The following is a 60,000-nucleotide window of genomic DNA, read 5'->3' as shown; positions in this document are numbered from 1 at the left end:
AAAGCGATTGGATGATAGGTCCCCTTTAAATCAAGACAGTCTTTTCCAAAGAAGAACACAAGCATTATGTTGATCACAGAATACTAAACATGCTTATTTTTAACCCAAGAGCTGTTCGTTTGAGTGTGATTTGTGTGTGTGTGCAGGTGGAGAAGGAGCTGGAGGAGAAGGAGGAGCGTCTGTGTCAGTACAGCGCCAGCGCGGAGCAGTTGCAGCAGCTCCAGCAGTCCTACGAGTTCACCGCCAACGTGGCCCGGCAGGAGGAGAAGGTGCGGCGCAAGGAGAAGGAGATCCTGGAGTGGAGAGAGAAGCAGCAGCGGGAGGCTCTGGAGCAGGCCGTCGCTCGCCTCCAGAGGAGACACTCGGCCTACCGCAGGAGCCTGAGCCTGGAGCCCGACGCCCACGCGCCCCGCAGACGCTCACAGTCCACGCACAGCACCTTCAGGAGCACTCCAGTGCACGACCTGGAGCAGGACAGGTGTGTGTGTGTGTGTATGTGTATTAGGGGTGTCAAAAATAATCGTTTTTTCGGTGCACTGCGATGCAGATGCGGACAATTCGGTATCGGTTCAGTAATAGTCATAACCGGTTATTACTGACGTCATTTACCTTATATGCGCTCTGTCGCGAGGGAGGCGATCGCGAGTATTTACAGCGCTTTAACTACTTAAAACTCATAAACTGTGCACAATTTCACTGTGTGTGTTTGCTGGATCAGTCTTTCACTGACATATACAACAATAGCCCCTATTTCACTGAGATCGAGAGAATGAAAGTAGCCTCTTTCTCACACACACACAGTTGCCCATTTGACCTGCTGGCGTGGCTTTTCTTCTCTTCTCGGCTGTTTTACAGCGTTACTTTTGCATCCAGAATCGAGCGCGTGTCTTCAGAGTTTTCTCCACCGTGTCTATCATACATCAGCTGTGAGATCACCGCTGCCACCTGCCGCTTATCAGCATCACTCATCTGTGAAGAACGCAGCGCGCAAGAGCCAATCGCAACCGTTTTTTTTTGAGGGTGTGACCAATCAAAGGGGTGTAAGGCCGTACTCACACTAGGTACAGTTGCCTCGAACCGGGCCAAAGCACGCTTGTCCCCCCTCCCGTCTCCCCCGACGGCCCGCGCTCACACCATATCGGGCCTCGGCACGCTTACGTCATCGCTGCTGCGCTGTTCAGAAGTGCTCTCTATGGCAAGCCTTTTTAGCATTTAAATCTTTGTTCTGACTCCATAAATATATTGAGAGATATTTCTAATTATATTTTGACTAGTCATAATTATAATTCGACTAGTCAGAATAAAAAATTGGAGATATCTGCAATTGCAATTGTACTAGTACGAAATCAGATTGGAGATATCTGCAAATATATTATGACTAGTCATATTCCTCCATTGACTTCCATTGAAAAATATTTGCAGATATCTCTAACTGAGTTTTGACTAGTCACAATTGTAATTAGAGATATCTCTAACTGAGTTTTTACTAGTCATACATTTGGAGATGTCTTTAATTCGTAATATTTAGAGATATTTACAAATATATTTGAAGATATCTCTAATTAATTTACTAATAGTCGAATTACAGTTGTAGATATCTTGAATTGGATTTTTGACGAGTCAAAACTCATTTAGAGATAGCTGCAAATATTTTTCAATGGAAGTCAATGGAGGAATATGACTAGTCATAATATATTTGCAGATATCTCCAATCTGATTTCGTACTAGTACAATTGTAATTGCAGATATCTCTAATTGTCATTCTGACAAGTCGAATTATAATAATGACTTGTCAAAATATATAATTATATCTCTAAATATATTTATGGATAGTCAGAACAAGGTTTAAATGTTAAAACAGCTTGCCATACGCTCTCACTCAGCAGCACAGTGGAGATTTCTCTAGTTATATCCTTTCAGTCGTTTGATATGCAGTGACATGCAGTCAAATATTTCGCCAAACAGTCCTTAGGGATGCGGTGACACGCAGTCAGATATTTTACTGGACAGATCCGCCACTTTTGGCGCTCATAAACAGTCAAAGCTCTCGTGCTGCAGGAATGAGGAGATCTGCTGAAGGCTCGCAGCTGGCGTGCTGTGAGCAGTTTGCGTCTTTAATAAACTACGGCAGTTTGCGTTCACTGAACAGCAAGAATGATTAATAAATCCATATCAAACAGTCCCTTAAAAGTCACGTCTCGCTTTCGGTTTCGGGCTTTGGCGCGTTTCGCGCTCACACACAAGCGTACCGCGCCAAAGCCCAAGTGTACCGCGCTCAGGCACACCTCTTCCAACCGGGCCAGGGCCGGCCAAGTGAACCGTGCTTGAGCCCGATTCAGCGCACTCACACTTCTCAAACGATCCGGGAAACGGGCCTGGGCACGGTACGGATGGCATAGTGTGAGTAGGCCCTAAGAGAACTAGACAAGGATCAGAAATTGAGCTGGATATTTATATTTGTTTATATTATTTGCTAAATGCTCGTTTTGTTTAAAGTTACAGTTTATATATCTGACTGTTTGTATTAAATGACAAAATTGTATTACAAATAGTATATAAATATAAATATATTCATACATTTTAATACAAGAAATGCTGCTGTGAAGAAAATATAAAACTGTGTATGGAAAGCACCGTCAATGCACCGTGATGCACCGAAATATCGAATTGAACCGAATCGATGGCATGATAATCGTAACCGAACCGAACCGTGAGACTAGTGTAGGTTCACACCTCTAATGTGTGTATATACAGTTTTCACCTGAAAGTCCTGACCTGAATCCAATTGAGATGCTGTGGCATAACCTTAAAAAGGTGGTTCCTCCAGAGTGCTGTAACCGCAAGTTACCGAAAACGTTTAATTGCAGTTCTTTCTGTTAAGGATGGCCTAATTAGTTATAGGGTTTAGGGGCAAACCCTTTTTCACACAGGGGTATGTAGTTTTGAATAGCACGACTGCATGATGTGCTTACTTGTATCATCTCTGACTAATATTTAAATTGGTTTGACTAAAAATAATGGGCGGCACGGTGGCTCAGTGGTTAGCTCTGGCGCCTCATAGCAAGAAGGTCGCTGGTTCAAGTCCCAGCTGGGCCAGTTGGCATTTCTGTGTGGAGTTTGCATGTTCTCCTCGTGTTGATGTGGGTTTCCTCCGGGTGCTCCGGTTTCCCCCCACAGTCCATAGATATACACTATACGTGAATTTGATCAACTAAATTGGTCATAGTGTGTGTGTGTGTGTATATATGGGTGTTTCCCAGTTCTGGGTTGCTGCTGGAAGAGCATCCGCTGCATATAAGATATGCTAGATAAGTTGAGGGTTCATTCCGCTGAGGTGACCCCTGATAAATAAAGGACTAAGCCAAAGGAAAATGGATGGATGGATCTGAAAGCATTAAAGTGTGACAAATATGTTAAACCCATTCCAGTTTATAATTATTTTAATGTGTACGTCAACAGCCCTCAAAGAAATGAGGAAAAGAAACAAGTAAACACTTTACAACTCTTTCTTTTCATGACCCCTGGAAACCCCTGAAATGTGTGTGTGTGTGTGTGTGTGTGTGTATGTGTGTGTGTGTGTGTGTGTGTGTGTGTGTGTGTGTGTGTGTGTGTGTGTGTGTGTGTGTGTGCGTGCGTGCGTGCGTGCGTGCGTGCGTGCGTGCGTGCGTGCGTGCGTGCGTGCGTGCGTGCGTGCGTGCGTGCGTGCGTGCGTGCGTGCGTGCGTGTGTTAGGATGGAGCGAGAGATCGCGCAGCTGAAGCAGAGGATCAGCGAGAGTGAAGGAAGCGTCCGCAGTCTCAGTGTGAGCGGAGAAGAGAAGAACCAGTCGCCCGTCAGTCCCATTCACACCCTGCACACCGTCCTGTCTATAGGAGACGAGAGGTACTCCATCATCCCAATTAAACCCTAGCTTTGCTTCCATCCACCTGCTTTAAATATGCATTTTGGAATATCGCATTGAAGTTGGCCTGAAACAAAGATAAAATTGGCCTTTTTTCCCCCCCATGTTGTGAAGTACATCTGATTAAAGCAGCCCTGAAATGAGAAAAAAAATTCTATGATTTGGAAAGATTGGCGCGGCATGGTGGCTCAGTGGTTAGCACAGCTAGAAGGTTGCTGGTTCGAGTCCCGGCAGGGCCAGTTTGCTTCTCTGTGTGGAGTTTGCATGTTCTCCCCGTGTTCGCGTGGGTTTATTTCCATCTTTGGATGGAAACAGTTAGTGATGACCAAACTGAACTCTTCCTGCTATTTCTCATTTCTCCGTCAGGCTAAACGCATATATTGAAGAGGAGGTGCAGAGGAGGCTCCAGAAACTCAACCTGCTGAACAGAGAAAACAACAACACTCTCTCTCTGTCCTCAGACTCGCTGCAGGTACTCTAGATGGATCCATACATCATCTTTGGCTTTTCGAAATTAATATATTTAATGGAACAGTCCACTTTTTTGAAAACAGGCATTACATACAAACATTTTACAGCTCCCCTAGAATTTAACGTTTGAGTTTTAATTTTTTTTTAATCCATTTAGCCGATCTCCTGGTCTTGCATGAGCACTTTTTGCCAACCTGATTTCACCAAGTAGGACCTGTTCCTGGAATAACATCCTTATTGATCCTGGAACAACATTCCAATCAGCCAATCAGAATTAAGGGATATGTTTACAGTTTATGTTAAGATTAGGTTTACTTTTAGGTTTATGCACTTCTACATGAGTGTTATCGAAGTATTATTCCCCTGTGATTTTGGAAAATAGGGAATGCCTTTTCCAACAAAAATGATGTTCCAGGATCAACATACTGTAGATGGTAACAGTGGCGCCTGCAGCCATACGGCTGTATGCACTGTGCGTACCTGCCATGAGAGGGTGGGAATTAATGCTGCTTTTTGTTTATTTATTTGTGATAATTTAATTTTGTTATTAAACAGTATATACTACAGCTGCCTGCTTTTCCACTATCATGCCAAATCGTTCTAAGAACACTTTGGTACGGTTACGGTTGTTTACAAACAACCTGCAGGATTACAAACCGATTACAAACTGTTCTCGGCCTGGAATTGAACTGTGCCGACAGATTCTGTGTGTTGACATCGAAGCTCTGGTCTCAAGCTACCACAGCTGGCTCAGCGGCAGCGCGCTTGTTATCAGACATCCACAAGTGAACTACACTACATTTAATATAAAAAAATTATACAGGTCTAAACCATACAGTTTTGAAAAGGGTTTTAAAACCATAGAGCAGTCTCTGGCAGAGAATCACTGGCCCACCACATTCTTACGAACGTATTTTATTTATTAAAGTTATTATTTCATAGACTTGGATATAACCATGTATAATAAAAACTACTAACCCGTCGTCTAAAATCTTAAAATAATAAAATGGACCATTATTTTATTCGTGACTAGAGCTTGATTAATTTAATTGGCATCCTAGGCAATGAGACCTTTACTTCGCCCGACTGAATGAAAGTTTATAGCATGCAGCGCTGTATTTGGTAGCACAAAAACTCGCTCTGATCCGGGAGAGAACTTTACCAACAGCTACATGCACTGCTAAAAGACTTTTTTTCTGCTGCGCATTGAATAAAGATACACTTAACATCATCAATGTCCACAATCATATACATCCTATATCCACGAAACACGAACTTGCAGACTCTTTAAACAACGAGGAAATAACTGCACTTTAGTCAAGCCAGACGGCTTGTTTTGTAATTTAGTGCCGGTTATAGCACCTGAAGGACGGTTACGGAGTGTTGTGATGTCAGCCTTCACCGGAGGAAGTCTAATCTTACTTTACTTTTTTGGACTTTTCTTTGAAAGCTTTAGTGGCACTGTAGCTGTCCAAGGTACTGTTGTATGATTTAAATTATAGCCTATATATGCACCAATAAACAAGTCAATGAATAGATAAAATAAGTATAGATTCTTAAATGTCGGTATTGTTTTTACTAAAAAAAAAACAAGAAAACAAATGTTTTATAAAAGTAAAATGAGCATTTTTTTTACAATTCAGTTAAATGTAAGTTGGATATTTATGGGAACATGTAGCATGTTTCTGTTTTTTTATTAATTTTTTATTTTTTTCTCTGTGATCTTTAATGTATACTGGGTAGCTACGTGAAATTTAATTTAAAATGTCAAGCAGGAATTTTTCTATAGCTTTAATTATGAAGACAATAAAATATTAAAAATAACAAATAAAATTATAAAAATACAAAGATAAAAAGCAGAATTTTGCTAAATAAAAAAAAATATATTTGTTTTTATTTAACGTTTGAATACTGAAATAACAGCCATCGGAAGGGGGCGGGGCGGTGCTGGATTTGTGCGTACCTTGGACTAAAATCCTGCAGGCGCCCCTGGATGTTAATGCAGGATCGCATCGTACTTGGCAAAATCATGATGTACATAGTTCCTAGCCATATCCACCTAAAAACAAGCATTTTTTAATTTTCTAACTAAGACTTTAAAAAAAAAATTGCAATATGTTACCTCAGAATAGCATGTGAAGGAACAGTACAAATCCTGAGAAGTTACTATATATTTTTACATCTCAAATTGTAAACAAGCTTCCATACAATAATCCCATGAAACACTCAGGATTGATTTTTTTTTTCATTCCCACGGTTGTTTAACAGGAGGAGGAGCAGGATAGTGAGGGTAGCTCTGTTAGATTGACGGATGAGGTAAGCACAGCCCTCAGCCAATCAGCTCCAGCTGAGCGCTCTGTGATTTGCATGATCCAGCCCCTGATTTGCATACAACTCACAATCTCTGAGTAGATTGGTTTTTTTTCTTCCTCTTTTCGGGAGCATGCGGCCTGTCCACTGATGTCTTGCTTAGATTCACCACACCTGACTGTCTTTGCAACCTCAGTCATGAGAAGAAATGACAAATAAGTGCTTTAAAATTAATTTAAAGTCTGCATGAATTTGAAGTTGCTGAGACTTTTATTTTAGTATGTTGATGCACTTTCAACTGAAATGGAATATTAAATAGGGGGCGGGGCTTTAATTTTGAGCATCATTCCCTCATAGCCAACTGACTGTAAGAGGGGCGTGGTTAAGGATAATAATGTACAGTTGCTATGGAAACCCTCAGCTTGATATCATAGACTGTAAAAGATATGGGCGTAGTATCCGTGACATCACCTATAGGTTTCTGAAGAACGCAAAAAATCAGAGCCATTTTGTTCACGCATCATCGCACCCACCAGCGGATACCAAACAAGGGCAAAGAGGCAGAGCATGAGCGGAGCACCAGACACCTGCTAGCATTTTGCTTAGATAGAGTTTTTTTTTTGTTGGGAGAAACGCTTAATACTTCATCACCTGCTACTTGTTTGTGTTCTGACCACTTCCAAATAATAAAACATAGTCTCTGTTAGTAAATGCAAGGCTATTGATGAAATCCAGGCATAACACTGTATGACAACGCTTCAGATGACTGTTTTAGAGCCTACAGCTAATCAATCTGCCATATTCTGGAGTGCATTACAGCTCTAAAGACAATTATAAATGATAAATGATCTTAAATGAAGCAAATGCATTCATAGAGATGGTGTATAAGTATATAATTTCACTCACCTGGGAAATGGAGGCCACGTGAATGGTTTGTGAGCACAATTAAGTACCATTTCATCTGATAATTGTAGGAAATAATAACACAAAGCAACTGACTGTGTAAAGCCACATAAAACAAAACTAAAATACAATGAATATGCAGAGTTCAGCAGCTAATCAGCCGGAATCAGCTGAGGTGAAGTGACGGTGACCAGCGAGACCTAGCTATATATATATATAGACTAAACTAAAAGAAGTCAGAAACATTATATTGTATATACTGCATTATTTATGTATTTTTTTTTGGGTGGGGGGGATCCTTGCTGTATTTCATATATTATTTTTATTATCCTTATTTATTCCGTTTAATTGTATTGAATCTTTACCTACTAAATCAAACCGAGAACTAAATACAATTTAAACCTTGTGAATCAGAATCAATACCCAGCCCTACTAATAATTAACAATATATACAGTACTGTGCAAAATTTTTGGTCCCCCCACAGTTTTGTTGAAGAAATAAATAAAAATAATATGGACAAAAGGCATTATTTAGTATGAGTCCATATATCAGACCAGATTTTATGTGTGTTTTTTCTGTACAGGTAATCCTATACTGCCTCTACTACACTATATTAAGGTCTGGAGTCTGGGGAGGCCATTTCATGACTGTTTTAGCTGTTTTTATCTATAAAAATCATGAATATCTTCAAATTTCATACAATTTCATAATCTATCTATAAATATAGTTATTTTTCAGGTGAGGAGCATGAGATTATTACACTATATGATACATAATTATACTAAAATTACAAACCTAATGGTGGCCGAAGACATTTGCACAGTACTGTATATCTCAGCAATCACGTGACTCTAATGACCTCTTTCAATCTCACAGGACAATGATAAAAAGCGTTTCGACCAGCGCAAACTCAAATACGAGGTACAGTCTTGTATGTTTATTGAACGTTATTTCCCGAGCACTCAAACGGAGATCGTTTTCTGATTGTATTTGCTCTCATTTCCACAGCGGCTGGTGTCGATTCCTCTGGATCTGAGTCCGGAGAGTCTGAAGGATCCGGTGAAGATCTGCATCCCGCGCTATGTGCTGTGTGGACAAGGCAAAGACGAGCACTTTGAGTTTGAAGTCAAGGTTTGTCGGTGTTTCACTCTGATATCTGTGTGTCTGAGTGCGTGTTTGAGCTGAGTTTTCTGTGTCCGGGTTTAGATCACTGTTCTGGATGAAACCTGGACGGTGTTCAGAAGATACAGTCGTTTTCGGGAGATGCACAAATCGATGAAGCTCAAATATCCAGAGGTATGATGTAAAAGCATCACCGATCTATCGGTTATTTATCAATCTATCAATGTAAAAACTGTTCAGTTATGAAATCTATCAAATGTTTGTGTGAATTGTATTTGAACATTAAGTCATGTTGTTTTCATGTTGTAATTCATTCATTGTGGATAAAAATATAAATGTTAAAAATGAATATCAATTTAGATCAAATTAATTCCAGTAATCTGTCTCTTTCTATATAATTTGCACATCTTTTTAAGTACATTTTTAGGAGCATTTATTTGTTTTTATTTGTTTAATTATTATTAATATTAAGATTTTTTAAAGCATTTTAATTAGAAAAATGCACAAATGTAAAAGTTTAAATGTTCATTTAACTTGTCAATATGTATACTTGTCAACATAATACAAATTATGACCAAATAGGACCACTTTTTTGCATATTAATAAGATTAATTTGTTTAAAAAAATGTGTATATATATATATATGTATATAAAATATTTTGTCCAGTAGATTTAAGGTATTTTATGTATTAAAATCATGTTGTTTTTCCTAAGAATTGTGTAGTACAAGAAATGGCAGTAAATGTCATGTAAAATGGCATTCAAACTCACATTATTAGCATTTAACACTGAATAAAGCACATGAGGTGTACCTGAGGTGATCATTGTAAAGAAATAGAAGCCGTTTCTAATATGTCAATTCGAGGTGTTGGTTAGGACAAAAACTCCTTTAAATTTATTTTACCGCATGCCATTGCTTTTATGTAGAACACTCGCTCTTGTTGGTCCTCAATCTGGCAACCTGCGCTTGCGTGTTTTGATCCAGGAATGCAATACCTAGTTCAACCACTGGGTGTTAAAACTTACTGCATCTCTAAACTGTATTTCGTAAATAATTAAAAAATGTTTATCTTGTAAATAATTGGTAACTAATATTAGAATAATTAGTAACTAATATTAAAATAATATTAGTAAACAATTGATTTATCAGGATCTTCAATGTTGTTGTTTTTTTAAGCTTGCTGCTTTGGATTTCCCACCCAAGAAGATTTTCGGGAACCGAGACGAGCGGACGATCGCGGAGCGCCGGAACCAGCTGGAGGTGATCAGATGCGTTTTACGTTCATTCAGTCGTCGGCCAATGAAAAACCACTGCTGATGTATAATGTCGTTCTGTTCCTCCAGCAATACCTGCGCAACTTCTTCCGGGTGATGATGTCCACGTCGTCCTCTTCTCCAATCAGCACAGACGAGTTCGGCCTCAATCTCTCCAAACACGCCGTGTGGGACATCTCACCTTTCTTTAAGAAGGGGGTGTTCGACTACAGCAGCCACGGGACGGGCTGACACACACACACACACACGCACTCATTTGCATAGACTTCATGCAACAAATACGTAACTACAAACCAATTCACTCCAAAACATTTCACCCTAAAATAAAATCCCACAAAATAAGGAAGTATATTTTCTGCTTAAAATCAAGTCTTTAGGTCCACAAAAGATGTTTTGCATGGTGACATTTGTTTTTTTCAAGGCAGTTTTATATAATGCGCACAATAGATTATCTTTATTATTACATATATTTTTGGTTTATTCTTAGGTGTGATTTTAATTATAGTAATTAATTGTACTGTAACTTATTGTATTAAAGTTTAAAATTACTGAAATTTTTATTTTATATTTGTATATTAATAATAACAACAACAAACACAATTTATTATTATTATTATTATTATTATGTTACCACAGACTGAGAATAGCAGTAAAACAAAGCAACTATGATGTAGAATTCCCTGACAATATAACTTTAAATAAATAAACAAATAAATAAATAAATAAAATTATATGTATATATATATTTTTTCTTTTTTTGTAGTTTATTTTAGGTGTAACTCTCATAGTAATACTTTTTTTCTATAATATAGATAAGAATTAATTAAATGTATATTATTATATTACATTGTTATAAGTATTATTATATAGTAGCATTCATTAAATATACCAGTAATTAATTGTACTGTAATTATTTGTATTAAAGTTTAAAATTACTGAAATTATTGTATTATATTTGTATTATAATAACAACAAACAGTTATTATTACTCTTATTATTATTAATATTATTATATTACTACTGACTGAGAATAGCCGTAAAACAAAGCAAGTATGATGTAGAAATATCTGAAAATATATATATAAATATAAATAAACATAAAATGTGTGTGTGTGTGTGTATATATATATATATATATATATAAATAATATATGTATATATATGTATAAATTTATATATATATATATATATATATATATATATATTTCTTTTTTTTTTATAATATAGATAAGAATTACTTAAATGTATATTGTTATATTATATTGTTATAAGTATTATTATTTAAAGTAGCATTGATTAAATATACCAGTACATCTGTGCAACTACGTTGTATAACTACTCCAATTTAAGTGCTAAATCTTTTAAACCAATCTGCATTGTCATCAAATATAACAAAATTACAATACAAAAACAATTTTCTTTTTCTTTCTTTTTATTTTGAGGTGAAATACGACCTGTACCTGCTCATAAACTCACTCAGGAAGGCTGTAAACCAGGATCGTGCAACACTGAGGATCCAAAGTAGATGTAAATAGTTTCGTCAGTGCCTTTCCGGCATTAATTCAAGCTTTAAACGCTTTTGAAGAATGAGAAATATAGACTTCATCATCATCAAAACCTGCTCTAAACGTCTAGTGTTTACATTAGGGACCACAAAGCCTGTTTCTGTGGACAAACGGGACGTCCTGTAGCTGCTACTTCAGTTCGTGGTTCGCTTTAAATCAATTTCGCTGTAAATAATGAATCGCCAATGCTTGACTCTGGATTCTAATCCACATATACTGCCATTTCAAACAATTACAGCAAGCTCCATAACACTTCAGCACATTTCTATTGTTTTTATAACCACTGTGAGGTCAAAGCTCTCAAATTAGCACTTGTACTGTGAGGCCATGACTTCCAGATCAACTAATAGTGCTTTTGATTCAGAATAATCGCCCTATATGCAATTAAAGGGGTAGTTCACACCAAAAATCAATTCAGGTCATCTAAGAAGAAGACTTTTTTGTCTTCAGTACAATATTAGAGTAGATTTTTAGCTGAAACTGTTGTGCTTGGTGATTTTTGAAATGCAAGTCAATTTATTACCAGCATTTTAGAGTCTAAAAAACACATACAGGCTAAATAAAATTAATATCTGTGCTTGTGGTGATACATTGAGGTCTTAAAATGATAATAATATTGTAAATAACATTCACATTTTTTGCACTGTTCAATTATTTCACGTCATAAGTCTACTTTTAAGTTCATAAGCCACATGTATTCATTTAGTGTTGCCTGTGTTTGATTTTTTTTTTGTACCCTAAAAGTGGCTCCAAAAGTAGCCAAAGAGACGGGTTAAGCTAAAAACGTCTTTAATGTTGTACTGAAGACACAAAAGTCACCATCATCTTAAAGAAACACTCCATTTTTTGGAACTAGGCTTATTTTGCTACACCCATAGAGTTAAACAGCTGAGTTTGAATCCATTCAGCTGATCTCAGAGTCTGGCGGAAGCACTTTTAGCTTAGCTTAGCATAGCATAATTCATTGAATCGGATTAGACCATTAGCATCTCGTTCAAAAATGACCAAAGAGTTTTGATAATTTTGCTGTTTGAAGCTTGACTTTTGTGTAGTTACACTGTGTACTTAGGCCAAAAATGAAAGCTAACTACACAAGCTTTGAATAGAAAAATAAGCAAAGCTAGATGCTAATTGTCTAATCTTATTCAATGATTTATGCTAAGCTAAGCTAAATGTGCTTAAGTCAGGCTGGAGATCATCTGAATGGATTCAAAAGTGGTTAAACTCGATCGTTTAACTCTAGGGGAGCAGTAAAATTAGAACATTTCCCCCTCAAAAGGTGGAGTGTTCCTTTTAATGGCAGCAATTTTGGGGTGGACTGCCCCTTTAAGGGCTTTTACTGTAGTCTACGCTGTAAATTACTGTCTGACTGAAGTACTATAAAGCCATATGTATATGCAGAATGTATATTGTACACTTGATCTGTACAGAGGGAGTTTGTTTTCATGAAGAAAGGGATAGCACTGCTAAATTAGCCGTTAGCATTATTGTGTTTACTTATAATGAATACTGGGAGTAAGATGTACACATTTTTAAATCCATGTTTGCATTATTTTTATTTCTGAAACTGAATGTAATAGATCTGGTAATTCAGTGACGAGCCGTTTCAGGGCCATAATGAATTCACAGTTTATTTATTTGCAAAAATACAGTTTTGTTGATGCGACATTTCAATGTGATCATGTTCATATGATTAACGCAGCTCCTTCAGAAGTGGACGTGATGAATAAAAATGTGCTTCTGTTTCAGGATTTGTGGTGGTTTTTCTACTGGTCGCTCTGAAGTTTGCCTATTTTCGACAGATCTGCAAATGAGACGTTCGCCGAGCCTCGTTTTGCTGGTTTGGCCTGTAAATTCATCACAAGTCAGTATCTCACATGTGATTGGTCAGCATATATATATATATATATATATATATATATATATATATATATATATATATATATATATATATATAAATAAATAAATAAAAGTAGCCAATGAAAATGCAGCATACCTGAGAGTCGTGAGGCTTCCAGCCAATCATGTAGAGGATCTGAAAGGTGGCAGGAACTGAACCGTCTTCATTGCCGTACATCTCTAAATTTTGGTAAACACAAAATATATTCAGCTGAAGTCAAAATTATTACATATTATTTTATGGGTTTAAGCTTTAGCAAAAAAAAAAGTGATATTAAAAGTGCAGTAAGTTTAACACCTAGTGGTTAAACTAGGTATTGCACACTTGGATCAGAACACACGCATGCTGAGGTTGCCAGATTGACGACCAACAGGATAATATTTAATAATGTTATTGAATAATGTAATTTAATAATAATAATAATGTTTTATTAATCACTACGATTAATTTTATCTGTCAATAAATCACACCTTAAAATAGATTATATGATTGCTCAAACGTAAATAAACGCGTGAGAAACAAAGTAATATGATTTCACTTGATTATTAAATTTTTAATATTTAAACCCACATTTGTCTATATTTAAAATTATGTAATTTTTTTTTTTACATGAAACATTCTAATATTATTGTATATAATGTTTAATAATTAATAAATATATGTTACCCCGGACAACAAATCCAGTCTTAAGTTGCACTGGAATATTTTTGGTAATAGCCAAAAATATATCGTATGGGTCAAAATGTTTCTTTCATGCTAAAATCATTCGAATATTAACTAAAGATCAAATTTTCGACTGTAAATTTTTGATTAGTAATATGCATTGCTAAGAGCTTAATTTGCACTAAAGGTGACTTTTTTTCCTCAATATTTATCACAATTATTAATATTTATATTTTTATATATATATATATATATATATATATATATATATATATATATATATATATATATATATATATATATATATATATATATATTAAATGGTGCGCTTCCGCACGAGTCACACCTTTATAAATAGCCGCCGCCGCCAACATCGTGTCTCTTTGCAGGAGTAACTTTCTATTCCATGCGCAGTTGCTCTCACCCATACCTGAAGAACAGAAACTGTGAACGAACTTTCCTTCCATTTGATAGCATTAGACATAAACTCAGAGTTTACCTTGTAAATCCCTCATGACCTCCAGCATACCAGGATAATTGACCTGAACTTCATCAATGTCCTGCAACACAACAATGAGCCTGGATATAATCACACGAAGCAGATAAAAGGCTTTAAAATATAGTGTCTAATACTGCGTTCACACCAGATGCGTCAAGGAAGCGTAAAAGTCGAGTAATTTACATGTTAAGTCAATGCAATGACGCAAATAGACATCCTACAGCGCAATACGTGCAAATGAGGCAGTGCGAATGATGCGATTTGCGCGAATAAAGCGGTGCGAGTTGAGAGTTTTGCACGATTGACGCGCTTAACGAATCGCTCAAGTTTGAAAATCTGAACTTCAGCGGACATTCGTGCCGCGTTAACCAATCAGGAGCTTTCTCTTGTGGGGGAGTGATTATGATGTAGTGCCTGCTGTTGGTGTCCCGGAGTAAAAGTTGCTCCGGGGTAGAAGTTGCTCAGTCAGAAGCAACACTGAAAGCCTCCATCCTCCAGCTTAAGTTTTTGGAGGAGTTTATGAGCTCACAGAGCTGGGTGCACCTCTGAAAGATCTAGTGGACTCAGACACTGCTCCAAACGAATCGACGCTGTTTTTCAGCTTTAATAAAGCACATAAAACAGCTATTCTCTCAATAAAAGCCATGTTAGCCTTTTAGCCACCAAGCTAGTGTCACCGGGCAGACAGAAGCCCTGCTCATCAAGCAAATCCACCATACCTACCAACACTCCCATTTTTCCGGGGAGTCTCCTTTATTTCAGACCCATCTCCCGTTTTGAAAACTCCTGGAATTTCAACCCCCTAACCCCCGTTCCTCAGCTTTTTGCTTTTTTGTACAGTCCCCTGATCGCCGACCTTGGTAGGACAGACCAAGGACCCCATTCTTCAGTTTGGGAACACCCCAATCCCCCCTCTGATCTTCAATTCACTAATCCCCCCCCTTCTAATGTTCGCAAATCCACCCCCCCTGCCACCCGGTGTTCCGGATTTTCAGAGACAATTGTTGGCAGGTATGGAAATCTGTGATGATTTTTTAGTGCATTTGACCTTCGGATGAAGCGAGCAAACTCATAAAATGTTCACTCGTCTATTTACGTGTGAATAGCACAATTTATCCGCGCGTTCTGTGTCTGGTGTGAGCACAGCATAAATCTGCCGCTATGTTGATGCATAGCGTGTTTGTAACTCCATCCCTATTTGAAATGTGGGCTGGGAGCACAATCTCATTTGAATTTAAAGCAACAGGCACCAAACGGCACAACTTGGATCAAAGCCTGAATGGGTGAGTTTCAGAGAGCTATAAAACAGTATTAGTGTGGTATTTTGACATGAAACTTCACACTCTAGGGAGTTCAGAGACTTATTTTACATTTTGTAAAAAAGGATGTAATAGGGCCCCTTTATATTTACCACAGTGAGCATGTTGAATCCGGCCTGTCCCAGCAGGTTGCCCAGGTCAGTGACGGCAGTATACGGTGAGATGTGTGGCGCAAACCCGCCCTCCCTCTCCAGCTCCGCCAACTGCAGAGAACAGCGCAGCTCGTACAGCGTCTCACCGCCGACCATCGCTCCGATGAACACACCATCCGGCTTCAACACCTGGTGAATCTGAACACAACACAAGTCCATTCATTCATTTCATTTTCACCATAGCAGAATGAACCGTCAACTTATCCAGCATATGTTTCACGCATCAGATGCCCTTCCAGCTGCAACCCATCACTGGGAAACATCTATACACACTCATTTACACACACACCACAGACAATTTAGCTTCACTCAGTGGCTCAGTGGTTAGCACTTGCGCCTCACAGCAAAAAGGTCACTGCTTCGAGTCCCGGCTGGGTCAGTTTGCATTTCTGTGTGGAGTTTGCATCTTCTCCCCATGTTGGCGTGGGTTTCCCCCACAGTCCCAAGACATGTGGTATAGGTGAATTAGATGAACTAAATTGGCCGTGGTGTATGAGTGTGTATGGGTGTTTCTTAGTACTTAGTTCTAGGTGGAAAGGCATTCGCCGCGTAAAACATATGCTGGAATAGTTGGCGGTTCATTCCGCTGTGGTGACCCCTAATAAATAAAGGGGCTAAGGCAAAGATGAATGAATGATATATAGCGCTACTCATACCTGTCGCAGGGCTCCGGGAAGGTCGTTGATCCAGTGCATACTGAGGAGACAAATAAGGGTTTGTAAATAACAGCTCATTCCTAAATTTCCCCATCATGCACTGGGGTGGTGTGGTACCTCAGGCTGCTGAGCACTAGGTCAAATGTGTTTTCTTTAAAGGGCAGGAACTCCTCGTCTGCCATCACACACTGAGCGGGAATATCACTTTTCTTCCTGTTCCTCTGGAGAGAAAAAAAAAAGCAAGAAAATCTCAGTCATATACAGGTAAAGTCAGAATTATTAGCCCTCCTGTGAATTTTCTTTTAAAGATATTTCCCAAATGATGTTTAACAGAGCAAGACATTTTTCACAGTATTTCCTATAATATTTTTTCTTCTGGAGAAAGTATTATTTGTTTTATTTCAGCTAGAATAAAAGCAGTTTTTATTTATTTTTTTAACCATTTTAATAAAATTATTAGCCCCTTTAAGCTATATTTTTCTTCAATTGTCTACAAAACAAACCATCATTATACAGTGACTTGCCTAATTACCCTAACCTGCCAAATTAAGCCTTTACATGTCACTTTAAGCTAAATACCAGCATCTTGAACTAGCATCATGTCCAAATAAAAGTATTAATTTCTTACAAAAACATCCTGCTGACCCCAAACTTTTGACTGTTAGAATGGGCATAATAACGCAGTTATAATGCACATATTTACAGTATTTTGCATTTGCAAATAAAACAAAGCAACAAGAAGTCTCTTACCAGGGACGAGCTTGAAATGTCTGTTAGAAAGAGACGTTCGACAACCTCCTGAAATGAGAGAGAATCCGTGTTACCATAAGACGCGTTTAATTTAGGAATATAACTTTAAAAATTCTGCTGAAAAACACAAAAAAAGATGTGCACGCTGCTCTTTTCAATAAAGTGAAGATTACAAGCTTCTCATGACTCAAATTACTTTTTTTCTGCACGAAAATATGGATTAAATAATGGATACTTGCCAGACTAAGAACAGTTTTACCTTACTCAAATGCTCTGCGATGTGGCTCCTTCCACATCCTACATCCAGAGCCAGAGGGAAAGTCCTGTAATGACATTCAAAAATGTATGTTTTGTTATTGTTTACTGGAACTCATGTTTTCGCTGCAAAACCCACAGTACTATTCTTATTCTGGTGAAAACTAATAGGAGATATTAGTCAGAATTCCAAAGCTTCTGTTACAATGAAAGTGAACGGAGTCTAGAGCTGTTGAAATCCCCCGAAATAACTTCCAATTCAACTATTCATCACACAGAACTATTGGATGACATACAGTAGTATACATTATTGCCATGTCTGCAGGAAATTTGACGTATTGCATTGATTATATTTAGCTGGAATAGTTGCTTTTAAATATTTCACTCTACCCGATTAAATTTCTATTAATGATTAGTTTTAATTGCTAATATGTGACCCTGGACGGCGAAGCAGTGGCGCAGTAGGTAGTGCTGTTGCAACACAGCAAGAAGGTCGCTGGTTCGATCCTCGGCTCAGTTGGCCATTCTGTGTAGAGTTAGCATGTTCTCCCTGTGTTCGTGTGGGTTTCCGCCGGGTGCTCCGGTTTCCCTTACAGTCCAAAGACATGCGGTACAGGTGAATTGGGTAGGCTAAATTGTCCGTAGTGAATGAGTGTGTGTGTGGGGTTTCCCAGGGATGGGTTGCAGCTGGAAGGGCATCCGCTGCATAAAAAAAAAGCTGGATAAGTTTGTGGTTCATTCCGCTGTGGCAACCCCAGATTAATAAAGGGACTAAGCCAACAAGAAAATGAATGAATGTGACCCTGGACAACAAAACCAGCCTTATTATGCAGGGGCATATATTGGCAATAGACAAAAATATACTTGTATGGGTTAAAAATATATAAAACAATCCTTTCATCCCAAAAATCAGTTGATAATTAAATAAAGATTGTGTTATTTTACATTTTTTGGTAAATTTCCTAATGTAAATATATCAAAATGTAGTTTTTATTCGTAGTAAGCACTGCTAAGAACTTTATTTGGACAAAGTTAAAGGCAATTTTCTCAATTCTTTTTATTTTAGATATTTAAATAGTTCCTTATATTATAGTTCCCTATCTTATGATAGTTTTTTTCTTTCTCCATGTTCACACAGACTTTAAATCCTAAATCAGCCTTTATGACATCTGTTCTGTCTCCAGGTTCAATTTTGTCCCGTTTCATAAAAACAAGGGTGTCAAAATGTGCAATGTAAAATCATTAAACTATGGAACCGGAAGTTGCTGAGACTTTTATTATGTCGATGTACTTCCAACTGAAATGGAATATTAAAGGGCACCTATGGTAAAAAATCTACTTTTCAAGCTGTTTGGACAGATCTGTGTGTTGGTATAGTGTATAGACCGTCATACTGGGGTGATATGAACACACCCAGTCCTTTTGTTTCAATTTAACTACAAAAAAAGGGTCAGCCAATTGGAGCTGTTTTCAAATCGATCGCACCATTACGTAGGTGTGCGATCCCCCCGCCCACCGAATTGATTGACAGCTGCGCGCATTAACATGTTCCGGTAGTCGCGTGTATATGTCAACAAGACCAGGCAGACATACGCAAAGCAACCGGGAATAAAAGATTTGTTCTGTTCGCTAGGATCAGCAATCATCATCAAATGTGATTAAGAGTAAGTTTCACATGTTTAAAGTGTTTTAAAACAGAGTATGTGTGTAATTAATTACAGCGTTTTACTTCAGCTTTACTTCATCAGCACAGCCGCGTGTCAGAACAATTATAAAAGAAGACGCTTCAATCCCGGTTTGTGGAAGTTAAATCAGGTTTATTTTGTACATCAGCATAACAGATATCCACACAGTACTTGAGGTTAGCCTTAACTAAACTAAGCGCGCTCTGTCTGCCTGCCTGTGTGTGTGTGTGTGTGTGTGTGTGTGTGTGTGTGTGTGTGTGTGTGTGTGTGTGTGTGTGTGTGTGTGTGTGTGTGTGTGTGTGTGTGTGTGTGTGTGTGTGTGTGTGTGTGTGTCGCGCGCGTTAACTTTGTAACGATATTGTGTGTGACTCATCAATGCAACTTCACAATACTGATTAGTAAAGGTTAGTTCTTACTGTAGTATCTCACAAACGCTACGTGAGACCTTCTTCCTTTAAGTCTGTCTGTTGTCTGACGCAGCTGAGGGAGGAGGCATGTAGAAATAGTAGGCGGGAAAGACTCGTCTTAAAGGCGCAGTACGACAAAACCACCCCCTGCTGGAAATCAGTATAAAACAGCATCTTGTAAAAGGTATAATGAAAAATCTGATGGGTATTTTGATCTGAAACTTTATATACACATTCTAGAGACGCAAAAGACTTATATTAAATCTGAAAAAAGGGGTAACCTAGGTGCCCTTTAAGTAGGGGTGGGGCTTTCATTTTGCACATCATTCCCTCGTGGCAAACTAATGGTAAAGGATGTTGATTTATACTTCTGCTTTATGTGTATTCGATGGCACAGCTTTCGCGCGGTCGCATAGCCCTCGCTGACGCACACCTCTCAGTCAAAAAATGTAACTACAGGTTGCAACGACGTGTAGAGCCATGGTCGAGCAAGCTCTGTGATTGGTGACGAGTGTGGGCGGTGCTAAAAGCAGCAAGCCCATTGGAGCGAGTGTTTAAAAGTGTGGAGTCCCGTGAAGGAGCTCCAGATGGAAACTTTTTTTTGTGTACTTGACGATTAAAGTTTTTGCACATCGACTGGCTTCCACCTTTGAATGAGCAAGTTTCAGCTACTTGTACATTAAGATAGTTTAGAAAAAACTAAACAACCATGAAGAAACACGACACAGGAACACAAATACATACTGCCAGCTAGCGAAAGCAAATGGTCAGACTTTCATTGAAGATTACCAAAACAAACTGATTTTCCCGGTGCCATAACTTTCACTGGTTAATTATTCACTTTAAGAATAACAATTTGAGCTAGCAAAATTAAGATTATTAATTTTGATTTCACGCTGACTTTAAAAGCGTGCTGCCTTTATAGGACAGTGCAGACTAGACATTCTGCTAGATATCTCCTTTTCTATCTCGCAAAACTAAATTAAGTCATGATGACACGAAGTAAAACAAATACCATAATTGAATATTTGCCAGAATTATTAATTTTATATTAGCATGTTAAGCATAGTGACCTTGCGACATCGTAAACTCTGTCCGCCACTCTGCTGCCCACCTGCAAACACAACAAAAACACAAGTTCACACACACACAACCCTTTTTGCTCTAATATTAAACAAACATTGTGCACATTATCTGACCTCTTCTCGAAGGTAATCGTATTTGCTGCTGTCCAGTAAAGATGAAGCCCAATCCTTCTGCCTGCGCTTCATGCTCCTGTCAAACACATTCATTCCCTGCCTGGAGGAAAAACTCCGCCATGTTCTGCTCACACCGCGGAGACTCTTCACGGACACGTTCATCATTCCTGATTTATTTATTAGTACATTTTAACATGTAACTAGACTAAAACACAACTGTTTTGAACACATTTTTTTGGCGTGATTGTGAGTGCAGAGCTTTCAGTTCTGCGTCAGACAACAGCAAGAGGTCTGAGGTAAAATATGGAGTGGATCAAACCAACCAGAACACTGGAACACGGATCGGAGTCAGTGAAAAATAGGTTTATTATATTATATTATTATATAATATTATATTATATTATATTATATTATATTATATTATATTAGATTAGATTAGATTAGATTAGATTAGATTAGATTTATTATATTAGGTAAAGTGCTATAGAAAACAGCGTCCATTTTACAACTGCAAAAGTGTCTAAATACAGTAAAAGCACCAGGTCAGCGTTATTATAGTAAACTTTAGGATATTTTCAGTGTATGATTTTAGATTTTTGATAATTTGCAGGAATTTATGTTTATATAGTACTGTATAACGATGTATGTTAAATTAAAAACTGTAATAAAAAATTGAAACTGTAATTTACATTAAATAAAAATAAGTACAAACTGTAAAAAATGTGTGCGTGTGTGTGTTTTAACACTTTACATTTTATAACAGTTAAAGTTAATTTTAAGTAACGTTTTAAGTCAATTTATGGACATTTTTGATTAATTAATTGATTATTTAAAATATATATATATTTTAAATTCTGTAATATAATGGTATATAAGTCAATAAAAATATAATATACCATTATATTTTAATATAATCCTATTTAAGTAAACAAAAATATACCATTATACTTTAATATAGCCTAATCCTATATAAGTAAAGAAAAATATACCATTATACTTTAATATTATCTTATATTTTCCATTTCATTTTAACTAGTAAATGATTGTAATGCTGATATTTGGTGAATTTATTTTTGTGTTTCTTTTAGTTTTTAAAAGGTAATACTGTACATCAGTTTAATATTGAACTATAGCTAAAGTAAAATATGATTACATTTTCACACTTTTATTTCGGTTATTAATTTTTTTTATGAAACTACATATATATAAAAAAGAACTTTTTAATTGTTATAGGTTTAATAGGTTTTGATAAATTTTTGAAGTAATATTGTAGAGTATTTTTATTTTATTTTCATCAAATGTTCTAGTAATGTTGAACAATTTTGGTTTTATGTTAGATTTTTTTTTTTTTTTAACATTTTTAGATTAATTAAGGTTTAAACTGACATCAGTTTAGAACTTAATTAATCTGTATTTAATTAAATTTAATACAAATATACATTCGGCGGTTCATTCCGCTGTGGTGACCCCTGATTAATAAAGGGACTAAGCCGAAAAGAAAATGAATCAATGTAAATGTACAATCGTCCCACAGATTTGTTATGTCCGTCGTCGTCCGGTGTGTTTTGAGCTTTATGTCTCGCCGTAGTCAAGTAAGGGCGGAGCTTCAAACGTGGTCACGGAAAGAGTGAAGCATCACGGGTAAACACGTGTGTGGCTAAGCTCGGAGCTGTAATATCGCACGAAAACTCAGCAGGTCAGTGCTGGCCTTTAAATAAGTCTTTTATTTGTCGTGCAGTCAGTTATGACTGAATGTTTGAGCGTGTTTCATTAATAGCAATACTGTGATACATTAGTGAACACGTAGCGAAACGTTCATTGTTTTATTTACTTGTCAATGAAGCAATTCAGTGCAGATGTGTGCGGTGGAAATAAGAGGAAAGAAAACACATTCTGTCAATTAACATAAAACATTATATATATATATATATATATATATATATATATATATATATATATATAGCAATATTAAGTATCAATTGACTATATGCTCTGTTATTGAGAGAGCCTTTGTGGGGAAAAACTTTTAAAAAAATAATCTACAGAATTTATTTGTTTGTTTGCTTATCTGAAAGTTGATTTTAGGCTGATTCGTTGTGTTATTTAACTTTTTTATTCTTTAAAAAGAAGTTGAACCACTTTTTTGTCTCCATAATTAGTTTGCATTATAATAGCTTCATTGCATTTGTGTAGTGTGTTTGTGTTTATTATGAAATCAAATGCAAAACTTCTCATTTTCATGTCTGCATCACATTAAATTTGCAAAATAAATGCAAAGCAAGTTGTTTAATGTTTCAAACGACAACAAAAAATGTCAACATTTGATTAAAATAAAGTTTGATTGACAATGTAACTTGTCTTTATTTACAAATTAAACTATTATGTTAAATGAGAGTTTATGGGTGTTTCATAGGCGGAGGGGAAACAAACTCCAGGGTAGGCCTAATATATATGCTCTGCTCTTTAATGCATTTAAAAAGATTTGTGACTGATAAAGAAGAGAGAACTATATTATTAAACTCACCCACTGATCTACACTACCGGTCAAAAGTTTGGGTTCAGTTTATTTTTATTAACTAATCATTTTATTTCACATTTTTATTAAAATTATTCTGTTTATCGAGGCGGCATTAATTAAATATGAAGAAAAATGGTTAAATTGTTAAATACTTATTTATTAAATATTTATTACTCACTTTATGTAGTTTCAAATGAAGTTATTACTCCTTGTTGCTTTTATTACTATTACTACTACTACTACTAATAATAATAATAATTAATATTAGAGTGTGACTGGAGGAATGAAGCTGAAAATTCATTATTAAAATCACTGAAATAAATGATTAAATGAAATGATAAACTTTTTTTAACAGTAATTTTATAGTGCAATAACATTTCACAATTTTACAATTTGTACTGTGTTTTTGATTAAATAAATGCAGCTTTGGTGAGCAGGAGAAGCTTATTTCAAAACATTTAAAATCAACTGACCCCAAATGTACATAATAATAACCTGACCTGTAATGTACATAATAATAATAAAAGTAAGCTAAGCCTTCCCAAGTCTTACACACGCTCCGCCTATGGGGTGTTTCCCAATACTGTGTTGCGGCTGGAAGGGCATCCGCTGCATAAAACATATGCTGGAATAGTTGGAGGTTCATTCCGCTGTGGCGACCTCTAAAATAGAGACTAAGCTGAAGGAAAATGAATAAAACAAAATAAATACATATAATAAAACACATGACACATTCCAATGGTGCCTGAAAGTCGTGTTTCTTCTTGCACCTAAAATAAACTTTTTCTGTTTTGTTTTTTCCACAGGTTTCTGCTTCCAGTTTGGCATCATGACCTCCAAAAACACTGCAAGCGGCGATGATCGCTTCTCTAAGGTCAAGAAGGACCCTCGTTTCTGGGAGATGCCCAACAAAGAGCGCAAAATCAAGATCGACAAGCGCTTCCAGTCCATGTTTCACGATGAGCGCTTCAAACTGAAGTATACGGTGGACAAACGCGGTCGACCCGTCAAACACACCTCCACTGAGGACCTGAAGCGCTTCTACAAGCTCTCTGACTCCGAACAGTCTGATGATGATGATGATGATGAAGATGAAGAAAAAACTGAGGAAGAACAGAAAGAGAAAAGAGGCTTCGAGGCTGACAAGGAAGCTGAAGTTGAGGAGGATGATGATGATTATGAGGAGGAGGAGGGGGAGAGCGATGAATCTGAACAAGAAGAAGAGCAGAAAATCCAGAGGAATAAAGAAGCAAAGAAAACTAAAAAGGGAGTGAGAGTATATGAAGAAGGTAAGCTTTTCCTATTGGCCCAATATTCATTGCAAATCGATTAATTTTTCTTTATTGGGGACTGTCTTGGCTTAAGTCGTGCTCACACTGTGAGATTTCAGCAAGGATTTTGTCATCTGAGACAAATTTGGGAAATCTTAAAAGATTTCTGAAATCCTGGGCTAAAATCGGTGATCTTTGATCGTTGGTTTGACATGTTCACTGACAGCCTCTGAGTGCCCGTTGCGATCAGATTTTTCCTCAGATGAAGTTCTGGCAGTGTCAGAAGATTAAAGACACTTTCCTGCATTGTCAACAGCTACAATGAGCGTCAATCCAAGAACCAATAGGAGCGCAGAATCTGATGACGCAATCCATGCAACAATTCAGTGACTGCAGGGAAACGTCGAAACTGTTTTTTTCTTCTTGGTTTTATCATTGAGACACGCCGTGTGTGAAATTGTCGCTACAGATTGTTTAGGTTTGCTGTGAGGAATCATTTCTGAATGCGGGATAGTGAAAGTGTCACAGGAGGATGACGTCAAACTCCGGGGCGTTTTCTTTCGTGTTTGGTGCGTCTTCTACACCTCTAATAACACCTCTATGGGTTTTACAGATGAGGATGTGGAATCTGGTGTTGAAGAGGATGATGATGATGATGATGATGATGATGAAGAAGAGAGTGACAGTGGGCCTGATCTGGCCAGAGGGAAGGGGAACATTGAGACCAGCTCGGATGAAGACGAGGAGGATGAAGGTGATGAGGTGGAGGATTTGCTACAGCGTGAGAAGGAGGAGATCGAGCATGACTGGGGAGAGATGTGGAAAGACGCTCCACGCAGTGATGATGTAAGAAAAATGCCTTGAAAATGTTTCGTTTTCTGTCGAGAGAATGTGCTTCTGCTCACCACGGCTGTGTTTATTTGAGTTTTGTAACACAGTAAAAACAGTTTTTGCTGTTTATTTATTTGTTATGGAATGAAGTACAAAGCAATTGCATAGATTTAGAAATGTTTAATCTTATATATTTATACACACACACACACACACACACACACACACACACACACAGTTGAAGTCAGAGTTATTAGCCCCCTTTGAATGTTTTTTTTCTTTTTTTAATATTTCCCAAATGATGTTTAACAGAGTAAGATATTTTCAAAGTATGTGTGATAATATTTTTTCTTATGGAGAAAGATTTATTTGTTTGATTTTAGCTAGAATAAAATCTTTTTAAAAGTTTTTAAATGAATCTTAAGGTCAATATTATTAGCCCCTTTAAGCTATTTTTTTCGATAGTCTACAGAACAAACCATTGTTATACCCTAACCTGCCTAATTATCTGACTGTCATCATGGCAAAAATTAATTATAATAATTATATATATATATATATATATATAAAGAGAGATTTAGAAATGAGTTATTTAAACAATTATGTTTAGAAAATGTTATATTATACAAATAGAAAATATGTATTTATATTTATAGGTACAATTTTAGGTATTTATTTGGGGGCCCCCAATTTTCTTGGGACTCTAATAATCTGCTTACCTCACTTATTGGTTAAATCCATCTCTGGTAATATACAGTTGAAGTCAGAATTATTAGCCCCCCTAAATTATTAGACCGCTTGTTTATTTTTTCCCCAACTTTTGTTTAACGGATAACATAATAGTTTTAATAACTCATTTCTAATAACTGATTTATTTTATCTTTACCATGATGACAGTAAATAATATTTGACTAGATATTTTTCAAGACACTTCTATACAGCTTAAAGTGACATTTAAAGGCTTAACTAGGTTAATTAAGTTAACTAAGCAGGTTAGGGTAATTAGTCAAGTTATTGTATAACAGTAGTTTGTTCTGTAGATTATCGAGAAAAAATATAGCTTAAAGGGGCTAATAATTTTGTCCCTAAAATGGTTCATAAAAAATTCAAAACTGCTCTTATTCAAGCTGAAATAAAACAAATAAGACTTTTTCCAGAAGAAAAAATATTATCAGACATACTGTGAAAACGTCCTTGCTTTGTTAAACATCGTTTGGAAAATATTTAAAAAAGAAGAAAAAAAAAAATAAAGGGGGCTAATAATTCTGACTTCAACTGTATATTGCATTAGTAATAAAATGCAATATATACTATTGAACATATAAATTTATTACAGAAATTGAGCGATTTATAAAATAATACAAATAAACAAACTTTTGTCTGTGTAAGTTTTTCGATTTTTGCTCAGAATTTGTGTATTTGTAATCTTCTGTGTGTCTGTTTAGACGTCCCGGCGGTTGGCGGTCTGTAACATGGACTGGGACCGACTGAAGGCTAAAGATCTCCTGGCTCTCTTCAACTCATTTAAGCCCAAAGGAGGCGTTGTGCTGTCCGTGACGGTAACTGTTCCTTCACCTTCTCCCACAGCCTCACAATCAGCTCAGTCAGATGTGATTCTCAGTTGTGTTGTTTTGTCAGGTCTATCCGTCTGAGTTTGGGAAGGAGAGGATTCACGCTGAACAGACTCAGGGTCCACTGGAGCTCAGCAGCCTCCCAGAAAACCCTGACGCAGACACTGATGAGCAAAGGTAAAGGACACACACTCTATCTTTCTGTCCTCCTAGTGTGTTAAAGGGGTAGTTCACCCAAAAATGTTAAATTTGCTTTTATTATTAATTTCTCACCCTCATGTCATTCCAATCCCCTGAGATCTGCGTTTGTTCTAAAAGATAAGATATTTGACATGAACTCAGAAAGCTCTCGTCCTCTATAGAGAGCAGTGGTTCTGAGAAATCCAGAAAATTAAAGGTTCAAAACTTTCAATGTGACTTCAGTGGTTCGACTGTAATCATGCAAACCAGTTTGTGTACAAAAAAACATATAAAAATCACTCTGTGCACCAATATCTGACTTTTAAAGCAATATGTTGCATTGGCCATAGTAAATGCAAACTCTGACCTAATGAACAAAGATGTTGTTTTTCCGTTTTATTTTGGTAAACCAAATTTTTATTGGAGCTTTGTATTTACATTTACATTTACATTTACATTTAGTCATTTAGCAGACGCTTTTATCCAAAGCGACTTACAAATGAGGACAAGGAAGCAATTTACACAACTAAGAGCAACAATGAATAAGTACTAAAGGCAAGTTTCAGGTCTGTAAAGTCTAAGAAGGGAAGTGTTAGTAGTTTTTTTTTTTTTTTTTTTTTTTTTTTTGTACAATTAGTGTGATATTCAAAGAGGCAATTGCAGCTTAGGAAGTGAAGTGGAGACTAAATAGTTGAGTTTTTAGTCGTTTCTTGAAAATAGCGAGTGACTCTGCTGTTCTGATGCAGTTAGGGAGTTCATTCCACCAACTGGGCAGATTGAGCGTGAGCGTTCGCGAAAGTGATTTTTTCCCTCTTTGGGATGGAACCACGAGGCGACGTTCATTCACAGAACGCAAGTTTCTGGAGGGCACATAGATCTGCAGAAGTGAGTGCAGATAAGAAGGTGCTAGGCCAGAAGTCACTTTGTAGGCAAACATCAGAGTTTTGAATTTGATGCGAGCCGCAACTGGCAGCCAGTGCAAACGGACTAGCAGCGGAGTGACATGTGCTCGTTTAGGTTCATTGAAGACAACTCGTGCTGCTGCATTCTGGAGCAGTTGAAGAGGCTTGATAGAGTTAGCTGGAAGCCCAGCTAGTATAGAGTTGCAGTAATCCAGTTTGGAGAGAACAAGAGCTTGAACAAGGAGTTGAGCTGCATGTTCAGATAAGAAGGGTCGGATCTTTCTGATGTTATAGAGTGCAAATCTGCACGATCGAGCAGTTCTAGAAATGTGGTCAGAGAAGTTTAGTTGGTCATCAATCGTTACTCCAAGGCTTTTCACCATTTTGGATGCAGTAATGGTTGCCCCATCCATCTGGATTGAAAAGTTATGGTGTAGAGTCGGGTTGGCAGAAACTACAAGCATTTCCGTTTTTGCGAGGTTCAGCTGAAGATGATGATCTTTCATCCAGTGTGAAATATCCAACAGGCAGGCTGAGATACGAGCTGGAACCGAGGGATCATCAGGATGAAAAGAGAGGTATAGCTGGGTGTCATCAGCATAGCAGTGGTAGGAGAATCCATGTCTCTGGATGACTGGTCCTAGAGATGATGTGTAGATGGAGAAGAGAAGTGGCCCAAGAACAGAGCCTTGAGGTACCCCAGTGTTTAGATGCTGTAGGTTGGACACCTCTCCCCTCCAAGACACCCTGAATGACCTGTCAGAGAGGTAAGATCTAAACCATTGTATAACAGTGCCCGCAACGCCCAGTGACTCAAGCGTAGATAGCAGGATCTGGTGGTTGACAGTGTCAAAAGCAGCTGACAAGTCCAGCAAAATGAGGACTGATGATTTAGAGTCTGCTTTAGCCAGTCTGAGATCCTCCACGACCGAGAGCAGGGCAGTCTCAGTTGAGTGGCCTTTCTTAAAGCCGGATTGCTTGTTGTCCATGAGATTGTTTTGAGTAAGAAAGTCCAGGACTTGATTGAACACTACTTTCTCCAGAATCTTGGCCATGAATGGAAGCAGGGATACTGGTCTGTAGTTTTCAAGTAGCGTATGGTCCAGGTTGGGTTTCTTTAGCAGTGGGGTTACAGTTGAAACACTGAAGTCACAAACAAAGTTTTGACAATGTTTTTGGTTTCTTTTCTGAACTTTGATCGTCTCAGGACCTTGTGTATAGAGGATGAGGGAGGATCTCCTATTGTGTTTTGAAGATAAACTAAGGTGAATAGTAAGAAATTTTCATTTTGGGTGAACCATATATATATATACATATTAAACCTTTGAAATATTAAACATAATTTTTGTATCATGTAAGTCAGTTCAGAGATGTACAATGAATGTCTTTCGTGTGTTTTTCAGGATCTACAGAGAGAAAGTGCGCGACTATCAGTTCAAGCGTCTGAGGTATTATTATGCCGTGGTGGAGTGTGACTCTGCTGAAACGGCGTCGAAGATTTACGAGGAGTGTGACGGCATTGAGTATGAGACCAGCTGCTCCATGATTGACCTGCGGTCAGAAACTTACATTAACACACTCACACACACACACACACACACACACACACACACACACATACACATACACACACTCAAAACTTTTGTTTAAAATGACAATTGTTTTTTATTTTTTTTTATCAAAACTCAATGTATTCATCAAGCAAGCCTCTTCATTTCTTAATGAATCAGCTGATTGCAATGAATTGAATGAGTCATTAACTCGATAATGCATTCTTAAAGAGAATCAATTAATTTCTTAATGAATCAGCTGCTTTAAATAAATTGTTTGATTCAATGGCTCAATCTATTCATAAGATGATTCTTTTAATTTCATACTGAATTGGCTCTTATGAATGAATCATTTCGAAAGTGAGTCTCTTTTGAATGGATCTTTGAGTCAGTGACAAATTCTATTAATAAAGAAAATCTCTTCATTTCTTAATGAATCAGCAGTTTTGAGTGAATCATTCGAGTCAGAGACTCAGGGTGCTTTCACACCTACACTTTTGTTTTGGAACGTATCTCGTTTGCCCAGTTAGCGCGGTTCGTTTGGCATATGTGAACAGGGCAATCGCGCTCTGTTCCGCGCCAAACTAATCGATCTGAGATCGCTTGAATGAGGTGGTCTCGGCTCGATTGAAACGAACCCTGGAGCGGTTCGATTGCAGTGAGAAAGCGATCCGATCCGAGCGCGGTTATATTACAGTGTTTTATGGATATGTAATAGGCTTACGGCTATATGAAGAGAGAATTATGAGTAGGGCGGGAAGTTTCGCGAGTCTCTGGATGCCCGCAAATGAGTGATGATCTCCCGGTAATCTCGCGTCTCCCTCCCGGTCCTCAAATAGGCATCGTCACGCACCCTTCTCACCCCTCCCCACCGTGTCTCTCCTCAGACACGTCGCGCGCTCGCACCCTGTCAATCACCACCAAACCACCACCTCTCCTGACAGCTGAGCGGGACACTGCAAAATAAACCCTGACACTCTGACCAATGTAAGGAGAGTTTACTCGCACGTGACTTGTTTTAGCTCTTTTGGTCCGATTAGAAACTTTGCCGTGTGAAAGCGAACCGCTCCAAGAGCAAAGAGCAACAATGTAACAATTGTAATCTCTGTTTCGGAACAACTGAATCGATTCACAGGTGTGAAAGCACCCTCAATCTATACATAAAGCGAGTCTCATCATTTCTTAATGAATCAGCTGTTTTGAATTAATTTCTTTAATCAGCGACTCAATCTATTTATAAAATGAATCTGTTCATTTATAAATGATTCAGCGGTTTTGAATGAATCGATTGAACAAATCATTTACCATATCATATTGCTTCAATAGGTTGTTTACTTTTGCTTTCCAGGTTCATTCCTGATGATGTGACGTTTGACGATGAGCCAAAGGACCGAGCGACGGATGTGGATTATGGCTCCTACAAACCCAAACTTTTCACATCGACAGCCACTACCACCTCCAAGGTCTGTGACGCTGCACACGAATTCATATCTGAGCCATTAACCCTGCCGTTTACTAACGTGTGTGTGTGTGTGTGTGTGTGTGTGTGTGTGTGTGTGTGTGTGTGTGTGTGTGTGTGTTTGTGTGTGTGTGTGTGTGTGTGTGTTTAGGTGGAGCTGACGTGGGATGAGACGGATCACGACCGTGTTTCTGCTCTCTGCCGCAAGTTCAATAAAGACGAGCTACTGGACATGGACTTCAAGGCTTATCTGGCTTCATCCAGTGAGGAAGATGAGGATGAGGAGGAGGAGCAGACAAAAGGTCAGTCAAAACTCGACCCTGACTGCATCTGCACCCCCAGAAATCTGCAAAAAACCCTGTCATTCATCTATACAGTTATATATTTATTTAGTTGAATATATATATATATACATTAATAAATACAGTTGAAGTCATAATTATTAGCCTACTGTAATAACAAGTGGTTCTAATTCATTGAATTTGCATTTTAAGCCATAAATAAAAATATAAAAGTATTATTATTTGTTATTATTATGCTCCTACACACTCAAAATTATGTTAGCAAAAATCCGCACACAATTCTGTGCTAAAAATAGCAAAAATAAAGTGCAGAGATTCTGTGTGGCCCCGATCATAACTCATATGTGAACATTATCCTGAGCTGTTGCCGATGTTGTTTAGAGGTTTTGAATGTTCTTTCAGCCGTGAAGCCGGTTGAGTCTCTGCCGGAGGAGAAGAAGGCCAGTAAAGGGAAGAAAGGCTCAGGGCAGATTGATAAATACAGAGAATTATTGAAGAGCATTCAGGACAAAGACAAGAAGAAGGAGGATGACGACAACAACATGAACATGGAGATCACATGGGTGCCAGGTAACAGAGTTTACCTCTCAACTCATTCCTAAGATTAATGTTCAATAATTAAAAACTTTGATCAAAGTCGTCCTAAAACCAGAAACAAAACTTGCTTGGTCTTAGGAAATCTTTAATTCACTTTTTTCGATCGACTTCTGTATGCGTTACATATATTATGTATAATTACACTATACTATATTTTTAATGCTTTATAATTTACTTTTAATTGTAATGTTATAATGACATTATTAATATAATACATTTTAGTATTAAGAGCTGAGATGCAGAACAGAAGATACAAGCCCCACGCAACAAATTTGTTTTGTATGTAACAAATATACTATGATTTATTAATAATTTATTATATAGTATCATACATATAAATAAAATAAAAACAAAAAACACATAGTTTTTTTATTAAAATTTTGTGATGTATATGAGCAATATCACACGAGTAGCAGTGCAACATCGCTGTATAGTGGCACTGGTGGGAGGCATGTCTTAAGGCTGATTTATACTTCTGCATCAAACACCGACGTATGCTACGGCGCTGAAGCATAGCCCTTCACGTGGCCATCGCCGTCACTGACGTGCACCTCTCAAAAAATGTAACTACACGTCGCAACGACGCGTAGCGTAAGCTCTGTGATTGGTCGGCTCAGTAGCGCTGACGAGTCTGGGCGGGACCGAGAGCCGCGCGAACGATTGTTTACAAGTGTGGAGTCCCGTGAAGGAGCTCCGGATGGAAAGTTTTGTTTTGTGTTTACCTCATAGTTAAAGTTGTTGCACGTCCGCCGGTTCCTGCCTCAAAATGAGCGAGTTTGAGCCACTTGAACATCCCGGAAGTGTTCAGGAAAAGCAAAAAAGTAGCGAAGAAACTCGACACAGAGGAACATTTACACCTCACTGCCAACTAGCGTTTAGGAAGTGTTAATGCAGACCGACAGAGACAGCGCGCAGAAGTATAAATGCACAGCCACGCGCGTTGCCTGCGCCGCGCTGGTTACGCCGGTCACCTGACGCAGAAGTATAAATCAGGCTTTAGTGTCCCACCAGTGACGATATACAGCCATATTGCTCTGCTAGGAGTGTGATATTACGTTTATACAACAGTTCAACAGCATAATCATGTATATAAAAAGAAAACCAAACACAAAAAGTTTCAAAAATTCTTTTGTACAAGGAACTACTTTCTTCCGCCATTCTTCTGACCGTCAGAACAGAAACAGTTGCTACATCACAAATGTCACCTTAGAGCTAGTGTTGAATGATTCTCTAGCGTAATGTCTAGAGTGGTGACAAAACGACAAAAAGATTATAAGGCTAAACGGGATGAGATGCCATCACTCTACAGAGATTTCCAAGTATTTCTCTTGCAATCGGGAGATCACAATAATTAAAAAAAAACAAAACAAAGCAAACACTAGCAGATTACTATGGTATAAATACAGCACTACAACATACAAGAGAGAGAGAGATCGACTTAGTGTCACTTACCTGCTCTGTAATGATTTGATCAGCCGAAGTTTCGAATACCAAAAGAAAACGCTAAGTTTTTCTCTCCTTAGGACTTATTATGCGGTCTCTGTCACCATCTTGTGGTGCAACCGTCTTTGCTTTGCTCAGTATGGCTGCCAATTTCCAAAATTATAAAGATTTTAAAATAGGCACTATCCTTATAAATAAACTGCATAGTTGCAATCTAATCAACTACATTCTTGACTAAAAAAAGCCTTAGAAGTACATTTTGTTGTCCAACAGCTGCAATATTTATCAATCTGTAGTGAGTTTATTGATCTGCTGTCACTCTGTGTGTGCGTAGTAATACACAGAAGTTGTACGAGTGCTGTTATTGCAGAATATCGCTCAGCTATCAGCCTATTATATTCAAGAACCAGACAGAGCCGTTGTATATATGAGCAATATCACACGAGTAGCAGTGGGATATGGCTGTATATCGGCACTGGTTGGAGTGCCTTAGTGCCCCCACCAGTGCCGATATACAGCTATATCGCAATGCTACGAGTGTGATATTGCGTTTATACAACAGTTTGACGGCATAATTGTGTATATAAAAACAAAATCAAACATGGAGAGTCTCAAAAACCCTTTTGTATGAGGAACTACTTTCTTCCGCGTTGGATTCAAATCATATCATATCATTCAAATCAAAATCAGCTGACAGTTAAACAGCTAAGCAAGCATCTTTTAAAGATTCTAACGACACTTTAGATCTGTAGTGTCTGCTTGTTGCTGGCTGTATGTTGGCGGAGTAATACACAAAGGGTAAATAGGCTGTACGGGTGCTGATATTACTTAAATATATCACGGCTATCAGCCAATCAGATTCAAGAACCAGACAGAACTGTTGTATAAATATATATATATATATATATATATATATATATATATATATATATATATATATATATATATATATATATATATATATATTATAGTATAGTATAAAGTATTATAAAGTAATATATGTAAGTATTATTATTATTTTTTTAAGTAAACAAAAGCCTCATATATTATTCAGTGCAATCAAATATATTTATAAATTTAGGTGAGTTTAATCACTTTATGTTTTATTATTTTTAAGGGCTGAAAGAATCAACTGAAAACCTCGTGAAGAAGAAAATGATGGGCAAAGACAGACTGACTCCATGGGAAGAGTTCCTGGAGAAGAAAAAGGAGAAAAAGAAGGAGAAAAGGAAAGGAAAGAAGGTAAACATGTTCCTGAGGAATAACCACAATGTTTGCTCCTCATTTCTGGTTGTTGCTAGATCAGATATGGTTGCGACCGGACGTTAACGAGAATTATATATATTATTTATTAAATTTCCCATGTATTGTATTTTATTATCGTCTACCCCTACCCCAACCCTAAACCCAACCATCAGAGTAAAGTAAAAACAGTAGTTGTACAGAGTATTATTAATGCTATCTATTAAATTACCCAATAAAGTATTTTTACCCCAACCCTAACCCCAACCATCAAAGTACTGTAAAAATATGAATTATTGTAATACAGGGTCATGAAAAATGTTGCTATATTGATGTGTATATCAGACTTCCGGCCGGCCTCGTATCCGATCTAGACTTTACCCTTACTTCTGCCCTCCTGACTTGCTTGTGATGTGCAGGAAGTGGTGGAGGCGGAGCTTCAGATCAGCGATGATGAACTTCCTCCTGATGTTGACCTCAGTGACCCCTTCTTCACAGAGGAGCTTGTATCCACAGGTCACTGACACCTCACGCTTTGTTATATTTAACAACAGTATTCATGGGGTGCATGGATGGATGTTCTTGCTTTGATAAAAAAAAAAAGTCATTTATTTGTTTTTTTAACCTTCATTATGCTGCTTCTATTCTGTCTGTTGACTTCCTATACATCGCAGCCCCTCCCTTAGAAATACAACATATAGCTGGCTGTGTTCTAATTGGCTCATCCTATGTAGAATGAAATGTCATGCCTTGGGGGTTTATGTAGATTTTAGGGTTCAAGATTTCACAGACTCAGAAAGAATTTTTTTGTTGTCCCTACCAGCTGTTATTTGCAGGCCTTAGCATTGTCTTGAAATTAGTTTTTACAATGTTTATTTTGCTACCTCACACTGTTATTCATAAGGGAAATAATTAATCTGGGCAAATTAATCCACTGAAAAAATGTGTTTGTTGTAGTAATCTTCAGTGAAAGCCTGACCATTTGCTTCTGCTTTTGGAGTGGCGGTCCTTTAGTTGACATCAACCTGAGCGTTTTCATTGTAATTACATATTAATACTAGGGTTGGGTCGATAGACAATGCCATCGTCAATCGCCAATGACCGATAGACATCATGATGCTGAGCCGGCATCGTGATCCTCTGCCCCTGTCGCAGCAGCAACCACTCGCAGAAAATACACACTCAGGCCCCGTTTACATTAATGCATCTTAGTTTTAAAATGGCATTTTAGAACGAAAACGATCCACATCCACACTGACGTTTCATCCAGGATTTCTGAACAGCCTTCTTTCCACACGATACTGCTGAAAACGCACATTACGTGACCACACACACACATTCTGTCAAGCACTCCAGCATATGCGGACGAGTAGGCAGTCAGCGGGTGCTTTGAGCACAAAACCCCAGAGAGCAGTGCACGTCGGACAGTTTATCAAGGATTTACCGCTGGATCACGTCTCATTATAGTTGTTAAACATGATATTTAATTAATCTCGTCTCTATCTAACGACTCTTCAGTCTTTTGAATGTTTTGGGTAACGTGTCACAGGGTCAGTACACTGCTTCAGTCTTTCGCTTTCAAGCTTGTACTTAGTAATTTTAGCGAAAACCTCAGATATTACTGGGTGATTGCTGTTGGTTGTGCACCATTTTTACCAACCAAGTTTGTCGACGCCTTTATAAAGACACGGATAACTCTGCCTATTTATGCCAGAGTTCCATGGAAAAAGTGGTGGTAATTTGTGTGTAACTTATCTTTTTTTTATGATTTGGTTATGGGTAAAATAAAGACTAAGGTAGTTGAAATGGTAGGCTACAAATAATGAGTTCATTATGAATTAATTGATTATTCATAAATAATAATTTCACCGCTGTCTATGACGACGATGCCATCGTCCATTGCGATGTTTCACATTAGACATCGTACCATGGCAAATTGGTCGACATCGCCCAACCTTAATTAATACCCTCTCTAACCGTTAGTTTTCTAGAAGAGAATGATGCGCAAAATGGAAACCCTACCTCCTACTCAATATTCAGTTTTAGTTGTAAGTAAGGCAAGGCAAGTTTATTTATATAGCACATTTCATTCACAGTGGCAATTCAAAGTGCTTTACATAAACGAGAATAAAAGAAACAAGTAAAATAAAAATAAAAACAAATAATAAAAGTGCGTAAAAACAAAACATAAAAACAGGTAAAATGTGATATAAAAGAATGAAGAAGAAGAGAAAAACATGATAGTGCAATCTGTCGGACGCAGCACAGTGCTCATTCAGTAAAGGCACAGCTAAACACGTGTGTTTTCAGTCTTGATTTGAATGTGCCTAATGTTGGAGCACATCTGATCATTTCTGGAAGCTGATTCCAGCAGCGAGGGGCATAGTGGCTGAAAGCTGATTCACCCTGCTTTGACTGAACTCTTGGAACTTCTAGTTTATATGATCCTAAAGATCTGAGTGATCTGTTAGGTTTGTATTCAGTGAGCATATCTGTGATGTATTTAGGTCCTAGTCCATTTAGTGATTTATAGACCAGTAATAATACTTTAAAATCTATTCTGAATGTAACTGGTAGCCAGTGTAAAGACCTGAGGACAGGTGTGATGTGCTCGGATTTTCTGGTTCTGGTTAGAATTCTGGCTGCAGCGTTCTGGATGAGCTGTAACTGTCTGACTGTCTTTTTAGGAGGACCAGTGAGGAGTCCATTACAGTAATCCACCCTGCTGCTGATAAAAGCATGAACAAGTTTTTCTAAATCTTCACTAGAAACAAAGCATCTGATTCTTGCTATGTTTTTGAGATGATAGTATGCTGATTTACTGACTGCTTTGACATGACTGTTGAAACTCAGATCTGACTCCAGAGTCACACCAAGATTCTTGACCTTATTTTTTGTCGTTTGACCTTTAGTGCCAAGGTACATCAACATACAGAAATAAAAGTCTACGCAACTTCAATTTCATACAGAGTTTTAAGGGATAGTTTGCCCCAATATTAAAATTGTTACTTTCTCACCCTTCATTTTGAACTCTGGAAACCCCTAACCATTGACTTCCATAGTATTTCTATTTCAATTTAAAAAATGTATTCTGTAAAAAAAACTCAGAACTTTGAACTTGATAATGAAGGATCCCTTTAAATGAGGATGACTCTTGTCTCTGCAGCGTCCCTGAAAAACAAAGAGAGCAAGAAGAACAGGAAGAAGGAAGAGGAGCGGACGCCAGAAGAACAGGAGGAAATGGAAAGGCGGAAGGTGCGTTTCTCTAATCCACAAGTGTGTTTGTGGGTAATAATGTCATGATTAACTAAATGGAATGGGATGAATGTATAAACAACAAATTTTATGAAGTGAATATGAATTATTACCATTTGGAACATGGACATGACTTGGTTGTACATACAAGATTCCTCAAGATTCATACTTATTGAAAGGTCGAAGAGAAACCTATTTATAAGTTTTGTAAGAATATTTTGATGATAAAACATATTTTAATACAATGTATATTTGTAAATGGTATCAGATATTGTTTTTATTCATGAAATATTTGAAGAGAAATGTTTTAAAAGGTGTCTTCTGCAGGAATTGTACAATATAGGACAAATTGAAAGTCCTTATTTGACCTTTCTGCGTTTTTATTTTTATGTTTTGTTATGATAGCAAATCAAATATTGAATACTGAGTACAAGTGTGGTCATGAATATAGCCAGCGCTGCTGATATGGCATTAAAACATAAATAAATAGGTGTCCTGATTAACTCGTCCTGATCTCTAGGCTGAAATGGAGCTGCTGATGGATGACGATGAAGACGACAAACACAAACACTTTAACTATGACAAGATCGTTGAGCATCAGAACCTGAGCAAGAAGAAGAGGAAGAAACTGCTGAAGAGCAACACGCCTCTGGAGGAAGGAGACGACTTTAAGGTCAGAGTCCTGAAATACCACTGCTGTAGTGTATTTACAGATCCCATGAAGTGTATTAAATATGCATATGTTTATATATTGCGTGACATTTTTCAATCTAAAAGTGAAAACAGGGTGGAAGTGCAGAAAGTGATTCTTGTTTTAGTCGGCTTTCGTCCGTTTGATGTGTTCATGTGCAGCTTTTTGGTCCGGATGCGAGCCAATGCGAGGTGACAACGCAGTTGGGATTCATTGGTGCTAGCTGTTTGGCATTGACTTGATGTGTCCCGTCATTAACACTCCCCTAAAATAATTATTTCCGGGAGACTTCAGTAGTGTAGTTATCATCATAGTTAACTCCCATTTTTAATTGTTCCCCAGGTGGACGTTCAAGACCCACGTTTTCAGGCGATGTTCACGTCTCATCTGTACAACCTGGACCCGTCTGACCCAGCCTACAAGAAGACCAAAGCCACGCAGAGCATCTTAGAGGAGAAACAGCGGCGCCGAGAGGAGAAACACAGTCAGGAGGAGACGAGGAGGAGCAAACACACACAGGAGGAGGACAAAACACACACTCCATCAGCATCATCATCAACCATGGACCCCAGTTTATCACTGCTCATCAAGTCCGTCAAGAACAAAACCCAACAGTTTCAAGCACGCAAGAAGCAAAAGACAAAATAGACTGAGAACGAGAGATGCATCCATTGCTGTTTTATGTAGATGGTTGGACTTTCTTGTGATTAGAGACAAAATTGAAAGATAATTCATAACCAATGTCATATTTTCTCCTAGTGTACAATCATTAAAGCAGGTTTGCTTGATGGTCTGATGAGACATGCAGTTTTATTTAGTGTGTTTATGTCTTTAAACTAAAATGGTAGGTAGGAATGTTGAGAAGCCACGTCCACTTTTTTAAAAATTGGCCAATAGTATTTGGTTTATGCCACTTTGAGTTTGTCAAACCATTTCTTACACTAATGTCCTCTATTTTACTTTAAAATATAGACCATTTCAATGTGGTGATGTCCTTGGACCATGAACATTTCCTGCTTGTTATCAAACTATTTCATAATTGTAACAAGAGGAAATTCAATTAGAACTTAATGTTAAAACTGCTATCAAAACATTATTTATCAATATGTGGCTCTTTTTGGCTTCTCGGAAACTATAGAAATGAAAAAATGTAAAACAGGAAGTACATTGAGACCATTATTTTAGTTTACACCCCTCAAAATGGTCTATAGCATTCTTTGTAGAAATGCTATGGTCTTGTACAAACATGAAAGCAGACACTGCATGTTCATATTCACTGCACAAAAATATCTGATTTGTGTGTCTGTCTAAATGTGACATCATAAAATTGGCATTGTTTAAATTCGATTCCATACTGAGAATTTAGAACGTGGATTCCTTTTAATAAATCCATAATTGGTTTTCGAAAAATCTTCCATTCCAAATGAGAATTAAATTCAAATGTTTTGCTGCCAGTTTGAAGAAAGCAAAATAGATTTACTTGTGGAGCTGCGCTTCGGTGGATTTGCTCTTCAGTGTTTGAACTTTCAGCAGTGAAAACTAAACTGAACTTCAACTCTGTACAATGCTGATTGTGTCAAAGCACATAGTTCTAGTCACAAAGCGCTATATAAATAAACTTGAATTGAATTTCTTTCAGAAAGACATATTTAATGATGACAGGACGTCTAAAAAGCTGAAGTTAAAGGTTAGCTTTATTCATGGTCACACAAAAGCCACTCGCACATTCAAAATAAAGTCTTGGCACTTTCACAGGCACATCTTTTTTACCGTACAGAAGAAACAGGCCTCCTCACTTGTGCCGTATATTAAAATATAGCAAATGAATGAAAACCATACACGCGTACATTTCCTGTGGATACAACGAGAGCATGTTTAAAAAAAACAGTAAATTATGGCTAAGGAATATAAAGTGTACATGTACTGCTTGGGTAATTCACACCATTAAACCCAATCCAGAAAAGGCACGAATGACAGATTTGAAATACCAAAACAAAGATCACAAGGGTCAATGATTCTCAATTGAGCCACAGTGTTACAGAAAAAATAGTGCAATTAAGGTTTGAAATTGACACATTAGAAAGTGGAGTGTTTTGTGTAGTGGTTCAGCTTGTTTACCTCATAAATATGTCACTTTTACAGTTTATGACGAAAATTCAATACCTCTGGATGATTTCAAACCAGCTTAAGTCTATATTAAATATTAGGGATGCAACGATTAACCGGTTTCACTATTAACCGCTATTTAATTCGTCGTGGTTAATTAGTCGTAAAGGCTTTTCAACATTGTGTTTTTGCACAGAACAAATCTGCAGCAACTAAACAAAGTTATGCCAACTGTGCGCTAGTTTGTACACCGAGACTAATAACCACGCACACTGGACTAACTCTGACTGAGGCTATTAATTAAGGCAAGCTCACTCAAGTTCATTATTTCCAATAAAGGGATGCGCACACAACACGTTCAAGCTTTCAGGTGCACCTAGTTGAGATGACGGGGCTTTTGTGACCGCGGAAATTGCAAATGGCTGAAGTTTGAGGAAGAAGCAATGGAAAGTACACAGGGTTTGCAAACCCACTTACAAAAAATGACGCAGATGAGAGCGATCATGTGGCGAGTGTTGATCCACCAGCCGAGATCAATCGAGTACTTTCGATTTACTGCACACGCTCAATTAAGGTGACAATGCATTGATAATGACCAAAAACACATTGAATGACTGTAAAAAGCACTCAGTAAAAAGCAATTTTACCCAATAAATGCATCAATAATACACACAGATTTTTTTTAGTCAATTAAATAAACTTTTAAAATGGCAACAAATTTGTATTTAGGCTCGAACAACAAAACCAAATTTTAAATAATTTTAGTTATAAACTAGTGGAGTTTTGAAATCAATTAATGCAAATAATCGTGAGAACCGTGAAACCGAGATTATTTCTTAGACTATAATCATACAATCTAAATTTATAATCGTTGCATCGCTAATATATATATATATATATATATATATATATATATATATATATATATATATATATATATATATATATATACACACACACATATACTTATACACCACCATCTTTGACATTCTGTCTATAGAAATTAAACCTTACTTTAATGTCTATAGTTTTTTTAAATCCATTTTATGGCAAAATGTTAAGCTGGATTGTATACATCTCAGTACTTTCATAAAATCCTAAGTTTGAGCAATCATAATAGTGATATTTGTCCAGCACCACTAGTTAACTCTCTCCTAGTCTATTTTTTCTCTGTAAAACCCCTCATAACTTCACGCCTTGTACATTTATCGTGTTGCACCAAAATGTTATAAAATATAAGATTACACGACTATTAAGTAGAGAAAATACACTTTTAGTGAAACGCTTCAGGACAAATTGTGCTTCACATGTTGAGTAAAAAAACTATACAAATACTTTAGAGTTAAGTAAAATACAGTTTCAATACGGTACGACACACAAGGTAGAATAAATCAAGAGTGCGACTTCACAAAGTAGAGTTAGAGATATTAAAGCATGTTTTGCGCAAGAAACAGCATGGCTATTGTTAGTCTAAACTGGCGGTGACTTGTAAAAACCTGCTTTATGAAGATGTATGTGATGGTGAAGTGTAGCAGGGGTGTGCGATATTGAATATTATATCATCATTTTTGAACAAATAAACAATATTTTGTATAATCAATGTTGTAGATAACTAAACACGAGACTAAAACAGCCAGTAGATGGCAGGAAGTCTCTGTCTTAATGAGTGATTAGGATTAGGAGCCAATGAATAGACCAATGAATCCTCGACTCAAGTGATTCGTTCAAAAACAGATTCATTCAGAAACTGAACACTAAAGAAGAATGTTCTGTTTTGGCTTTGATTGAAGTTCTTGTTATCGGCAAAATGCAAAAAAAATAAATAAATTAAACCTAAATAATCTGTAACTCCTCGAAGATTAACTTCTTATTTGTTGAACTGTATTAAATTTATTATCCCATGTTAAAGGGTAATATTCAGAAAATGGCACTTATTCTAGTTGATACATCAGTATAGCATATATTGTAAATACACAAACCCACACAGGGTTATTCTTTTGCTTTCATAACTTGAATTAAAATCACATCTTACTTCATTCTAATAGGGTTAGGATGCTTTTTAACTCTCGAAATGTGATTTTGTTAAGTTTTATGAAAAGTGAATGACACACTTGCACATTGTGTCACAGACAAGTTTCGCACACCCCTAAAGTGTAGAAACGTTATTTTTAGCAGATACGCTCTTACTGAAGTCATTTTCAGAAATGCTCAGACACATCCAACTCAATAAGAGCATCACGATCTCGGTTCTTCACTAAATAAGTCATGAAAAAATGAAAATTCGGTCATTTCCTTAACTTCATGTTATAGAGTTGTGCTGCATGTACAGCACATGATCAAAAACACAGTAAAAGTTGTCATTTTTCTACTTGAATGCATTTTAAACTAATTTATCCTGTAACAAAAGCATGATTGCTCCAGTATTTAATGTCAGATGATACTTCAGAAATAAGCATTTATTTTTTTTTATTAAATTTTAAAAATAATTGTAGTGCTTTTTTCCACAGAATCCTTTACTGAAATGAGGAATAGTTCAACACATTTATGTATATTTACAATATAATAAAACATTAGAAATATTCTTAATGTCACTTTTAATCAACGTAATGCATCATTGATGAATAAAAAATAATAATAATTAGAATTTTTAAACTCGTATATTGTAGACCTTAAAGGGATAGTTCACCCAAAAAAAACATTTACTCACTATTTACACTAAAGTGGTAGAAAGAAGTAGGGTTGTTGTGATACCATTAATTTGTTACAATACTATACCAGCTGAAGTATTGTGATACCAAGTAGCATTGTGATACTGTAACTCATAACTCAAATCCATGAAATGAAGAAAATTGTCAGAAATACGATATTTATACTGAAACAGGCCTACTTGAATTGAATGAATGATTCCCTTATTATTGAAAAAAAAGTATTTGCACGCCACTTCACCTAAAATGTATTCATTCTTTTTGTTCATTTTGTAAATAGCTGACCAACAAAAAATACATTCAAATAAAAACACAAATTTTACCAAATGAAATTTGCATTAATAACAAAATGTGCATTTATCCAAGCAAATTAGGCTTTATGAAGTGTTCAAAAATTCTGTTTAAATGTTTCCAGTATCTACTGTCAGGTAAGTAATTCAAAATGTAACTTTGAGAGTCGCTCTTTTTACGAAATTGTTGCAGTTGTTGCTACTAAATCATATTGGCAGTAGCAGAAATGAACTGATTCAGATTCGATCTGAAGCATCAGAAAACGTGCAATAGGCTACCATAAAATGTGTCAATTCTACACACTTTGCACAGACTATTTAAATAAAATAGTCTATTGTTGCACAAACATGTGAGCATTTTAGTGACTTTTCCACATGCAACATTATGTATTGTAGATAGACCGTTATTGACGATGCTACGGTTTACAAACTACAGTGGCACCGCCAGTATTTTGGAGCCACGATACTGCCATAGTACCGGTAAACCGTGCAGCCCTAGAAAGAAGTAGGGCTGAGAGATATGCAAAAAATGAAATCTCAATAATTGTTTTCCACATTAAACAAAAACTATATATATTCAGATATCAGTTGTTAATGCTTCCAGATTTAAAAGAATATCCCAACAATGACTGAAGCCATAAAAATCAGAGGCTCCATTAAATGGCATAACATTTGACCAATACATCTCTAACATCAACACACTTTTAGATTCCCATTTTTGCACATTACTGCTGTCTGAATGGCTCTTAAATCAAAATAGAGTTAAAAAAAAAAAGTCCAGAGCTCATCATTGTTATTGACATACATTTTATCAGCATTCCATATAATATCGTTTATCGGCCTAGCTCTAGAAAGAAGATATTTTAAAGAATTTTGGAAACTGGTAACTGACGTCCATAGTAGGAAAAAGAAAGGCTATGGTTACATAGTATTTCATTCAATGCTTAAACAATTTTCAAAATATCTTTTGTGTTCAGCGGAAAAACGAAACTCGAAATTTTAGAAAATTTTGGGTGAACTATCCCTTTAATTAAAAAAAAGAAATAAAAAAAATAATAAAAAAACAACATTTTGGGTTAACTATATCTTTAATTTATTAAGTTAGATTTTTTTTCTGAAATTCGACTGACCTGCATGAATAAACTTAAAAAAATTAAAATCATCTTCAGGTTTATAACTAAATGAGGTTGAGTAAAATGACCAAATTTTCCTCTTTTCCTTTGCGCTTCTAACAATTCTAGCCAGGGTTGTCAAAAGTATCGAGTTCGATACCAATCGGTTCTAAAATTTTAGAAACATTTGCACTCGGTGAACAGTGATGAACCGATGATCTTCACAGCCAGTCACAGTCATTTATGTTGAGCATTTGAACACAGTGGCCGATCAGCCAATGTTTAAGTATGCACTCAAATCCTAGCAGGAAGTGGACATTTTTTAAATTTTTGCACCGAATTCGATACTTTTGACAACCCTACTTCTAACACAGTCTATATATAGATTGTCGGTAATCTCTACAATTCTTTTTGCAGCCTTTGTGCAAAATCAAAGCAGCACTTCATTAAGGAACAGAAACCTTTTTGTTTCTGAATAATCCTAAATAGGACTTTTGTTCTCTCTCAGGCGTAAAATATGAGTTCGGGGATCTGGCCACCCTGCACACCCGTCCCGTTGGTGCTGTCGGACGAACACTGGAACTGGAAGGTCACCTTACCACACTGCACCTCCGTCATGCCCTCCTGCCCAAAATAACTCAACTCGTTGCCGTCCAAAATGACGCTGGCAGTGTAGAAAGTGTCCGGCTCGATCTGCACCGGATACTCGAAGAACACAGAGAAGGTGTTGCTAGAGCCGTCGGAGAAATATTTGATGATGGCGATGCCGAGCGTGACTCCCTGCCGCTTCAATTCAATCTTGGCCTGGTACTCCGCTGAACCGCAGCTAGAGCCATACAAACCAAATCCAGCAATAAACACACGTTTGTCCACGGCGAACTGAATGCTATCGCAGCGCCCACGGTAGCGCCACTGATTGCTACGATAAGCGCACGATTGAAAACGATGGCACTTTTGCGGCGTTAAACCTTTTCGCGGTTTGCACACAAACTTCAGCTCTGGTTTTTTGGCTGCTGTGTACCATAAGAAAATATCGTTTGTTTCGTTGAGCGTTAGCACTCCTGACTGAGCGACGCCATTAGCAAAATCATCAAGCGCCATCGCAGGGATTCGTATTAGATAAATAGACTTTCCCAAAACAAGTCGCTTGTTTTCGATTGTGGGTTGGAGTTCCTGTCGGTGACATTCGGCTTCAGCCCAGCTCAACGTCGCTTCGAAAACCACCATCTCTTTAGCGTTGAGCGTTTCACGCCGTAGGATGCTTTCTAACGTTTGAGTGTCAATGTCGCAGAATCCTTCAGAGCGGAGCGCAAGTTCAGCCTGCGCGTCAATCACCTCCCAGCATCGCTGCGTCAGGTCAGGCTCCTCGAACAGGCAGCTCTGGGACAGCAGAACGCAGGCGTTTCTGGCGCTCAGGCTGGTCTCTAGGAAGTTGACGCAAGCACGGGCTAAATGGGGGACGATGTACTTTTTGGCGGCGTACAGTGTGGCCAGTACAGTGTCTGCGCAGAGGTCGATCTCATCACAGTAGATGTACCTGAAAATAGAGGAAAAATATTAAATTTATGAATATATACGGTTGAATGCTGCTATATTTGAAGCTTCTGTAAACTAAATTGATGTTAATTTGAGATGAACTGGAGGACGTATTAAATTTAAAATGTGTTTGTCATTTTATTAGAAAATTAAAATGAATTGTTTTGTATTAATTATTTTTATTTATTACAACAAAACTTTTCTTTTAGTAATAAAAAGGAGTTTGGGTTATAAAAAGGTATGGTATCAGATATACCAATAATAGAAATATTCATTGATTTAAGTATTAAAACGAGTTTGTTTACTTTATTAAAAACATTTTTTGTTTTATTTTTAAGTGAAATTTTGAAAATATTTCTGAGACAATTTTTTGTTTTATTTCAATTAAGAAAAATATTTACGTCCAATTAGCTGATTAACACCGGTTAGGTTTTTATATACCATGGTTTACGCTACATTCTTCCATGGTGGGGCGCCATGCCAAAATTCATCCCGCCACGCCTACATTACAGCTTCTCATTCAAAACATTTTATCTTTTTAATAGCTGGTAAAAAATCACATCGAAACGTATTAAAAGGTAAGTGAATTATAACAGCGCAAACTGTTCTGTAACCGTAGTAGTGCTGTGAGTCATTTGTTTAAGCATTTAAGGTGACATACTGACTGACTGACAGGTGCATGATGAGTGAGGCCAGCAAACACGACGTATACCCGTTTCACTTTACTTCAGGACGCATTAATATCGCTCTGTAGGTCTATTAGAGACATTCATAAATATTCCTAGCAAATCTAATAAATACTGGAGACATAAACGCACTAATTTGCACTTCAGCATTTGTTTATTTGTTCATTTAGCGTTTATTTGAGAGCGCACAAGATCTGCACACTCTTGAAGCGGCTTAAATTTGAGGGGCGTGCAAGAAGTTCTGTGCACGAGCAGAGGAAATCGGCACGCAAGCAAATAGATCCACATGTTGTAGGCTAATACATACATGCGATCTCGACTTCTTATACTGCACTCATGACATTTGTCATAGAAATTACGCCACAGGTAGTTAGTAGATCTGTGTAAAAAAAAAAGGCCTGAGCCACAGCTGGAAAAAAATCCTAGAGGAAACATTTTATACATTTAATTTAACTAGTTAACATTAATTAAAAAAAAAAGACAGACAGACAGACAGATAGATAGATAGACTGATGGATTTGTGCTTTTTAATTCATGTTTATTAGTGTCTATGTAATCATACTTCAGCATGGCCAGGAATGAGGGTGGCTCCACATCAGGGATCCGGATCTCATCTTTATCTTCAGCCAGTTCTCCATAAAACATGGCATGAAAAACTGAGCTACCCACAGCCAGGACATACTAACAGAGCGGAAGAAAACAAGAGATTACAAGCATCAATCGTTTACTGTTATATTCATTTATGCGTTTAGAGAGAATCTTATGAAGTACAAAATACATTTCAGTTACACGGCACTTACATTATTGTTTTTGCATTTAATTTTATTTATTTATTCACACACACACACACACACACACACACACACACACACACACACACACACACACACACACACACACACTTGAAGTCAGAATTATTCACCCCCTTTGAATTTATTTATTTATATTTTATATGTCCTAAATGATGTTTAACAGAGCAAAGAAATTTTCACAGTAAGTCTGATAATTATTTTTTCTTCTGGAGAAAGTCTTATTTGTTTTATTTCGGCTAGAATAAAGTTAATTTTTTTAAAAACCCATTTTAAGGTCAAAATTTTTAGCCCCTTTAAACTATATATTTTTCGATAGTCTGCAGAATAAACCATCGTTATACAATAACTTGCCTAATTACCTTAACTGCCCAGTTAATTACCCTAATTAAGCCTTTAAATGTCAATTTAAGCTGTATAGAAGTGTCTTGAAAAATATCTAGTTAGATATTATTTACTGTCATCATTTCAAAGATAAAATAAATCAGTTATTGGAGATGAGTTAATAAAACTATTATGATTAGAAATGTGCTGAAGAAATCTTCCCTCCATTAAACAGAAATTGGGAAAAAAAATAATAAACAGGGGGCTAATAAATCTGACTTCAACTGTGTGTGTATGTTTATATTACATATATATATTAACAGTATTTATTACGGTTTATCAGTTCACAATAGTTAATATTACAGTATGCACTTTACTATAGCATGGCTTAAAAAACACTACAGTATTTACTATAAATTACGATAGTATTTTTTTTTTTAAATATGGGATGACTCAAAGCTGGTCATTTTTTACCTTGTGTCCCGGCACTCTCTGGGTTCCTCCCGGAGGTCCCACCACAAAATGAATATCGGCCATCAGCTCGTTGTTGAACATGACTGAGTTTCTAAAAAACAAATAAATGAAATGAAAACACTCTGGAACAGTCTCGCTCTGAACATCAGGATTTCTCCTTCATTGGATGCTTTTAAATCGAACTTAAAGACTTATTCTTACTCTCTTGCCTTTGAGTGACGCATGCATGTTATATTTTATTTGTATTTTAGTATTACTTTTATAAATATCCATTTCCTTGTATTTTTAATATCAGTTTTTGTTTTTATTGTCTAGTTTATTTTATTGTAAAGCACTTTGGATCAACTACGGTTGTGTAAAATTGTGCTCTATAAATAAAGTTTGCCTTGCCACTATTTTGAAGCAACACCTGCAATGCTATCGAAGCATAAACTCATATATATTTTTAACATTTTTATCTAATGCCATGTCAGCAACAACGGCTATTTTAATGGCAAAAACTGTTCATTAAAAATAAAGACAATTTACAAACAAATACAACAATTTGTCGATTTCGTTGTTATTATTTATCCTTTTCTTTTGTATTGTATAAGGTGGTTGAATGCCGGCTGTAGCTAACCAGGGTATTAGTAAATGTTTTTCTTTTTGGCAAGGAAATCTTGTCTGGCGCCTAAAGTTTAATTAAAAATATTGATAACTAATTTTTTTTTTGTTTGAGGTCTGCTGGGAGTGAGATTAAGGGCCGTGAAAATCTGAAACTTCTTAGTGATCACGTGGACTAGCGGTTGAGCGTTGGACCGTGGTGCAGAGAGTGGGCCCGAGTTCGAATCCCACTAAAACTGGTTTTTGAAATTTGAAATTTATTTTTCTTCATTCAAATTATATTTAAACTGAATTATTATTACCAGCCACCGTTACAGCCTTTACTGAATCTTTTTGTTTTGGACATACAGAAAGCGACTCATGTCCATCTGCTGCAAAAATATTATAAACATTCAGAACATCACACAGTGTCTGCAGAAGCTGTGTTTGGAGGAGGCAAGCAGACATTATCACTGTGTTTGCCCTGGCTCAGTCCCGCTTGTCACCAAAGTACGAAAAGTGACACAAACACACACACGAACGAACGAACGGTTATGAAATGATAGTTTGTTGTACAGTTTGGCAGTACACTTGCATTATTTGGAATGATTGCATTCACATCAGAAGTGAACCGTACCAGAGTTCACATGGACTGTACCCCAGACCACCTTATTCAGGTGGACTCAGGTACAGTTTACAGGTGCGCACACGAGTTCAGAAGACACGTTCACACTAGCGAAACGTACCGCACTATGACGTCAAACGAACCCGGGTGCAGACCAAAAGTGCTAGTGTGAAAGCACCCTTAAATTCAAATGTAGTACCAACAGAGTACTAGACAATTTCGCACACAGCCTAAGATTTATTTTTATGTTTTGCATAAAGGGTGAATCACCTTTCTCTGATTGTGGGATACAAGCCTTGCCAGTTACATCCCTGAATGGTGTTGTTGTTGCTGACGTTCTGCTGCTGGAACTGCTGGACGGCGCTGGCACTGACGGTGGGCAGTTTTTTGGTAGGGAACAGCTCAGCAGCCATTTTACCAACACATGTCAAGTCATAAGGAGGATTTCATGGCAGGGGATCTGGCAACCTGGACAAATGGGTGGTAAAAAAAGATATCAATCAATTTAGGTACTCTGAATGACTAAAAAAAAAATGGGAAAAGTTTGAATACTTGCTATTGTACATTTACATTTATTTAAAGGGACAGTTCATCCAAAATTTAAAATTCCATCATTTACTCACCCCGTACTTGTTTCAAACCTTTATGGGTTTCTTTCTTCTGTTGAACACAAAATAAGATATTTTGAAAAATGCTGAAAACCTGTAACCATTGACTTACATAGTATATGTTGTCCTACTATGGAAGTCAATAGTCAGCCGTCTTCAAAATATCTGCTTTGGTGTTCAACAGAATACAGTGACTAATAAAGGTTTGCAAGCACTCGAGAAAGAGTAAATAGTGAGTAAACCATCATATTTGGGTGAACTATCGCTTTGATAGCATGGATTAATATTACAATAACGTCTGTGTTTCATGTCATCACTAGCATACACTAAACCCTTTAAGTTTTATTATAATATATGAGTTCAATATATTATCATTTTTAACTTAAGCTATATTGAACATGTACTAAATGAAGCAGTTCACATTAGAAACCAAGTGAACTCGGATTCACTTTAGGACTTAACGTTACATATAAACAGAGTTAGCAATCTCAGCTAACCAAAAGGAGCTATCCTCATTTACATACACAAAGAACAGCAACAATTGCTTATAAATGAATACTAAATCTATAAACGAATGCAATAAGGTAGATATGGTATATAATGTGGTATACGAGCTTACGGATGGAGTTCAGATTCGGATGCAAGCAACAGGAAATAAACAAAAACAGCCAACGGGCTCACAAACCTCAATGGAAAAGGCTAAGTAAAACATCGCACTAAAATACAATCGTGACACGCCAGCGCTAAACAATTAATAACAGTTAGAGGTAATTACCGGAGGTTGATTAATGCAGCGGGTTTAGTGTTTGAGTGAGGAAAGTTTGCAGCTGGTTTGCACATCAACATCCTCCATGATCGGAGGATCCGCCTGACCGACTGCGCATGCGCCGTACTAAAGGAGACATTCGCAAATAAATGATTAAAAATAAATAGATAATAAATATGAAATGTATTTTTAAAAGTGCGTTGTTATTAGCATTGCTATTATTAGGAGTATTAGAAAAAAGAATGATATTCGTTTTGAAGGATGTACTATTTAGTTGTTTATTCTTTTACTTACACATTTAATTAAATAAATATGTGAACTTATTTTGCCAGTTTAAGAATTATTTACAAAATATTTCTAATGCTAATATCTAGTACTTATATTTAAAGCCTCAAACGTATATTAAGTGCAAATACTTGTCAAATAATAATACGGCGATTTTTACAAATTAAAACTGCCTGAAAAATAGTGAGCAAACTAAACAGTTGATCTAAAGCCAAGCAAAAAATAAGCAATATAATAATATATATTTTAAAAATAGTTTTTTTTTCTCGACGCTGACAGAGCGAATAAACACCACCAGCAGGTGGCACTTGAAGCAAGGTATTGGATTACAGTTTTTTTCAATCGCTTTGGCGCATTTCTGCACAACAGGTAATGCTTTTCTCAAAACAATTAGTACAAAGTGCAAAATCTAGTTAATAACCTGCAAAAGCGCGTCACATGCACAAATAGATAGCTCATTCCTCAAAAGCAAGTATTGATGTCAATGAAAGTGTCAGTGTCATCAAGATGAAAAGTCCTGACACCATTGTTTATGAACACGATAGTCAAAAGGCTCAGTCATGTTTTCATTATGTCAGTTTACTCTGTTCAATTTTTCCAATGCGAAAAAAGTCAGATTTTGGTGAAACTTCCTGAAAATGCTCAAGACAGCACTATAGACTATTTGCACAGCCATTTGAAAACAACAGTAAAGTGAGACATCTCTGCATTTAGTGAGGTATCTGAGTACAAGACACTGAATTTGTATGCTTCATATTTTTACTGCATTTGCTCTTTGCAATTCTAATATATTCACAGCATTGTGCAAAAGAATACACACCCTTATTTACAACAAACATAAACTTCCTTTGGGTAGAGCTGTGCACAACTGTACACAATATTGCAGTACATATTGGAACTGAACCTACAACACACACAGGTCTGTAAATCAGTCATCAAATTGTTCAATTTAGAAGACATTTCCAGAGAAAAAAAGATGAAACTTTTTTTTTTAATTGCTTGACAGATTTTGACAACTAGTTCAACATTTTTGCATGTAATGACTCAAGTAATGAAATGAGGACTATTAGTTTTATATGGAGTGACTATTCAGCATTCACAAGTTTAGTTCATTTTGACTGACATGACATGAGCCAATGATAATGTTATAAACAGCAGAGAGTTGTATCAGAGCAATTGATGCATGTCCAAAAGCATCTGCAATTTGTTGAAAGAAGTGAGAAACTGCTCTTATGATGTCCACAAATGACTGATTGTTTTGAGAAATGCAGAAACTGTTGTGCAAATGTAAATAGCGTAGTGAGAAATGCACCAAAGCCACTGAGAAAATCTGTTAGCAACCTAATAATCGTCATAATTATGCATTGACTTGTAGTTTTGCATTTCTCCAGTCAAATGGTTCGAGCCTCTGCTACGTCAGTTGGCATTTCTGTGTGGAGTTTGCATGTTTTCCCCGCGTTTGCATGGGTTTCCTCCGGGTGCTCTGGTTTCCCCCACAAGTCCAAAGAAGGGGTATAGGTGAATAAGGTATGCTAAAATTGTCTGTAGTGTATGTGTGTGAATGAGAGTGTGAGTGTTTCCCAGTGATGGGTTGCAGCTGGAAGGGCATTCCCTGCATAAAACGTGTGCTGGATGAGTTGGCGGTTCATTCCGCTGTGGCGACCCCTGATTAATAAAGAGACCAAGCCAAAATGAAAATGAATGAATTAATTATCCACATAGTATGTTTACTTAATAATTATAAGTCAATGAGATTGATCTTGCTTTTTTTAAAGTAAAGTCAACCTATCGCAATTAGTGCATCGTTCCTGCAATTGACGATAAACGAAAACACATGAAGAGTTTTCATCCATGCATCTTCAACCTCAAACATGCAGGTCAAAGTGTGCGAAATTCACAGCCTACAAAGAATTAGTGATAAAATAACACAAATCTGGTGGCATGGCTGGAATCCCACGGCCAGCAAACCTCTGACTGAACATTGACCCTGAAAGCAGCTTGACTGCAGCTTAACAGCAAAAACAGCAGCAGGAATGCACCGCTGCACGGATGCTTTACGTAATCATTAACTAATTACACTATAGAGCGGGGGATGGCGGGTAACGGGCCTCGGTTAGACACCGGCAGGCACCGACATAATGGAGGCCTCCATAAAACTAGCAGCACTTTTATTGTCTGGCCCATTGATTTGTATCTCTCAGGCCATTTAAAGGCCATTTCGAGGTTTTTAATCCCAGGAAATGACCATTGTTTGCCCGTCCACTGTATAGTTATGGTAAAAAATGGTGCTCGTGTGGAGTCTGTCCTGTGTTTTGTTCTGAATTCAGGGAGCAATTCAAAGCTGAAGAAAAACACTTTAGTTTTTCATAAAGTTTGATCAAATATGTATTATTGTGAGTGTTTATACAGTACGCTGTAAAAAAATAATCGTAAAAAAAAGGTCAAATGACTAACAAAAACCTTAAAATTACGATAAAATTTCTTTGTTGAAATAAAGTGCAAAAATAAATAAATCTACAGATATTTTCTTTAAAATGTTTACAGAAAAACACTGTTATTTTACAGACTTTTCCTAGATTATTACGATCAAATCCGTTCAATAAATAAAATATCTGTAGATTTATTATTTTTTGCACTTTATATCAACAAAGAAATTTTACCGTAATTTTATTATTTTATTATTTTATTTATAGCCGTAGCTGCCAGTCATTTAACCTTTTTAAAGTTTTTTTTTACAGAGCCAGTAATTACAATTTATTACTTTAATTTTACGTAATTTTAAATGTACTTAAAAAAATAGGAAACAACACTGTAAATAGCGCCAATTGTTTTGTATAAAACAGGAAAATTGCTGTAATTTGTCATTAATTATATAGTACATAAAATAACTGTCAAGCTGTTAATTTACAGATATTGTTTGAATTTTTTACAGACTTTTAAATATATTTTAAAATAGCAGAAAAATACTGTATAAATAATACTGTAATTTTTCTGTATAAAAAACTAAAATGTCAGTAATTTGTCTTTAATGATAAAGTACCTAAAATGAAAGTCAAACTGTTAATTTAGAGAGATTGTTTGTCATTTTTACTAGTTTTTAATATAATTTGAAATGACAAAAAAATACTGTAAAAAATTTAGAGATTTTTTTTGTTGTAAAATTAGTTTTTTTTTACAGTGTATATATATATATATATATATATATATATATATATATATATATATATATATATATATATATATATATACGGTAGGTACGGAAAACATTTAGACCCCCTTAAATATTTCACTCATTGCAGCCATTTGCTAAAATCATTTAAGTAAATTTTTTTCCACATTAATGCTCCCCATATTGACAGAAAAACACAGAATTTTTGACATTTTTGTTGATTTATTAAAAAAGAAAACTGAAATATCACATGGTCGTAAGTATTCAGACCCTTCACTCATTATTCACTCATTATTTAGTAGAGGCGGTCTTTTGATCTAATACAGCCATGAGTATTTTTGGGAAAGATGCAACAAGTTTTTCCCACGTAAATCTGGGGATCATCTCCAGTTCTGTCAAGTTGGATGGTAAATGTTGGTGGACCACCATTCTTAGATCTCTCCAGAAATGCTCAATTGGGTTTAAGTCGGGGCTCTGGCTGGGCCATTCAAATGAAAAATTTAAGAGGGTCTGAATGCTTTCGGGTGAGACCGTGGCTTGGTGGTTAGCGCTGTCGCCCCACAGCAAGAAGGTTGCTGGTTTGATTCCCGGCTGGGTCAGTTGGCATTTTCTGTGTGGAGTTTGCATGTTCTCTTGTGTTGGTGTGGGTTTCTTTCGAGTGCTTTGGTTTCTTTCACAGTCCACACACATGCACTATTGGTGAATTGAATAAACTAAATTGGCCGTAGTGGATGAGTGTGTGTGAGAGTGTATGGGTGGTTCCCAGTACTGGGTTTGGGCTGGAAGGGAATCCGCTGCGTAAAACATATGCCGGAATAGTTGGCAATTTATTTTGATCAGTTTGCCAGCAATTTACTGTAACTTACAGCAAATATACTGTGTTAACAATATACTGTTCATCTTGCTGTCAGTGTATTTACAGTATTGCGTATCTTTACTGTAAAATATACAGTATTTTTTGTCTTTTCACCTGTATTATAATTCCAAATGATAAAAAAACTACTACTACTACTAAACTACTAATTCATTGTCCATTTACTTATTTACGGTAAAATAGCCCAAATGGTGAGCTACTGTATTTTCTATAATTGGCTCACGCTCATATATATATATTTTTACTGTATTTTGATTCACAGCAAATTAAAAACACTCTTTCAATGGCACTAAAATGATATTTCTCAACACCGATGTAACAATATTCCTGCTCATACAGTAAAAACACAATGTACAGTAAATTTAAAAGCTGTGTAATCATCAAAAATCTTTAACAGTGCTGTAAAAAACAATTAGTTGACTTTGACTTTACTTAAAAAGTAACTTTACTCCCTTTTTTCCTAGGTGAAGTAAATAATCGCGTTTGCAGTGCAGCAAAAATGGGGAAGAAATAGTCATGTAGTCAGACGATTTGAAGTTTTCCACTAATATTTGATCATTAACTCTTGTGTGCTGTTGGGGATGTTTCCACTCTGCGGTGATTTTGAGTCTTAATTTGGCCTTAACATTTTCTGTTTCAGCCAGCAGAATGACTTTTGGTGACAAATCTTATTTCGACACATATTTTGAGAAACTGCTTTGAATGAAAAGAATCCCCTCAATAATACACTCTGGGCAAATTGACCACCCTTTTGTTATGTTAGGGATGAAAACATCCATTGGATTAAACTGCTGTAAAAAAATGCATCAGATAAATATTTATTTCACTTTTTTTTTTTTGCATAAATCTGTTAATCAACCTAATCAAAACTGCGAAATGTTTTTAAAAATTATAGGATTTTAACTCTTTAATTGTCAAATTCATTAATGATGTCACTGATTGGTGAAAAAACACACAAAATGACGTATTTTCAATATAAAAAGTAATTTTGGACTGGATTTTTCATACCTTTTTATCAAAGTCTCGGACATGTGAAACAGCATTGCCTTTAATGCGTTGCTTTGGATTCATTTTCTTCTTTTTCTCCCGAATTTACTATTGTTGGCTGTTTTTGCATCATTGATCTCCATTATAATCACATTTTTTTATTACAAAACCTTGACACCATATAATCATGCATTTTCCATTGTTGGTGGTTTTCCCTGTTGGGAAGAAATAAAATGTGTAATATTTACTGTTGATCATCAGTTGGCACCATTAATCCTTTAGAACAGTGGTTCTCAAACTGTGGTACGTGTACCACTAGTGGTAGGCATGCTTCCTTCTAGTGGTACGCGGAAGAATGAACACATTTCAAAATGTATTAAAAATGATGTATATAATATGCCATAAATGACATATAGCCTATATTAGAGGTAATCTGCCCCGTTTTTTAACTGTGCAGAGTTTCAGCTGCTTTACTGGGCCTACTACGCTACTGTTTTTCAATACTGCTCATTTTGGTGGTACTTGGAAAGACATTTTTTTCCTAAGGTGGTACTTGATGAAAAAAGTTTGAGAACCCCTGCTTTAGAACCTTCTGAGACCCTGCCCCTTGACTTGTGTCCTCTGTAGTGGACATTGTGTTTTCATGAGTTTTCTTTGAATATTTTGAGCTACTAAGTCAAGTCCTGTTGTACTATTCAGAGGACATCCTGGGCTTTCTAGTAATATGTTATTTGATTGGCTGGCATGCCAATATATATATATATTTGTTTATTAAAGTGTCAGGAACAATACATTTAGCTCTTAAAGCTGTTAACTTGTTTGTGTTTCAAAATATTATCCTTTTTTAAATTTCCACTATAGTGGACACCAGGACCATCTTAATGATATTAATGACTGCATGTTGTAGGAGGCAGAGCTAAAGCAGAGAGGATTCTTTATAAGATAGTTAAGGGAGACTCTGACTTAGAGTCGGACAATCAGACAATTAGAGAAATAGAGACAATTAGAGAATGGTAATTAGTTTTAAATCGCTTTTATGTGAAATTTGTTTTGGATTACGATTTTTTTTTTGAGTTCGGCTCTCTTTCAGACAAATCTGTTTCAGGAATTTTAACACAAAAGTAAAAAATGGCTTTTGTTTAGATTTTGTTACATTAATTTTGGATTAATTTCCATTTACAGCCATGTCCTGTACAGTTTTGTGAGTTTGGCTGTCGTTTCCAACAAAATGGTCCTGTGGTCCACTACAGTGGGCATGCTGTAAAATTAAAAATAAAAAAAGTAAAAATTCTAAATTGTATTTTTTTTTATCCCAAAGGATGTAGGAAATCACAGAAAAAAAGAAAAAAACATGTCTCATGAGGAGATTGGCCTGTGCAAAAAAAAGGTTTCTGGATTTTATATGGAGTATAACAGCAAATTAAAGCGTGTGCATGTGTGTGTGTGACCTTTGTGCATTTAACTTGACGTGTCTGAGAAAATCAAAATGCGCATTTCAGCTCTCAGAAAAAAACAAAAACAAAGACTGTATTTATGCATCAGCAAATGTGCTTAAAATGGAAGTCAATGGGACAAAACAGCCACCAACAGTAAATTAGGGAGAAATAATGAAAATCTAAGAATGCATCAAAGCCAATGTTGTTACTAATCGGTCACATGTTCAAGACTGTGATCAAAGATTAAAAAAACAGTCCTCAATTACTTTTTATGTTGAGAAAACAGCATTTTGTGTTTTTTTCCACTAAATCAGTGACATCGTTTATGAATTTAGCAATTAAAAAGTTAAAATTCTGTAATTTTTAAAAACATTTAGTAGTTTTGATCAGGTTGATTAACAAATTTATGCAAAAAATGTGAAAATGTGTGATGCATTTTTACAGCAGTTTAATTCAATGGATGTTTTCATCCCTAACATAACAAAAGGGTGGTCAATTTGATAAGGCACAGGGGTTAAAAAGTATTAAATAAATTTAATTTGCAAAAATGAATAAAAAGAATAAATAATGTTTTTTTTCTTACAGACGTTCATGTTTTTTTAAGACAATCAAACAAAGATTATTGCTCAATGGTGCTAATAATATTGCCTTTGAAATGTATCCTAAAAAATTCAAAACTTCTTTTATTCTTGCCGAAATAAAACAAATAAGACTTTCTCCAGAAGAAAAAAATATTATAGGAAATACTGTGAAAAATTCCTTGCTCTGTTAAACATCCAGGAAATATTTGAAAAATAATTAAGAAAAAATGACAGAAGGGCTAAAAATCTTGACTTTGACTGTATTGACTTCTCCGACTATCTCTCAGCGTATACTTCTATTCTCTCCAGTAATGGTGTCTGATTGTCAGCTTGTTTTGCAGTAAATGACATGCACACGCATTCGACCCTGAAACCCCCAAGATCGCTTTCAGCTCCTCCACTGAGCAGATTGGCCAAAGTCAATTAGAAGTCTATTACAATGAAATGCCGCTTATGGAGATAAAGCATGAATTAGCGGTGCTAACTCTCCCTCATTCACAGCCTCTCTCTTTCTCTTTCTCCATGGAGTTGGCATTCATTGAGCTGAATAATACGTCTGATGCCTGGGAACCGCAACGTTTGGACTGAGCACATGCTGTGATAATGGAGGGCTCTGTATTCATAGCTGCTCAGTTCCTGCCCCTTGTATTGTGCGTGGGCTTTCTCAGGGCTCTATGTGTGTGTTGTGGAGAAGGAAAGGGTGGTAACAGTTTTTTTGGTGGAGGGTATTGTAGTTTTTTGCGTATTGTTCATTTGGCTGCGAGTGAGGGGAACAGACGGCACGCCACAGGTGGGTTTTGGGGGGGCTTCAGTGAATTTTGATGCTTCTTTTTCTCATATCATCCATTGTTATGGTCTCATGAATTTGTTATTGCATGTTCTACCAGGAGGTTCCATTAAAAAAAGACATTTCACTGACTGCACAAGACTTTTTCTTCAGAATTTCAGTTCTTTTTTGTATCTAAAGATGTTTCTAGAGACAGATCAGTTTATTTTTTTGATAATTTCATTGGATGGATGGATAGGTTTATGAGTAGATGAATGGATAAATGGAGGATAGATGATGGATGGATGGGTAGATTGATGGATAATAAATGGATGGATGGATGATGGAAGGATGGATGGATGGATATATGAATGTATAAATGGATGATAGATGATGGATGGGTAGATTGATGGATGATAAATAGATGGATGGATG

The 60,000-nt window shown here is 36.6% G+C and overlaps 4 protein-coding genes across 12 annotated transcripts in view; 2 read left to right on the top strand and 2 right to left on the bottom strand.

Moving 5' to 3' along the window:
* kif16ba (kinesin family member 16Ba) overlaps positions 1–10,321 on the top strand; it is a 39,646-nt gene extending 29,325 nt beyond the window's left edge. For 3 of the 6 annotated variants that reach the window (XM_073954719.1, XM_073954712.1, XM_073954700.1), the window contains 9 exons: positions 147–478; positions 3,732–3,881; positions 4,267–4,372; positions 6,640–6,687; positions 8,462–8,506; positions 8,594–8,716; positions 8,792–8,881; positions 9,885–9,968; positions 10,052–10,321. In XM_073954719.1, the coding sequence (XP_073810820.1) occupies positions 147–478; positions 3,732–3,881; positions 4,267–4,372; positions 6,640–6,687; positions 8,462–8,506; positions 8,594–8,716; positions 8,792–8,881; positions 9,885–9,968; positions 10,052–10,213 (1,140 nt within the window). In that variant the 3' untranslated portion in view covers positions 10,214–10,321. The remainder of the gene's footprint in view (positions 1–146; positions 479–3,731; positions 3,882–4,266; positions 4,373–6,639; positions 6,688–8,461; positions 8,507–8,593; positions 8,717–8,791; positions 8,882–9,884; positions 9,969–10,051) is intronic. The other 3 variants (XM_073954735.1, XM_073954728.1, XM_073954703.1) reach the window with 1 other exon arrangement.
* An 898-nt stretch (positions 10,322–11,219) lies between these two features.
* ndufaf5 (NADH:ubiquinone oxidoreductase complex assembly factor 5) lies at positions 11,220–21,316 on the bottom strand. Of its 2 annotated transcripts, NM_001082894.2 has the most exons (11): positions 21,033–21,310; positions 20,907–20,947; positions 17,746–17,809; positions 17,487–17,534; positions 16,854–16,957; positions 16,737–16,776; positions 16,021–16,218; positions 14,610–14,670; positions 14,457–14,540; positions 13,544–13,626; positions 11,220–13,394 (listed from the first exon to the last, which is right to left on the bottom strand). In NM_001082894.2, exons 1-11 carry the CDS (start codon positions 21,192–21,194, stop codon positions 13,314–13,316), a joined length of 966 nt encoding a protein of 321 aa, NP_001076363.2. In that variant the 5' UTR covers positions 21,195–21,310; the 3' UTR covers positions 11,220–13,313. The 2 variants fall into 2 exon arrangements, with proteins under 2 accessions (NP_001076363.2, XP_068076960.1); XM_068220859.1 differs by lacking the exon at positions 14,457–14,540 and having other exon boundaries at positions 13,161–13,394; positions 21,033–21,316.
* Positions 21,317–22,650: 1,334 nt separating this feature from the next.
* Positions 22,651–39,632, top strand: esf1 (ESF1, nucleolar pre-rRNA processing protein, homolog (S. cerevisiae)). Its single transcript, NM_199745.2, has 14 exons — positions 22,651–22,728; positions 24,357–24,839; positions 25,435–25,667; positions 27,098–27,211; positions 27,291–27,400; positions 29,709–29,861; positions 31,204–31,318; positions 31,466–31,616; positions 32,019–32,186; positions 34,774–34,898; positions 35,318–35,414; positions 38,065–38,153; positions 38,674–38,826; positions 39,187–39,632. The coding sequence occupies exons 2-14, from the start codon at positions 24,380–24,382 to the stop codon at positions 39,490–39,492; spliced, it is 2,274 nt and encodes a 757-aa protein (NP_956039.2). The 5' UTR covers positions 22,651–22,728; positions 24,357–24,379; the 3' UTR covers positions 39,493–39,632.
* Positions 39,633–44,378: 4,746 nt separating this feature from the next.
* On the bottom strand, positions 44,379–51,575 carry btbd3a (BTB (POZ) domain containing 3a). Of its 3 annotated transcripts, none has more exons than XM_005168206.5 (5): positions 51,321–51,575; positions 50,364–50,561; positions 48,887–48,977; positions 47,842–47,960; positions 44,379–46,594 (listed from the first exon to the last, which is right to left on the bottom strand). In XM_005168206.5, the coding sequence occupies exons 2-5, from the start codon at positions 50,504–50,506 to the stop codon at positions 45,562–45,564; spliced, it is 1,386 nt and encodes a 461-aa protein (XP_005168263.1). In that variant the 5' UTR covers positions 50,507–50,561; positions 51,321–51,575; the 3' UTR covers positions 44,379–45,561. The 3 variants fall into 3 exon arrangements, with proteins under 3 accessions (XP_005168263.1, XP_073803351.1, NP_001139053.1); XM_073947250.1 differs by having other exon boundaries at positions 51,387–51,575; NM_001145581.1 differs by having other exon boundaries at positions 45,019–46,594; positions 51,477–51,567.
* Positions 51,576–60,000: the final 8,425 nt, after the last annotated feature.

Source organism: Danio rerio, chromosome 1, assembly GCF_049306965.1.
Source record: "Danio rerio strain Tuebingen ecotype United States chromosome 1, GRCz12tu, whole genome shotgun sequence".
Lineage (NCBI taxonomy): Eukaryota > Metazoa > Chordata > Actinopteri > Cypriniformes > Danionidae > Danio > Danio rerio.
The sequence above is the reverse complement of the archived record's forward strand: the minus strand, read 5'-3'. Positions and strand labels throughout refer to the sequence as shown.

Bases quoted from the DNA above. Each gene is read 5' to 3' on its own strand.
- ndufaf5 (NM_001082894.2), bottom strand. From the start codon at position 21,194: ATGAACGTGTCCGTGAAGAGTCTCCGCGGTGTGAGCAGAACATGGCGG. The intron at 17,810-20,906 runs GTCACTATGCTT...ATGTCATTACAG, and splicing joins AGAGTTTACGATGTCGCAAG to GACTTTCCCTCTGGCTCTGG. The intron at 13,395-13,543 runs GTATGCTGCATT...ATGAATTTACAG, and splicing joins GGAAGCCTCACGACTCTCAG to GCCAAACCAGCAAAACGAGG.
- esf1 (NM_199745.2), top strand. From the start codon at position 24,380: ATGACCTCCAAAAACACTGCAAGCGGCGATGATCGCTTCTCTAAGGTC. The intron at 29,862-31,203 runs GTCAGAAACTTA...TTTGCTTTCCAG, and splicing joins TGCTCCATGATTGACCTGCG to GTTCATTCCTGATGATGTGA. The intron at 38,154-38,673 runs GTGCGTTTCTCT...CCTGATCTCTAG, and splicing joins AGGAAATGGAAAGGCGGAAG to GCTGAAATGGAGCTGCTGAT.
- btbd3a (XM_005168206.5), bottom strand. From the start codon at position 50,506: ATGGCTGCTGAGCTGTTCCCTACCAAAAAACTGCCCACCGTCAGTGCC. The intron at 48,978-50,363 runs GTGATTCACCCT...TTTGTTTTTTAG, and splicing joins TATCCCACAATCAGAGAAAG to AAACTCAGTCATGTTCAACA. The intron at 47,961-48,886 runs GTAAAAAATGAC...CCGCTCTGTTAG, and splicing joins AGAGAGTGCCGGGACACAAG to TATGTCCTGGCTGTGGGTAG.